Source organism: Myodes glareolus, chromosome 9 (assembly GCF_982192425.1).
Source record: "Myodes glareolus chromosome 9, mMyoGla1.1, whole genome shotgun sequence".
Classification (NCBI taxonomy): Eukaryota; Metazoa; Chordata; class Mammalia; order Rodentia; family Cricetidae; genus Myodes; species Myodes glareolus.
Genome location: NC_142034.1, coordinates 101,677,295 through 101,749,383, shown reverse-complemented (window position 1 = coordinate 101,749,383; position 72,089 = coordinate 101,677,295). Strand labels below are relative to the sequence as shown.

Here is a 72,089-nt window from a genome sequence, read left to right as displayed (position 1 = left end):
AGAGGGTTCTTAAATTAATAACCTCTTAGGAAATTAAATTATTGATTAATACCTCTGATGCCTCTGTGGCCAGCTTGCAGGAAGAAGCCATGTGAACGTTGTCTCTCACAGCACAGAGTTAGGTGACCCACAGCACTAGGGTCGCAGTGTGTTCAGTTCCACATGAAAAACAGAGGAAGCAGAAAAAGGAACAAAAAAAAATACAGGGGCCTATAGGAACACATTCATAAGTCACTTGATACAGCTACAATGTGGAGGAAGAAGTTTTGGAGGAGGTCACGCCCAGCCCAAATCAGAACAAGAAGCATGTGTATACTTCACAGAGAGAAAATGGAGGCAACCCAGACTAAGAAGCCAACGAGACATGTAGTTAAGAAACCCCTGTTCCTCCCTCACAACACTTCGGGATTTTCACCCCTAAATTAACTATTTCTACAGGTGGCCACCAACAGGACATCCTAATTCAATTCCAACTCTGCTCAGAGTCGGGCAGACCTTAGAGTAAGTAGAACTGGCCCCACAGGCTGCTCCCCTTCTGACTCCAGCTGTAAGTCCCAGCCTGCCTGTACTCATAACCTGTGGTCCAACCACCTCCATCAGGTGCAGTCATTCCCCAGCGTAGCTCCAAAGCACTCAAGGTTTGCTTAGGATGCAAATGAACAGCCAGGTGGAGAGGCCAGGGCATGAGGTCTAAGAGGGCTCCAAGTCAGATCCCAAGTCCCAGGTTAGGGTGTCACTCTCCCTACCTGTGAATGAACCTGATCACTAACCCAGAACCCTGGCACCCCACTGCTCAGGGCTTTTACGAGGGTTTCATTCCACAAGCACAGTTGATGAAGCCACTGGCCCTTGGTGACTGAACTCCAATTCCAGCCCCACTCTTTTCCCAGAGATCTGTGTGGGCTGGAAAATTCCAGTTTATGATAGCAAACTTGGTCCTTTCCCCCAGCCAATAGTCTTATTAGCATACAAAAAGGCACTCAGGAGATTCAAAGGGTTCAAAAGGTCTTGTCTTAGAAACTAAGACCAGAAAGTATAACAAAAGGGTTCCCATCTCCTCTAGCTCCTCAGAGGTTAAAAGCTTTTTACTAGCTGTACCAGGAACTGGAGCAGAGATCAAATATATTTTGTATTACGATATCACAGTGACTTGATGTTTTGAACTGACAGCCACATGGAGAGGGTGACGCCTGGGAGCAGAGGGAAAGTGGTAAGGGCTATGAGTTGGGTTAGGGAAGGGTCCTGGGGGAGGGGTGTTGAGTAGCTCCAGCCTTAGGCAAATTCCATGTTCTAGTGAAATCAAGCAAGCAGTCATTCATACTGAGAGCAAGGGGCGAGCCAGGCGGGAGCCCCACAGTGACTCCCGAGGGACCCATGAGGCAGGGGGAGTGCACTGGCTCCTGACTCTTCCTGTTGGCAATCTCAGCAAACTTCTGCCTTTTCCAGAAGAAAAGCCTTGATCAGAAGCAAAGTAACCTCCCCTCAGAGAGAATAAAGCAGATGCCATCGATTGCCCTTTCCCGAGCTTCCTCATTAGGAAAGGAGTGGTCAGCATATCTCCTCAGCTGCCATGATATCCACGGCCTCCTGCCAAGAAAAAAGACCCTGGAGACCTGCTGGATTCAATGTCTTCCCTGATAAACATCAATGGCCTCCAATGGTCCAAAGCAGGGTGTCCTCAATTCGGCCAGGAGTTCTAGAAGCTCAATCCAGAGTCACGATTTAAAAAGTTGTGGAGAGCTGGAGTGGGAAAGATGTGAAGGATACAAATGATGAGGTGTGAGACCAAGCATCTTGGTACCAATCTTAGTCCTGATGCAGGGCTGCTGGGTGAAACTGGACAGGTTTCCCTCCATTTCTGGTTTATCAAGTGGTGAAGGCAGAAATGGTGATGGTGCAGACTGATGCTTGCAAACCCGTCACTCTGGCTCAGCTTTAAGTATTTGCTCATTAAGTAAAGCCTGGGTAAGAGTGCAAGAGGGGGTGGGTGTGGTGGCACATGTCTTAATCTGAGTACTCTGTCTGCAGAAACAGATGGATTTCTGTGGGTTTGAGGCCAGGTTGCTATACATAAAACCCTACCTAAAAAAGGAAAGAAATGAAGGAGGCTAGAGAGATTACTCAGGGGTTAATAGTGTTAGCTGCTCTTCCAGAGGACCCCTGTTCAAGTCTCAGCACCACATGGCTGCTCACAAACATCTGTAATTCCAGTTCTTGGGTATCTTACACCCTTTTCTGGCTTCCATAGGAATTGAAGGTACATGCAGACAGACATGCAGGCAAAACACTTGCACTCAAAGTAATAAGTAAATCTTCAAAGAGAACGGAGAAAGGGATGGGTAAAGAATAGAAGAAGAGGGATGAGATGTGGAAGAGAAGAGGGGGATGTCATTTGCATTAGAACATTGCTTACCACTTGAAGCACAATTAATTAAAAACTTAGAGTCCTAAATTGGGGTTCAACCTGAAGATCAGAAAAGCAAAACAGTCATCCACTGGCTCTTACCACCACCTCAGTCTGAAATGGTGATCCTGCCTCCCGGAATCTCAGAAGGAGAACTGTCTTCCCCATTTTATATTCCTCTCTAGAGCTGGGATTAAAGGCATGCACCACCATCATTAGTTTCTATGGCAACTAGTGTGGCTACTGAGATTAAAGGTGCATATTATTATGGCTACTGAGATTAGGAGATGTGTGTTACCATAGTCTAGCATAAGGCTGGCCAGCGGGACTGTTTACTCTCGGATCTTCAAGCATTCCTTATTTACTAAAATGTACTTGAAATGCCCCTGCAACCACGCTTGAAGAAAACTGAAGTGCTTCTCCTGTCATATTGAATAAGGATGTTTTTATCCAATTCAATAAGTGCTCCGTTGTCTGCTCAATCGTTTAGTATTATTTCCCTTTCAAGGAGCCCTCATGGGGTAAGTTTGTTATTTCTAACTTTTCACATGAAGAACGTGGAACTCAGAGAGGTAAGTAGCAGGGTGCCACAGCTCAGCATGACTCAGACAGGGAGTTACCTATAGGTCTGTTTTCTCCAGAGCCCCATTGTGTTGACATATGCTCAGCACCACAAGCCTTAACTAGAGATCATATGCACTACATACACAAATGGTAAGGACCCCTCCACAGACACTCAGAGATACTCAAAGGGATTATTTTGGGATTGCAACCCTTGTCACTCACTGTACCCAGTTGGTAATTTGTTCCAAGGCCCCACATGCAGACTGTGCCCCTCTGAAAGACAATGGTTTTTCCACCTTGACTTTCCTAGTCTGCTGCCAGATTAGGGAAACATTCAGTGTTGGACACGAATTGAAGTCACTGCTTCAAAGTAAAAGCAATGCTTACCACGTGGGAAATCTGGTGAGCAAAAATCAATGACCTGAGTTTCATCACAACCCACATGATAGAAAGTACCCACCCCCACAAGTTGTCCTCTGATCTCTGCATATTCACTGTAACAATCAGGCACCCTACACATACATGCAAATGTATGCACACAATAGCTCAGTGAGTAAAATATTTTCCTCGAAGCACAAGTCTTTATAGTCCATCTCCAAAATTTACCCTTTAAGAGAGGCTGGAGAAGCAGAGATAAGCAGACCCCTAGGTCAGGAAGTTAGCCTGCTGTCCTGAAAAGGTAGGTGGCATCTGAGGAACAAACTAAGGTTGTCTTCTGCCTTCTGCATACATACCCATACCTATAATGGTCTGTCCTGTCCCTTTAAGAGACAGGCCCCGCCCACTCCCTCCCTGGGATCTTCCTTCTGCTTCCAGTCTGAGTTGCTTCCTTTCAGTGTCTCTCCCAAAGAGGTAGCTGCTGCTGCGGCTCCCCTCCTCTCCCCCCTCCTCTCTCTCTCCCTCTCTTTTTCCCCCCTCTCTCTGCTTCTTTCTCCTTGTCCCTTTTCTCCCTTCCTCTCTCCTTTCCCCTTCCCTTCCATAACCCACTAAATAAATATTCAACCTCACTCTGCATGATGAGACTATTCATGACTCTGTTTCTCACCTGCTGCGTGGCTCCCTGCCTGGGACCCACTGCTCCTCGTGGCCCATGGGTCACTCAGGGAACTGCGGCATTTTACATTTCCCATGACATTTGGTGCTCATGACTTGGCCAGGCTCTCTCCACATTCCCTCCCACCCACAAGTGGGCCAGGTGAGGACACGTGGAACTCCAGGATCAGGAACTGGGAATCTGCCTGATCGCTGACATCTATGCACACCAGCAGCTTCAGTGATGAGTTTTCCCCTTCCAGCCAATCACAGCCTTCACGGGTACGGTTGAGCCCTTCACTGACATTCATCTCTGGTTGCTTCCCATAGCTAAAAAGTGATTAGACTACCCAGGGTTGGTCCTCCCACGCTAGCACTGCACACACTGTGTGGTACGTTTGATTTGGGGCCCTGGGGGCCTTGGATTTTTCTTTCTCCTTTCTTTTTCTTTTCCTTTTCTTTACTTCTCTTTTGGACCACTCTTACGTGGTCACTGCTGTGAGAGACTGCTTAGAGTGGCCTCTAGCCTCTGGCTTCTGAGTTGCCCAGACCCAAAACCAGTCAGGCTTCATCCACACCCTGCCTGTAGAGAAGAGACGTTTTCCTAGAGGCTCTGCAGTGTCGCTGTTTCATTAATACCCCACCTGTAGAGAGAGGAGACGTCTGTCCTATGATGTTTTCACATTTTCAGCTATGGTACAAACCCTCATACTATCAGCTGCCTGCCTGTGAATGCTCTGCCTCAAACTATCCCTGCCACCACCACTGCTGGTCCTGCAGAAACCGACAACATTAGTCGGATCCGTGAGGCAGCTGTTTTCAATTCCAGCCTTTGCTCCCTGACACAGCTTGTGGTATGGCAGCTCAGTAACAGTGTGACTCACACCTCTAGGTCTCTCTTGTTATTATGTTTAAAACTCCCAAGGCTCAAAATAATGTGGCTTTTCTATACAACACGTGACTGCCGCCATTTTGACTGAGGTCAGGTGACCTTATCACCATTTTAACTGAGAGCCAGGTCACATGACCAAGTCCTGCCATCTTTACTGAGGTATCTGCTGCCTGGTTCCCCGGTGCTGACTCTATTGCATGTGTGTTTTGTGCAGTGGCATGCCTTTGGTAGGGCCCACCAAAGCATCCACTTGGCCCAATACTTGTTTACTCTGTGTGTGTGTATGTGTGCATACATGTAACTTAAATGCACCTATATTTACTGTTAAATGTTATAATTTTCTGTTCATTGTATCTCATTTCAGACTACAAAACAATAAGTCTCATATTTTAGATTAGCATGTACTTTTAAGTCTCTTGCAAAAATATGATGTATGCAATCCAACCATGATTTAAAATATATTAAGCTATTCTCTACTATTTTCAGTTATACTGTAAATCTTCTATTGCAATCAGTTTTTTCTTCTGTCTTTTTACAAGCGTAAATCTTACCTGTTGAGAGCCAGCACAGTCAAGCTCAGACCAAGCTCTCCAGGCAGATTCTATACTGTAGTTAAAACTTATCTATACCCAGTAAACAGCCCTCAACTGCTCAGAATTCTGGAGAATATGGAATATAAATGCTTAATTATTTAAAAAAAAGCAAACTTTTCATAACAAAAAAGTGCTGTTCCTAGCAGCAGCACTCTATTTCCTCCAAAGAAGACAGAACACAAATGGGCACAAAATCACAGCCATTTGTAATTCGCTTCAACTGCTAACTAAGCTCTGACCACTGGGAAAAACTGCTTCTTACCTGAACTACAGACAGTGGACATAATTGCTAGAATTGACTGCCTAGTTGCTCAGATCAAGGTAGGCTTGTCTTCCTACAGATTTCTTAGTCCACAGGATCTTCTGGAGCCTGGCAGGCCCTGTGCTAAACAGCAAAAGAAAAGTATGACCCTCAGCGACTGTGGAGGACCCTGACGAATAGCTCTAGGTGCCAACAAAGTAAGTTCTCTGTCATTTTTTAATCAATAACCAAAGTAAAATTTTATCCTTTTCAAAGATCTTTGATGCAGGTTGACAGCTGAGAGGTTTTGTCATTAAAAAGGACAACCTTGCCAAACAAATTTCAATAAGATATTCCCTCTCACACTGCCTTTTACAGTCTTAAAGATACTTTTCATTTTGCAAAAAAAAATCTGTCACAGTCATTCTGATATAAATATGCTCCTGTTTAAAAATTATGCTTTCACAAACCCAAAAAATTCTTGTGAGTTTGAGGCAGTTGAATTGAAGGACCCATCTTAAACAGATCAGATCTACCCCTCTCAATTCTCTGGTCCTAAATTTCTTTTTCTAAACTTAACTTTGTCCTCTGTTCTGCCAATATCTTAAACAGTCTGAGACACACCAGATATTTCCATACCACAAACACCGGACAGAAGCAAAGAAACCAGCTACCCCAGGATGTGACCAGTACCCAGCTTTCTCAGGTCCCCCCCCCAAGACGACACCCACAAAGAAGTAGGACGCAGTCTTGAGAATCCACTGCCCCAAATCCTTTAACCTGTTGCACCAACCTCCCATCTTTTTATTATAAAAAAGAGATGGGAGTGTAATGATCTGTCCTGTCCCTTTAAGACACAAGCCTGCCCACTCCCTCCCCCAGATCTTCCTTCTGCTTCCAGCCTGAGTTGCTTCCTTTCCATCTCTCTCCTGAAGAGGTAGCTACTGCCATGGTGACTCTTCTCCTCTCCCCCCTCCTCTCTCTCTCTCTTTCTGTTTCTCTCTCCTCATCCCTTTTCCCTTCCTCTCCCCTTTCCCTTTCCCTTCCATAACCCACTAAATAAATATCCAACCTCACTCTGCATGACATGCCTATCCATGTCTCTGTCTCTCACCTGCCACGTGGCTCCCTGCCTGGGACCCACTGCCCCTCACAGCCTGTGGGCCATGAGGGGAACCATAGCATTTTATTTTTACCATTACAATACCCACACTCACAAGTACACCAACACACACTTAACCATGCACACACACACATAAACAAAAAAAGTGTAATTAAATAGTTAATTGCATGAAGGAAATAAACAAGTTTGAGATGCTGTATCAGAGAGCTAAACTCAGTACTATGCTTGCAAATTTTTACTTTTCCAAGAGGATTTTTCTGTCCGAATTCAGCACAGGTTTTTGTCATACAGACTCATTAGAGGTGACAAATCTCTCTTCAACCCACCCTTCATGGGCCACTCCTGCATGAGGGCCTAGTACCTGTGGGTCTCACTGTGGGGAAGAACAGTTTGTGTGCCATAGGGCTTGGCAGCTGACGGAAGTTAAACTGATTATCCCTCCAGTTCCCCCAGTACCGTCTTCCTCGCTGATGACAGCTGTCTTGGAGCTGGCAGAGAATCAAATCAAGTATGTGACCTGTACAGCAGACACCAAATTCTGGAGCTGGATTCTCTTCTGCTGTTCCTAATAGGTATTGTATGGCCATTGGATCTCAGACTCTTTCTGTGATTTAATTTTCTTTATTTACTGGCCTTGGGAAATGTTTCCTTGGTTGACCTATTCTGTTCAGATTCATCACAAATGAAGACACAGTGAAAACTTTTCTATTCTGATTATTCTACCATGAGAGTCGAAGGCACTGGTGTCCCACCAGCAAATGCTACCGTTAGCCTCCTGGGCTTCATTCTGGTCTCAGTCCCTGCCCATTCTATCAACACGGCTGAGTCCTCTTGTTTCTGTGTATCTTTGTTTTCCAGATCCCCATCACTGTCCCACGCTACCGTCTCGCCCGCAAGAACGACGCGGGACACTTAGGATACTTCTACAGTAAAGCTTTAATGCCTCTTGAGAGGGAGAGCATCAGCTTCCAAAGCGGAGACCCCGAATGAGGGGAACCCAGCCCTTATAAAGGAAACAGTCCTCGCTTCTGACGTGTCACTCTTGGATTGGTCCACTGCCCATTATCCCAGATGATGCCTCGGGAGTAGGCAGGGACGCAGCGGTAGAGAGTTACCAAGCACGTGTGCTGGGATTAAAGGCGTGTACTACCACACCTTGAGGTCACAGAGGTCAATCTGCCTCGGCCTCCCAGGCATCAGGACTAAAGGCGTGTACCGCCACACCTTGGGGTCACAGAGGTCAATCTCTACCTTTGTTCCTAGAAGCAATGGAGAATGTGGTCCGGCCCTCCACATATCCCCCTTTTTTTACTTCTTTGCAGAAAGGCAACTCCCTCAGAAGGCAAAGATAGAGGTCGCACTTCCCAGAGTGAAAACATTATAATGGGCTTGCACGGAATCTGCCCCTAGGTTCATGACACCTGGAACCTATCCGGCCTGCCCTCTGCCATTTTTCTGGGAAAGGGAATATACGACAGGAAACCCTTATGCAGGACGACATATCTCTCAGAGAGGGCCATTCTCTGTGCGATGCTCTTCAGCTCGACAACCTTCAGGGCTAGCTAAGCCAAGCACTCCACCCTGTGCAATGGACCATTGTCCTAGGGGTGCAGGAGCTGGTTGGCATAAACCTTACTGCTTCAGCATAGATAACCACACATCGGTAGAGGCCCCTGTTTCAGGGCTGCCAACGCTTGTGCAATAACCACTTTGTCCCTACGATTTTGGGATTTGAGTCAGCAGACCATCCAGAGTAGAAACACTAATCCATAGCATAGGACTGTTCCAAAACATTTCCACCCCCACCCATTCTTTGAAGTAGGGGAATGAGACACGGCCCAGGACTGGAGTCCTACGGCCAAGCTTATAAATCATCTCTAGGACGGTAGGGAGGGGGCCCAGAGTCTTATTGGTTGTAAAAAATCGAGGAGACACCGCCATCCTATGGTTGACTGGTAACAGCTTCAGGAAGGCTGAGAGTGTCCTTCATCAGTGCTCTGTCATCCATCCGCAAAATGGCAGGAAGAACAGCAGCCAGGTCCTCAGGCGAATCCGTGTGTTGTGGATCACTCTTCACTGTTCGGGTCAATCGCTCTGGCAGCCAGAATGGGCTTTCTTGATCCTGTGGGAAGACACAAACAGCTCCCCTGGATCTCAATAAAATGGGATCCGGGCCTTTCCATTCATTAGAAAGCACATCTTTCCACTTAACCAAATCCTTGGGCCGCTGTGGATCCGAACAATGTCGTGTTGCAGCATTTTGGCCATTATCATCCAAATTTTAAAAAAATTATGGTGAACAGAGCCATGGCAATGGCCATTTTTGGCGTTGGGGGCAACTCCTTTATTATTCCCCCTTTTTTCGTTTTTAACAAGAACTGGTATCGGTATAGGCCATGCCCTTGTCATTGTTTAGAGGGTCATCCTTGTTACTTTCTCATCAAGTTTTTTAGTTTAATTTTTTACAAGATAACTAGACAATTGCTTAATAATTAGTCATTGTATCTGGGATCGCAGGGTCGCAATTCTCCAGCTGCATCAAGAAGTCTACCAGAGGCATGTTGGAAACTATGGGCTTTTTTGCCACAGTCACAGATTTAGCCAATGACCCAATCACCTTAAAAATCTAAGGGCTTTTTGCATCTACCTCCCTGTGGATCCTGAAACATTAGATTTAAAACCAAATAGTTGTAAGCTGCCATGTGGTCACTGGGGAATTGAACTCACGACCCTTGGAAGAGCAGGCAGCATTCTTAACCCCTAAGCTATCTCTTTAGCTCCTTATTTAGATGGAAAAATCTCTCGGGCTAGTAGCCGGCATTGTTCGCCCCGCCCGTTGCCCCAGGCTATTGGTCCGCCTTTGTTACCTAGGATCAGCACAGCTCAGCTCAGCCAAGCGGAACAGAAGCCACTCCAGCCTCAGAGCCCCTCACAGTTTTAGGCACATTGCAAGCCTTCTGGCCTGGCAGCTTGTGGCACCTCTCTCATTCTCAGTACTGCTGTGATACCCTCCAGGCCAGGCACCAACTGAGCCGGCGCGACGTGCCCCCCACCATAGCCACTCAGCAATGCTCCGCTCCAGCCACCCTCCAGCCGCAGTTGCATTCATTCCGAGTCCAAACTAGTGCACGGAGTAAAGCAGAACTCAGAAGCAGACTTGCTGGTCTGAAACCACTGTAAGGACCTCATTTAAACTTTTAGGGAATTTGGGCGTCATTAGTCTCTTTGGCTACTTCCTGTTGAATTGGGCCATTGCATTTTGGGGGTATACACTACAACATTTCAGGAGGTCTCGGTGATTCAAACCACATAAATCCCAAGTACACCCTTAGGCTCTCATTTTCTGTGGAGACGAAAGCAGAACCTCTTTTCCAAAACATCATATCCTTAGGCAAATTTAAATATCTTTCTCCTGTCCGGTACACAAAAGACAACACAAACAACATAACATAAAGCTTTTGACCTTGTAGGTCAGTCTCCCCCATTCTTAGAACCACCGGGGGGGTCCTTTTTTCTTATTTCCTTTTCAGTCTCCCCCATTCTTTGAACCACCGGGGGGGTCCTTTTTCCTATTTTCTTTTTCTTACAGGAGCGCCTAACCTCTCACTGCACTCAGTTTCTGATATGCTATCCTGGACTTCCTCCAATACATTTTGTCCGTCTGCAACAACAGCCTGGCAGGATTTATCTTCTAAGCAATTTCAAAGTGATAAGAGAACTGCTAAGAAGTACCAAGGCCTCTACAAAATCTTTCCAAGGTGGAGACAAGTCAAGCCCAAAATCAAAAAGTCCAGGAATAGTCATACCTCTCTGAGCAAACAACCTGCAGTTCTGAATCCTCCTTGTGTCCAAGGGGTCTCCGGCGGTGCGAGCAGTTGTCAGGGTCCCTCAGCGTCCCGAGGGATTCGGCACCAGTTGTCCCACGCTACCGTCTCGCCCGCAAGAACGACGCGGGACACTTAGGATACTTCTACAGTAAAGCTTTAATGCCTCTTGAGAGGGAGAGCATCAGCTTCCAAAGCGGAGACCCCGAATGAGGGGAACCCAGCCCTTATAAAGGAAACAGTCCTCGCTTCTGACGTGTCACTCTTGGATTGGTCCACTGCCCATTATCCCAGATGATGCCTCGGGAGTAGGCAGGGACGCAGCGGTAGAGAGTTACCAAGCACGTGCGCTGGGATTAAAGGCGTGTACTACCACACCTTGAGGTCACAGAGGTCAATCTGCCTCGGCCTCCCAGGCATCAGGACTAAAGGCGTGTACCGCCACACCTTGGGGTCACAGAGGTCAATCTCTACCTTTGTTCCTAGAAGCAATGGAGAATGTGGTCCGGCCCTCCACACATCACCCACATAAAAATGCAAGCAAAATAGCATGTGCCTGTAACCTAAGCATAAGGAGGTAGAGACAGTAGGATCTCTGGGACCCTCTTACCATCTGGGCTAGTTATATCAGTGAGTTCCAGGTTCGGTGAGTTCTGTCTCAAAAAATTAAAGTGTGTAGCACAAAAAATAAAAACCCAGAGACAGATATTGGGGTTTAACCTGAAGGTCAGAAAAGCAAAACAGCCAGCCCCTGGCTATTACCTCTACCACGGACTGAAATGGTGATCCTGCCTCCAGGAATCTCAGAATAAAACTGTGTCTGAGAGCTGCCTCCTCCAGTCTTATATCCCTCGTTAGTGCTGGGATTAAAGGCATGCACCACTACCATCCAGTTTAGTGTGGCTACTGGGATTAAAGGTATGTGCTACCACTGCCTGGTCTGTAAGGTGGATCAATGTGGCTGATTTGCTCTCTGATTGTCAGGCAAGCTTTATTTATGAAAATACAAATGAACTACCACTATATAGTGGATAAGCAATTGTGAAAGACACTCTGTGTTGTCCTCTGGCCTCTACCTGTATGTGCAGGGAATGGGGGAATGACAGAAAAAATGGAGACACAGAAAGAGAGCATTTAAATGAGTTAGTACAAGTATATGCAGAGTCCACAAAAGGAGGCTGGATATACACATTAGATTCCTTTGCACAACTCTGACCAAAACTAAAAAGGGAGCAACTTAAATAGGAGAAGATTTATTTTGGCTCCTGATTTCCGAGGGGATTCAGTCCATGGTTTCTTCACTCCACGTATATAAGCAGATTGTCATGGTGGTAGGTTGTGGCAGATGCTCTTTGTATTGCACTAGAAATGAAGCAGAGAAAAGCAATACAAGAAAGAGTTGAGGGAAGATATCGTTCCCAAGTACTTGGCCCCCAGTGACCAATTTCCTCCAACTAAGGACCACCTAACCGTTTTCAACACCACCCAATCAAATTGTGAAGCCATCAAGGGATTCGTCCATTGATCAAGTCAAAGTCCTCCTGACCTAATTTGTGGACATGCCCTCAGAGACACACCTAAAAGTATGCCACACAAATCTCCTAGGTGGCTCTCAAGCCAATCAAGCCAATGATCAAGATGAGCCACCACAGCATATGTAGAAATATTGTTACTTTTCTATTCTTGCATTTGATGTCTTGACTATCTACCATGTGCCAGGTCCCAAACGGGGAGCCTTGCCACTTTGATTCCATCTAAAGTTAGACGTGTTTCTTATCATGGGCTTTCAGCACTGACTTTTGATTTGTTCAAATGCTACATTGAAATAGTAGTCATTTTGCTTGCTCACTTTAGGTGTAGTCCTTTAAATTTTACACTGTGAGCTAGATGCCCATTTCTCCTCATCCTAATATAAGCCTTGGGTGTGCAATAAATGAAAATATCCTCTTCTGTTCTTAACTCTTCCCTGTGACCACCCACCCCAACTCCAGAGTCACTGTCTCTCCTAAGCCTCTTTCCTCTGCATCTTGGAACTCAAAAATATGTATATATTTTTTCTGATTGATTGATTGATTGATTGATTGATTTGAGACAGATTTTCTCTGTGTAGCTCTGGCTGTCCTGGAACTTGCTCTATAGACTAGGCTGACCATGAACTCAGAGATCTGCCTATCTCTGCCGCTTGAATGCAGGGATTAAAGGCATGTGTCACCATGGCCTGCTTAATTTTCCTTTTCAAAAACCATTCTCTCATTCAGCACTTTCAGACTCCAATAATCTACACTAAGGTCAGTTTTGTGTGAGTGTGTGTGATAGGAGAATGACTGCCTGACTGAAGAGGAAGTGGTGAAAAATATTTTCTATTAAAGTCACCTCATTGATTGGAGTCTGCCAGGGAAGCCCTAGAAACTAATGCAATGTGTTTAAGATTTGTTTGTGAGATGCACCTGTAATACTCCAGCTGATTCCTACACATAGGACATACATACTCAGATGCTGAAGTCCCTTCCAACCTCCCTCCATAACTGTGAACCTCTGTTTCCTTATAACAAAGCTAATTTTCCATTTTAATATACATCAAGTTATTTCCAATTCGGGTTGTGTTGAGTGCCAATTAACAAGATGGCTGCTACCTCCAGAAGGTCCCTCCAGAAGTACATAGTTTTCTTTGATGGCTCAGGGCCAGTATAAACTAGGAACAAGAACTAAGACTAACCAATTTCCAGCTTGGTGTTTCCCACATGAGGCTGATTCTGCTTACATCAGCAACATCTGAGAATTTGGTAATTACCAGAGACCACCTTTTGCTCACCTGAGTAAATGACTATGGGGAGAGTCCTGGCAGTGGTATTGTCAACAGACTTCCAAAAGGATTCTGGTCCCTGCTAGAGTTTCATCTGGTACCCCATCTCATGGGATGGTGTTCCCCACATGTGCAGAATTTCACAGCTGAGGGGTTGTTACTAATAGTCATGTACGAAAAGGAAATTTTCTAAGTTTTTTCTTTCTTCTTCCAAGCAGTACTCCAGTGAGAACTGGGTGGGTGGTTCTGAGAAATGTCTAGAGGTTTGTCAGCCCAGTTTCCACTGAAGGACTGTAGGTGTATTTAGAGTGAGAAGGGAAAGAAGAGGCAGGCAGCTCGAGGGATTCTTGCCTGTAGTTTTTTTTCAGCTTCCCTCTGGGAGGCAAGGTATCTGGCCCCAAAGGACCACTGTGGTCCTGTTCCCACGAGAAAACTGTTTTCTAGGCCTGGTTGAATCTTTGATCCAGTCTCACCCAATCTAGGTTTGATTTTGAATATCACATCAGTACAGCCAATGTCTGGAGCTGGAGAAGCTACCTAATAAATCTATTCCTTGGTGAAAGAATGTGTTATGAACTAAATTCACTGCTATGAATACAGGAGTGAGCAAGAGGGCAAAGCCCTTTATTTCTGGGATCTTTCCTTTAGTAGGAAAGACACACAATACAAGTCGGTGGCATGATGTAGCTTAGTATTTTAGTCAGCCTTTCGCTGCTGTGAGGAAAGGCCTGATAGAGGTGACTTATGAAGGAGTTTATTTATCTCAAGGTTTTGGAAGTTCAAGGAAGTGTGTGTTTGTGTGTCTACTTAGTTGGTGATAACCCCAGAGTCCCCAAAGACAAGGTGTTATGATCATGGCTGACACTTCTGGGTCCTAGGGCCATGCATGTGTTGACAAGCCCTCAGGCAGAAGTGCCTAATGGCCCCGGGGATCTTAAAGGGCCCTGTGTGACCCACATGAGACATGGTTGCATCATGTATGTATGACACAGCTATGTGAGGCCTTGTGTGCATGCATGAGCTCCCACATCTGCGTAAGACATAATCACATCATCCACTTGTGTGCATGTGCCATGTAGCCTTTAAAAAAGCTGGACACACTGTCTTCAGCTCTTTCTCTCTACACACTGACATCACCAGGCCTATAACCCTCCCCCCTTAATAAATTCCGAAGTGGGTTTTTTGTGTGTTCCTCATTCCCTTCTCACTCACGTGAGGTAATATCATTGGTGCTGTGAAACTCCGGAGGTTCTCCTGCCCCTCTCCCAGGGTCAGGATAAGGAACCGGGTATTTGTGTTCCATCTGCCTGAGCAAGACCTCTATGCACACCACCAGCTTCAGTTGGTGAGTTTCCCCATTATGGTCAGCTTAACCATTTCTCCAAACCTGAGGAATTGACCATTCAGCTCCTGGCAATTTTCTAGTGTTCCTAGAAACAGGAAGACAGTCCCAACCACGCGTTCATGGCTACAGTTGAGCCCTTCACTGACATTCATCTCTGGATTGCTTCCCATAGCTAAAAACACGACCAGACAACCTGGGGTAGTCCTCTTGTGCTAGCATTTGACTGGGGGCCCAGGGTCCCTCAGATTTTTCTTTCTCCTTTTTTCCTTTCCTTTTCTTTTTCTTTTCTTTTTTTAGACCACTCGTCAGTGGTCCCCACCATGAGAGACCACTAGGAGTGGCCTCTGGACTCTCTGGCTTCTGAGTTGCCCTGACTGGATCCAGTCCGGGTTCAATGGTCCGCCTATAGACAAGTCGCCACCCTTTTCATACACCGCCTATAGAGGGGAGACATCCCCCTATAAGCCTTATGGTGTCACTGTTCTCATGGGTTTTCATGGTTTCAAACACCATCAATTCAGTCTCCCCGCCCCCTCCCGGGATGCCTTTTAGAGGCCCTGAAACCTCAGGCCTTAATGCCCTACTTACAGATTCTCACACTTGTCCATCTTTGTTCAAAAAAAATGGCCTCGTTACAAAATGTTAGATAAAAATTTGAAGTGACCGCCTAACGACACCTTTGATCCCAATATTCTACAGGAGATTTCCAATTACTGTCAATTACTGTACAGGAAATGGAAAGAGTTTCCTTATATCCAAGTCTTTTACTATCTAAGCACTAAGCCTAAGCCCTCTGTCCTCACAAGCTGTTCACATGTTCCTGGCTCTGCCATCTGAGCCAGAAGAACACTCCACTTCCACTCTGGACCCAGCTAACGAACCCCTGCCTTTTTGACTTCAGTGGGCAGTGACTCCTGCTCCTTCAGCTACTGCTCTGAACCCTGATAAGGAATACACACCTTCCCAACCTCAGCAGACAGATACGTCCACTCCTTTACCACCCACCAGCTTGCTGCCTGCCTCACCACCTCCCCCCATTCACACCTGTGCTGCACAGGTTCCACTGTCCCGTCCAGCTCCCCGCCCCCACTCTATCAACCTTGTTGGATCATTCCTCTTTTTCAGTGCCAGGCTGCAGCAGCCTCCTGGCTCTAACACCCACCTTTTCCCCTCCTCTCATACGCTCACGTGCTGCTGTGGAACCCAACCCTAACCAAGCCAAGCTGGCTGCAGTTTTCCCATTGTGAGAGGTGGCCAGCATAGACGGGTTGGTTAGGGTACATGTCCCCTTCTTCCTCTTAGAGCTCTTCCATATAGAACAAAAACTGGGGTCCTATGTGTTTAATTCTACCTCTTTCATAAAGCAATTCCAATATATTATCCAGTCTTATAATCTCACCTTTCATGATATTTATATGATCTTATCTAATAATCTACTGCCTGAAGAGCGCAGGCAAGTTTGGGAGCAGGCCAGACTACATGCAGTCGAGATTCACCAAACTCATGCAACACACCCTCTGGGGGCAGAGGCTGTCCCAGAGCAGGACCCACACTGGGATTATAACACCTCAGGTGGAATTTTAGCTAGGGACCGGTTTTTTACTCGATTCCTGTTAGGTCTCCGCAAGGTGGCCCTCAAGCTAGTAAACTAAACTAAGCTCTCGGAGGTCATTCAAGATATGAAGGAAAAATCCTTCTGCATTTTTGGAACACCTCACTAACGCTCTATTACAATATACTAACTTAGATCCAGAAACCATGGAAGGCAGACAGTTACTTAGGACTCATTTTTTCCTTCAGTGCTATCCTGACATTAAGGCTAAACTTAGACGTCCCCTTGATTCCACAGGCAGAAGTCTTAGAGTTGACTTTTAAGGTGTACCATGCAAGGAATGACAAAGCCCGCAATCATCACCATCACATGCTAGCCATGACCCTCTGACCAGCCCAGGCGACAGACCATCCAACCCGTGATGTTCATGTTGTTCCCTTGCCCCCTGGGGCTCAAGAACCGCCAGGCCTGTGTTTCAAATGTGGTAGAGCTGTCACTGGTCCCAAGTATGCCCTAATCCTCATCTTGGTCCCATGAGACCTTGTCCAAGATGCCATCGGGAAGGACATTGGGCAGTCGATTGTCCTCGTGCACATCATAGCATGGAGACATCAAACCCAGAAAATTCCCAAGTTGATCTTCTAAGTCTGGCTATGGGTGGGTGAGGCTGTTTGGGTTTCTTTGGCCTGACCACAACCATCATCTGTAACAGGGAGCCATGGGTAAGCATCACGGTATCAGCATGGCCCATCTCCTTTCTCTTGAACACCGGAGCCACATACTTGGTACTGAGGTAATTCTGAGGGCCTACCTCTCCTAATTTCCCTATTGTTGGGGTAGAGGGACAGCCTTATCTACCCCAGGAGACCACACCACTTAACTGTGTTTTTAGGGGCATTTATCACACTCTTTTATTTTTAGTCATGCCAACCTGCTCTGTACCTCTTATGGGAAGAGATTTTTTTTTTTAGCAAAAGTAGTAGCTTCCATTTCATGTGCTCCTTCCATTCACCTTACCTCAGACTCACCAGCAGCTCCCCCATCCACCTTTCAGCCTTCCAACCTCCCAACCCAATGTATCTTTTTCTCTACCAGCCTCTCAGGTGGAGCTCCAAGTCTGGGACACCCAGAACCTCTCTGTTGCTAAACACCATTTCCCCATTGTTATATAATTACAAGATCCTACTAAGTACATTACCCAAGCTCAGTACCCCCCCTCTCTCCAGAGCCTTAGGGGACTTCAGCCTATTATCTCTGAACTTCTAAGAAAAAAAGCTACTTCACCCCCACCTCTTCTCCTTTTAACTTGCTGTTAAAAAAACCTAATGGAACCTATTGCCTGGTTCAAGACCTCCAGCTCCTTAACTCCACAGTGGTCCCTCTTCATCCTGTAGAGCCCAACCCTTACACACTTCTTTCCACTGTTCCTCCAGGAACCTCCCACTTCTCGGTTCTAGATCTCAAGGATGCTTTTTTCTCTGTTCCTCTCAGCTCTCAATCTCAAAACATCTTTGCCTTCACCTGGACTGACCCTGTCACTCACCTCTCCACACAGCTCACCTGGACTGCCCTTCCCCAGGGATTCCAGGACAGCCCACACCTGTTTGGTCAGGCTTTAGCTTCTGATCTACTCTCACTGTCTCTCTCTAAGTCTAAACTCATACAGTATGTGGATGATATTTTACTTGCAAAACTGATACCTCCCCTTTTTTAAATTTCCTGTTCAAAAAGGGCTATAGAATCTCACCTTCTAAAGTCCAACTGTCTACCTCTCAGGTCATTTACTTGGGATTAACTATTACCAAAACCCAAAAAGCTATTATCCTAGACAGAAAAAAAAAAACTTCTTCAGTCCCTTGCAGTTCCTTCCACAAAAGAAGAGGTTTTATTGTTCCTAGGAATAGCTGGCTTCCTACATTCCTGGATCCCCTCTTTTTCTCTCCTCGCCAGCCCCTTATACATGGCAACTCTTGGCTCTCTGCACAAGCCCCTTCTCCATCCCATTACTAAATCCTTCCAGAGACTCCAGCAAACCCTTATCCAGGTTCCAGCTCTTCATCTCCCAGATTTAACTCATCCTTTCTCCCTCTATGTAACAGAGAAGGAGGAATGTGCCCTTGGGGTCCTATGACATCAGCTGGGCCCTTCCTTTGCACCTGTAGCATACCTGTCAAAGAAGCTGGACATCACCACTCAGGGCTGGGCACCCTGCATATGTGCTTTGGTGTCCACTGCGCTTCTTATTTGAGAGTCAAAGAAACTAACCTTTGGGTCACCTACCACTGCCGTCTCCCATCACAATCTGTCCCATCTCTTAACTGACAAAGGCTTACAAACCTTATCCCCTTCCCGAGTTCTTTCTCCATAGGTGACACTAGTAGAAGATACCACGCTTACTTTCTAATCCTGCTCATCCCTTAATATCTCAAATTTCATACCTCAACCTAACATTAATTATTCCCCATCTCATTCCTGCACAGAAACCTTAGAGGATCTACTACCCCACCCCTCACATATACAGGAGGGCAAACTGTCCCAGGCCACTTATACCTGGCATGCAGGTGGCAGCTCCTTTTCATGTGAAGGGACCCATAGAGCAGGCTATGCCATAGTGTCAGATACTGGGGTGGTGGAGACACGGGCACTCCCTGCCCATACCACTAATCAGCAGACTGAATGAATAGCTATTACCTATGTCTTCCAGTTAGCAAAGGGACAATCTTTAAATGCTTACACAGATTCCAAATATGCCTTTCATATCCTCCTGTCCCATGCAGCTATCTGGAAGGAACGTGGGCTTCTTACCACAAAAGGAGAATCCATAAGTAACTCTAGATACATTATGGACTTGTTAAAAGACTCCCATCTCCCCAAAGCTATAGGAATTATTCACTGTCGGTCTCATCAGACCAACAGGTCCATTATTTCCAAGGGGAATAACCAGGCTGACCAAGCAGCTAGAACAGCAACATTCCAGAGCCCAAACCTACCTCAATCACCTCAGGAGGTTCATACAGTACAGCCTGCATTCTCACAGACACCCCCTGACACCCAGCAAATTCTGTCCTACCTACATCAGCTCTTTCATCCTAGTAATAAAGCTCTGCTTCATTTTGTCAAGGCTCACTTCCAACCCACCCCTGAGGACTTAGAGTTCTTAAAAGCTATCACTGCCTCTTGTAAAATCTGTCAAAAGTCAGATTCCAAGACCAAATATCATAGCTTCCCTTTTCCCACCCACCAGGCCAGAGGCTCCCTTCCAGGAACTGACTGGCAGCTTGATTCTACTCATATGCCCACAGTCAGAGGAGTTCAATATCTCCTGGTTTTGGTGGACACCATGTCTGGGTGGGTTGAAGTGTTTTCCACCACTAACAAGAGGGCCCAGACAGTTTCTGATGTTCTTCTCTCAGAAATTATACCCCAGTTTGGAGTCCCAACCTCTCTTCAGTCAGATAATGGCCCAGAGTTTACCTCCCAGATCTCTCAAACTTTATCTAAGGCTCTTAACATTCCTTGGCATTTTCATATCCCATACCATCCTCAGTCTGCAGGAAAGGCAGAATGAACCAATCTTTCCTTAAAATGTTCTTGTAAATATGGCACAGGAGCTTCACCTTGACTGGGTAAAACTTTTGCCTCTGACCCTTCTTAGGCTTAGGGCTCTCCCCCAAAGACCTCTTTTCATCTTGCCCTTTGAACCCATGTATGGGCAGCTGGTTTTAACCCCTGGCTTCTCACCTAAAACCTCTCCCTTTCCTGATCACCTGCTTACTCCGCTGTTATCTCATATTTTCACCCTATTATGGGATTTTTCTGACTACTCATTACCTCAACCATGTGCCAACCCATGCCCACCACCGATTAAAATAGGGGATCAGGTATTCTTCTTCCCTCCAGACCAACACTCCTCACCCCTTTCCCCTAAGTGGCAGGGCCCCTTTAAAGTAATTCCTGTAACTCCCACAGCTGCCAAGCTTGAGGGACTTTGATCTACCTGTCCCATCTCAAACCTTTAACTCTTCCAGCTCAAGATACCCCCTTGTAAATGGTAAATCAAACAGGGCCCTGGTCCCTTAAGTTCCAGAGGACACCAAGATCAGCCACTTTTTCTCCAGTTCCAGAAAAATAAAAATTTCACTGCCATACTCAACTCTCCTGTGCCAAAAACTCCATATACTCTCCCTCTTTCTCTCTCTCCCAGCTGCTTTACCAACTTCTCCATATCACCAATGGTCATATTTAAATTTCCAGTTAATCACTCAACTGTTATTACAGGGACCATCATAAACATAGAGTCAGAGATACAAGAATTGCCAAAAGCCCAGGTGGTAAGAAACAATAACGAGTTTGGGGTATTCATAGCCCCAGACTCCAAAAGTTCACAAAACAGACTTTAATATAACAGGTTCATCACTGACTGCAGCAGTGTCTCCTGGATATTAAGGTTATACCATGATGCTAAAGAGAACAAGTGCCTTAAGGTTTGCTTCAGGTAAAACATTAAGGGGTCTAACAATTTCCCTTTCTAATAATTCACCCTTCTTTTCCTCCCTCCTCCCTACTGTCTTCTATTCCAACACTATACCACTGTAATCATAAGCTTTTAATATGTCTAAAATTTATTTATTTTCAAGCATCTTTTCATAAGCTCCACACAGCCAATTGGACCTATCTAAACAGACCAGACTTGCCCAGAAAAAGTATCATTTAATTCTTCCTTTATCATTCCTGGTCTCAGGAACCCCTGGGAAATTGCCTCCTCCACCCCCCTCAAACCCTCTACCTTCCATCTTGAGATTCTCCTCCCTTAATCACCAGGATCTAAATTTTTTTACAGACAATTTTCTACCTTTCCAGCATCTTGCAAGGTCCATGCTGCCAGCCAGCCAGTTCCACAGAGCCCAGAAAAAAAAAAACAAAAAAAACCACAAAACTAATCAGCCACCCCAGGATGTGGTCAAGCATCTCAACTCTCTAATGCCCACAAAATCAGCAGGAAGCAGTCATGAGATACCTTATGATGCCTCATTCTCACCCATTAAAGACCCCAAACTCCCCAAATTTTTATAATAAATAAAAGGGTGGAATATTATGATTCAGCCACAGCATGGCTGACACTTCCAGTTTCTAGGGCCACACATGTGTGGACAAGCCCTCAGGTAGAAGTGCCTAATGGTCCCAGGGATCTTAAAGTGCCCTGTGTGACCCACGTGCAGCTACGTGAGGTCTTGTGTGCATGTGTGAGCTCTGTCATTTGCATATGACATAGCCACGTCATCTTCTTGTGCACATGTGTCAAGCAGCCTTTAAAAGCTGGATGCGCCATCTTCAGCTCTCTCTGCACACCGACTTCCCAAGCCTGTACACTCCCCCACTCAATAAACCCCTAAACAGATTTGTTGCACGTTCTGTGTTTCCTTCTCACTCGCGCAAGGTAATTTCACAAGGGAGAGGTCCAGTAAGATTCAATAGATTGAGAACCACTGCTTTAGGAGAACCCAAGTGTCCAAACAACTATGGCAATCAAAATAGCTCTAATATCAAAGGTCCTTGGAAGAATGAGAACAAAACTACCTGATGAAACCCATTGGTTTGAAGTATTTACTAATTAAATAAATACCTTTGTGGCTGCCTATTTTATTTGTGTGTATATATGTGTATGCACATGCTTTTACTATGTGTGCTTGTAAAAGCCAGAGAACAGCTGGCTGGAGTCACATCCCTCCTTCCTTCACTTACGTCCTGAGAGTCACACTCAGGTCATTAGCTCAGCAACCAGTTCCTTCACCTGCTGAGCCATCTCCCCACTGCTGACCCATGCTCATGAGTATGGGACCCAGGGCAGCCTGGCCACACATACGGGGCCCAGGCCACATAGCTGCCATGGTAGGCTTGATAGAAACCAATCAAAAGAGTAGGCCCGAGTTTCTCGGTTTACTGGCAGGCAATACAGGGTTCCAGGAAAAGCCGTAAGTTGACACTACCCAGAGCGGGCCAGCATCTAAAGGGAAGTACTTGACAGTCCAACCATTAGATAAGATTAGCATATGTCCCTGAGCCCAGCACACACGTATTTCTGTTTTGCCTAGACAAACGTCAGCCAATCGGGGTCCTGAACTCTGAAAACCCCCTCACTCCTGACCTCTAGGTATGATAAAAAAGAAAAAAGAAAGAAAAAAGAAAAAAACAAGCTACCCCGCTCAGACTGGGCTCTCTCTGTGTATCTTGTGCCCACCACTGCGTTGGACAGATAGAGGGTCCAAGCCCTACCTTGAATAAAGGCTCTTTGCTTTTTGCATACAGATTTGGACCCCATGGTGGTCTTTGGGGGACTCTGCCATCTGGGCATAACAGTGAAACTCAGCATCACAAAAGCAAGAAACAGGCATGGGAGCAGGAGGAAGACGAGTTGGGAGGGAGAAAGGTTTCCATAGGAGAAGTGAGAGTGGATAATAGGGTGCGAAAAAAGCAAGCTACATTACATGCATAAAACCATCAAGGAATAACAAAGAAATTTAAAACACATATCTTGGAAACACAGAAACCTTTTCTGTGTAAAACCTAGCACATTTTTCTATTATTTGTTACTTATGTGTTTAACATCTGCCCCTCCCGAACACTCTCTGAAACAGACTCACACACCTACATTGCAGTGACCTTGCTAGGACTGGAGATTCAGCTGGGGAAAAAAGCAGATGAGGACAGAAATAGTCAAGAAAATAATCACAGATATAACAATTATGTCCAGGGAAGCGTGTATGGCAAAAGAGGGTAATGAACTATGAGGAGGGTTAAAAAGGTCACACAAAAGACACCAAAAATCCTTTATTTGTTGGCTGGCGGCCTGAGCCTTCCGGGAACAAGAACATCCACCCAGGCACAGACATGAGGCCCGGCCCTGTAACCAGGAGCCCAGCTCTGCAGGTTCAGGAGTGAAGTAGGTGAGGAGCTAAGCACAGCCCTCAGGGCTCACACCCGGATGTGGGGTGTGGGTGCCGCTCTTTGCTCTGTGGGCCGCTCTGTGGGCCCTCTGGATGTGGCGAAGGATTTTAGACAGCAGCCTTGTGTTGTGGACTCTGCATTTGCGCAGAAATCTTTCTGGCAATTCTAAGTAGAGTCGCCTGGAGCAGATGAACTTAAGCAAGCAGGCAGTCTCAAAACAAAATGTCACCTGCTGTCAAACAAGAGCACTTCTGCCTCCGCCTTCCTCCCAGGCCACTGTCATTAATTGGTCCCCTGCTGGGTCACTCACCCAGGTTTCACTCAGTCTGCTGCAGACTGTTTGTTTTATCACAGTTGTGAAGACAAGAAGGCCAGCACCAAGCTTTGCAGACTGTGAGCATAGGAGTCTCCTTTCTGTGGCTGTGCCCATACTCTCTGAGCAAAAGTAACTTAGGAGAGGGGAGGGTCCAGCCTGCAGTTCCAGGTCATCATCTATCACTGAGAGAAATCCAAGCAGAGACTCAAGCAGGAATTTGAAACAGAAAACCCTGGAGGAACGTTTCTTGCTGGCTGTCTTAAGGCTTTTAATAAGCTAGCCTTGGCAAACAACCCGGAACCATCTGCACAGGACAGTAGCTGCCCGCAGTGGGCTGGGCACACTGCAAACAATCAAAATAGCCAAGACCATTCCACACAGATGTGTCCACAGAAAACTTGATAAAAACAATTATGAAAGTAAGACTTCTTTTTCAGGTGATTCTAAGCTGTCGAGTCGGCAATGCTAGCTAGTACAGTTAGCGTCGCTGGCGGGTTACTTAATCCCAGCATCACAGAGGCAAACAGAACTGAATAAAGAAGGAAGTGCTCGTTCTGCTCGTGGTTTAAGGGTTTAGCCTGCTTTCTTTGCTCCCTGGGATTCTACGGAGACCTGGTTTGATGACAGATCCTAGAATTACCTAGAAAGTGTCTCAACGAGGCATTGTTTACATTGGGTTGTGCTCCGGGCACATCTGTGGAGGACTGTCTTAGTTGATGGGAAGACCCATCCTGAGTGTAGACAGGCACTGAACTGTGTAAGAGTAAAGAAAGCTAGCGGAGCGTGAGGAAGCAGATGAGCATGCGCACACCCATCTCCCTCCGCGCCTAACCGCGATGTGACTGAGCTTCTGCCTTGTCTTCCCTCCTACGATGAACCGTAATCCGGAATTAAAATCAACCTTTCTTCCCTACGTTGCTTCTTACCATAACATTTCATCACAGTGGAAGATATGAAATGTGAGCACTTAGTGTTGCAGGATATTTTGTATGTCCGTTTGTTCAGATTGTGCCTTGCTACATAGCTCAGGCTGGGTGCACCGCTGCACCGCCGTATCCGGTTGACCTATGTTAGGGATCAAACGTCTGTGGTACTCCAAGCATCTACCGAAAATTTCCTATAGAGCTTCATGGTAGTGGAAGCATGTAGTGGAGGAGACTTGCTCACTTCATGCCTGACATGAAGAAATAAGACAGAAAGAATTGGGAGAAAGATGACCCACCCCCAGTGACTTACTTCCACCAGCTAAGTCACTTCCCCAAAGTTTCCACAACCGTCCCAAATAGCATGTCCAAACCGAGACATGGTGAATAACCATGTGTCTGAGAGGACAGTTCAGACTCAACAGTTGGGTTCTCTTGAGGGCTCCCTTTCAACCTGAAGATGGCTGCCTTCTTATAGTATCTTTATGTGGTGGAAACAGGAGGACTCTGGTGTCTCCCTGTTCTTAGGAGGACGCTAGATGAGGCCCCTTGGACACCTCACCCAAGAACTCATCTCATCCTGCTCCTTTCCTAAGGGTTCGCCTCTGAAACTGTCACATTGGCCTTGAAGGCTTCAGTATGAATTTGGGGAGTGACATAGACACACAGTCAGCACCACCAGGCCTGAATCACAGCACCTCGGCAGCAGAGAGGAGAGCTGGTGAGTTCAGAGCAGCCTGTGCTATGTATAGTGAGATCCTATCGGGAGGCAGAGAGGAAAGGCTAGAGAGTTCAGGGCAGCCTGTGCTATGCATAGTGAGATCCTATCTCCAAACATAAGAAAATAAAGTCCTCCAGTATCAAATCTCCTTAAAGTCATAAGGCCTGAAGAGCCAAAAGCAACTTATGAATCAACCAAGACATGACATTCACTTGTCCTGCCACTGTGTGGATTTTCCTCTTTGAAAATCAGAGTGGACAGTGACCGGGACATGGATGGTGTGTGGGGGTGGGGAGCAAGACAGCAGAGGCTCCTGGAAAAGCAGGCTCCCCCAGACTGCACCTTAGTACAAGGTTTCCATTGACTTCACACCACCCAAAAACTTTGCCTCTATGCTTCCAGAAGATAGGATTTCAGCAGGAGACTGGCATAGGATGAAACAAAATGTCAGCCTAAGACCTATGCAAATAGCTTAGTTGGCAAAGTGTCTGCTTAGCAAGGACCAAGCATGGGGTCTGATCCTCAGCACCAAATCAAACCAGGCATGGTAGCACACACATGTAATGTCAGCACTCAGGAGGCAGAGAAAGAGGATCAGATGCTCAAAGTCATATTTGCTACATCTCAAGTTCGAGACCAGCCTGAGTTCCATGAAACCCTGACCTGAAAAAACAAGAACAAAGTTGGCTTATAAAACACAACTCTCAGCTGCTTTACTGGGGGGGGCATAATAAATAATTATTGTTTTGTTATCGATGAGTAGACTCCTTTGTGATCTGCTCAGCTTCTGCCCTCCCTCCCCACACACCAGTTATACCAAAGCAGAGCAGGAATTGTGAAAGCTCCGTACCAGAGCACAGAATATAATAATCACCATGCTAAAAGCTCGGGACTCGCTGGCTTCATGCTGTGTTGTGGGACATTTGTACATTATGTGAAAATGTATTTGCTGTGATTGGCATAATAAAAAGATGAATGACCAATAGCTAGGCAGGAGGTATAAGTGAAGTTAGAGGGGAGAGAGGGGAAGAGGAGGAGAAATCGAGGTGCACACAGAAGACACGGAGAGGAAACAGGAGGTGTGAGATGGAAGAGAAGTAATGACACGTAATAGAATATAGATTAATGCAAATGGGTTAACCTAAGAAATAAGAGCTAGTTAGGAACAAGCCTAAGTCATAGGCCAAGCTTTCATAGTTAATAAGAAGTCTCAATGTGACTGTGATCTGGAGGCCCAAAGAAAAATCTGACTACAATACTGACCCTTCTTGAGAGTCACAAAGCATCTCCTGGAGAGCAAGGGCTGTCAATCACAGGAATTTGGGCAGTGTTTGAATGCTGGGCATGTTTGATTGACACTGGGAAGAGACCAAGTCAGCTGCTGAGCGTTCTCCAGCACTTGGTCTAACCACCTCCAGAAAACACTGTCCAGAATGCCAGGGGGCCAGAACTGAAAACCTCCCCTCTGGATAGCGGTAGAAGAAACACAGGTAATAAGGTTAGGGAACCCGAGCCCATGCAGTCTGTTATCACTAGACAAATCACTTGTTGCTTCTGAGATGATGGCATCCCAGAGTGTGCAGCCCCACTTTAGGAGGGGCCAAACATCGATGGCTGGGATAATGATAGTGAACCCCCCACCCAGACTTTAGCGGCTGTCCACCCACCAGCCATCCTCCCACCGCTACCTACTTTGGAGGTTGACACAAGGAAAGCAGCCATCGTAGCTCTGACGAGTGGGAAGCATACTCCCCGCCAAAATAAAAATGACAAAATGCTGAGTAGTAGTAGCAACTTTTGAGGCATTTCCTGTTGAATTCTTATTAGTTGAGAGACAATTTGCTATGGATTTAACTGTTTTGAGTGTGTATCTCTTCTGTGCCCCACTCAACCCAGTTACTAAGCATTTCCATCTCAGGCTGAACTGGTGGTTGAGACATCCCGGCCAAGGAAGCGAGAACTGCACACAACAGTCACAGGTCAATACTGGAGGGACAGCAAGATTCATCCACTACGGTAAACAAAGGACACAGCCCTGGGGTGAAGTAGAATGGCAGGAGGGGAATGAGGCTGTGTGTCTGTTGGGGTCCCATTTTGGGGAATCAGCTGTTGGGGTCCCACAGCTTCAACAGGGTTCACTGCTCCAGGGTAGGGGCATGAGGATTAAAAATAGTAGGCAGGAAGAACAGGGATACTAAGTAAAAGGAACAGAGACACAAAATAGAACCGGGAGGGCAATCCAGTGAATACTGAATTGGCTCACATTTATTTTCCATACACTTATATACCCCAATCCAAAGGACGGGGGAAGAAGGCAAAAGACTGCTTTAGCATGATACAAAGAACAGAGAAATTACCTGCTTCAATACCTGAAGCATTGAGCAACCATATCCTGAGTTAAGTAGTCTGTTGCTTAGGCAGGACATGCAACAACCACAGCTTAGACCAAGCATCCTGTCGGCAGCCACTCCCTGGGTCAAATCTCCTGTCATATCCTTGAAGGAGCAAAATAGACTTGAATTCTCTGACCTTTGGTCAAGGTGGAATGGACCCACCTTGTCTCCATCTGTGTCTCCAAGGATGAATTCTTCTTCCAGTCCCTGTCCATATCTAACAGCCTTGGCAACCATTTGTGTCTAACAATTAATACTTTAAGGAAAGGCCTGATGTTTATGAAGAGGATTATAACCCTCTCTTTCCACACAAAAGCTGGATTTTACAACCCAGGGACCCAGTTGGGTGGCCAGCTGCCAGCTGAGGTTATAGAAGACACCCTACAAGGAGGCACTCTTCTGGAAGCTGTCATTTAAGAAAACTAGAAGCAAACTCGTGATGGAGAAGTGTCAGCCAGTGGCTTTCCCCAGAGTGACAGTCAATAGAAAGCTTTGCTCTGCCCTGAGAAATGATAACTTCATCAAGTCAGATCTGCTCAGGGGAAGCACTTCTTGCCTGGAACAACTGTCTGAGGAAAGCCAGAAGAGCGTGGAGACAGGACCACAGGGATTCACTGGCAGTTTCTTTTGTAACACGTTATGCTACAAAGAGAGGACAAAGGCTTGCCTGTGGGCTGAGCAATAATCTATATATGCTGTGACCTCAGCTTCCACTTATCCAGTAAGATACATATCAAGAGCCAGACATGGGTAGATACTTTATATTCCCTATGTATGCCATGGATCTTGTGATCTCTCCCGTGTTGAAACAGTAACTGTCATGTGCACTTACCACCAGATGTGGTGCTGCACACCTGTAATCCCAGCATTCCGCAGGCTAAGGCAGGAAGATTGTGAGTACCAAAGCAATAACAATAATAATAATAAGTTAAAAAAAATAAAACCAGGGTGGTTAGTTCCTGATGAATGATACCCACAGTTGACCCATATGTGCACATACACACAGAGAGAAGAAGAGAGACAGACAGACAGACACCAAAATTCTTCAATTATAACATGTAAGATGACAAAAGTCTGGAGCAATCAGGACTGAGCCTAACACCCCGTCCCATGATAATTTACATAAATGACATCAGGGAACAAAGTATCTGGGCCTTGCAGCACAAGCCTTTCCCAGAAACTAGTGCCACCCTCTGCCCACCACTTGCTCGCAGATTAACTCTCTGTCCTTCCAGAAGGGGTCCCAGTGCCCTGACTGTTTCTTAGCTTTGCACTAGAACCCACTGCAATGTGTACCTAACATTGCGAGAACATCAGTTGTTTCTTTTTAAAACGCAAAAGTTGTAAGCCTGGTTGTGCACGTGTGTGCCTCTGGTTTTTAATATCGAACCTATACTCAGCATAGCAATGGATCTGCTAGAGTCGGGAGCCACTGCTCACCCAAAAAGAACATGAACCTTTGAGTGACAGCAGGCCTCCCCCAACTGCTGTCGTCGTCTGGCATCTGACAGTGTTTGACTTTGCAGACTCTGACTTGTGAGTTTCACCCAACACTGAGCTAAACATGAGCTGGCAGTGAAAGTGGCTGCCACCAAACACTAAAACAGAAAAGATGTCCAAGCACTCTGTTGTTTTAGGCTGCATCAACAAAGGTGTCTTGCCCAAAAGAAAAGAGGAGCTATTCCCAGCCCATATCCCACTGATGTGATCACCCTCTTGAACTCAAGGCAACCATTTCAGAAGAGATAGGCATTGCTGTAATTGTTGTAGGTGACAGGTGGATAGACTAAGGAAATTTCATTGTTCTTTTAGTTCAATAAATAGGCTACATGGAGTACTTGATAGGTAGAGACAGGAGAATTGCGAGTTCAAGGTCAACCTAAGCTACATAGTAAGTTCAGAGTCAGCCTGGGCTACATGAGATCCTGTCTCAAATGATAGACTGTTGGTTTCTGAGCATTCTTCAGACATCTGGGGGGCACTCCCGTGAGACTTGGAGAGGACACTGAAGACCATGAGTAGATGAGAATGTGAAGCATCCTGTTTAAAAGGTTGTTGGGGTGGAGGTAGGGTGAAGTGACTCACCAGTTAAGGACGATTGCTGCCAAGTCTGATGATCTGTGTTCAATCCCCACGAATGACATGGTGGAAGCAGAGAGCCAACTCCAATAAGTTGTCCTCTGACCTCCATGGGCTCACTCACGGTGGTATGCTCTCTCTCTCTCTCTCTCTCTCTCTCTCTCTCTCTCTCTCTCACACACACACACACACACACACACACACACACACACACTTAAAAAATAGAAGTTAATTTTCTCTTTGCCATGTTGAACTGCAATGGAATGAGGAGAAGCAAGTTCCCCATCACCGGATCTCTTCACATTGAGGCTGGACACAGATTTAGTTGGTGCATTTCATGGGTATATTTTACAGCACAGTTTTATTTTGCAGTTTTATTTCACAGGCAACCTGGGGAATTAAAAGTAGAAAAGGGATAGAAGGAGAAGGAGCCATGAAGAACGGAGGAAGAGAAAGACGTGCAGATGGACCTATTGAGTTCCCACATGCAGCGTGCTTGACATTATGTGTACATCTAGGGAACCCTCGTTTCCCCACCCAGTATTTAGATTCTCCATCCGACCGTCTCTCATCTGATTGCAGTTAATTGATAAGATGTGTTGAAAGCATGCCTCCCCCTCCTCCCCTCCGTTCCTCATCACTTCACAGGTACAGACTACACAGGAATTCCAAAACGCGTTGTGAAAAGAATCCTCATCCCCAAAGATGACAGGAACTGCTAGGAGGCAGACTCCAAAGGCCTACTTCCGCCCGGCTCCCCATTCCTGCCTCCACCTGCCAGAACAGCAAGCGGAGAGAACATTGCTCCAGAGAGGAATCTCCACAGCCATGCACAGTGGTGTGGTTTCTTTCTCCTTAGAGCTCTGATCCTGAGCACCAGTAATGGGGCTGGGAGGTTTGCTTGTTTTGTAAGACAAGCTTGACAGCTGCTCATTGTCAGCGAGCAGAGGTAATGAGCATTACCCAGTAATTGGGAGTTACCTAAAGGAGCCAGCAGACTGAGAGAAGAAGCCTGAAAACTGAGAGAAAGGTGTCTCACCACTGGGCACCCTGCTGTATCCTCTGTGCAGGGATGGATGATGAATTAGAAAGCAGGGTGTCGGGGGAGGAGCTTTGATGGCTCTCCCAGAGACTATTTCCCCGCCCTACGCTTGCCAGTGGAGTTTCTAAACACCAGTAATTGGGCACCACACAGCACTCAGCCACCTCTTAAAGGTTCCTTCAGCACTGAACAGCAAATCGAAGCTCAAACTCAGTGAGGCAGTGGATGGCGAGGATAAGAGATGAGTCGTTCTTGTCTCAGGTCCTCGTAGCTAGATGGAGCTCTGTCCTGTTGAAGACCACTTAGAAACCCTGAGGACCTCATCCGGGACAAGGATCTAGGGTGACCACCAGCTGTATTCACTTCCTGGAGAAGCTGTGACATGGTGTCAAGATCAGAGCGGCCTGAAAGAGCAGTTATTCCAAAAATATACCAAGAATTCATCCCATCCCGGTCAGAATGGCTATTGTCAAGGAAACAGATACTGAGACAGGGTTGACAGTGGGCTATACACTGATGGGGGGAACGGAAGCTGGTAGAGTCTCTGTGGGAGTCAGTATGGAGATTCCTCAAACATAGCATTACCATCTGACCCAGCTCTCCACGGGACACTCTATCCAGAAGTGAGCTGCACTGTAAACCACCTCCAATGTCTGGCCTCCAGTTGCCATACCTCCTTCCCCAAAGACTTCATGACTCCCACCAGCTAAACCTGTGTTCAGTCTCCCTCCGTGTGAGTTCAGGCACACTCAAAAGCTGTGGGTTCCTATGGCTGGAAGTAGAACCTCTAGGAAGCCAAGATCCCGACCAAACACTCTGGAGAAAAGGTTCCAGAAAGGGCCTAGGGTGTCCTGAGCCTTGCGCTGACCTCTGAATCACCACTGGGGCCCATGACTGTGGGAATGTGAATTCCTACCCCAGAGACTAGGAAACCACCTTCATGGACAAGACTTCTCTCTTGCTGGATGTTGGAACTATGGAACTATGGAACTCTGAGACTGTGTTAATAAAATTAGCCTTGGATCAAGGAACAGAGTCAGTGACCAGTTGGCATGAATTAACCATAGAGGAGATGGGAGAGCCAGGAAGACAGAGAGAGGACCAGGGAAGGATAGAGAGGGACTTAGAGATTCACCAGGCAGACAAGGAGGAAGCGGGCCGCAGGGTACTGAGTAGAGGTAACAAACCACGTAGCAGAACATAGATTAAAATAAATAGACTCATTTAAGTTTTAAGAGCTAGTAGGACAAGCCTAAGCTAAGACCAAGCTTTCATAATTAATAAGAAATCTCCACGTTACTACTTGGGAGATGGTGGTCCAAAGAAAATCCAACTGTATTTCTCCAATAAAAACAGGGTTCAGTTATCAAACAGGGGATGATACGAAAGCATAAACAGCAGGCGCCAACTAAGAGAACGCCTGGCATTGAAACTTCTGCAGTGTCTTCTCCTGGCCTCTGCTCCCACCCAAACCAGTCCCAGGATGATCTGCACATATCCAGTTCTCTCCCTGTGGAGCACTTCGTTAGTTCACTTGTGTGTACTTCTTTCCTTTAAACCCACCTCCTCACCACACAAAGAACTCCCTGGGGCAAGGGCGGGCAGGCTGCTGCACAGCAGGCATCTTACAGAAGCCAGGGCTTGCCTTGCCCACAGCAGATGGCTTCACACAGAATGGCCTTGCTCTTTGGTTCCAGGAAGTCACAGTGCTGAGAGTGACTCTCAGCTGTTCCGAGTCCCATCCGTGCCTGACAGGGGTCAAGCATAGTTTGCCCAGGCCCAGCTATGCTCACTACTGTTAGGGTGACACTAGGCTCTGCCCCGGCATTCCTAGGTCCACCTTCGGACTGCCTGTGCCTGCTGAATTCTGCCTCCACGGTCCAGCCTGCAGCTCTGGCTTAGCACAAAGGTCAGAGCTCTTAGCTGCCAGAGGGAGCCAGGTTCAAGTCACAGTCCTGCCATTTAGCACATCTGAGGGTGCTGGCAAGACTTTTCACTCCCTGCGAGGCTGTTTCCGCACAGCTTATTAAAAAACGCTTTCTCCACCTTACCTTTTGCTCCTAGGGTATGCTGTGTGAATCCTCATAAAGCCTTCGATAAACTGTCCTAGAATGTAGTGCGGTATAAATAAAGTATAGCTGCAAGACAGAGATAATATTTGCCATGCGGGAGTGCAGGGAGGATTAGAGGGAAAGTAGCAAAGCACCTGGCGGACGGCGGCTGCCATTGTCATCTGCATCATTATTTTTGGTGAGACTGAATCTTGGCAAATACCTCCTCAGACATCAAGCAGGAAACCAATTTCCTTGAAAATAAATGTCACAGATATGAAAGGCTTATCAGGAAATAAATAATCTCTAATCGGGACTCCATCCAGGGGTAGAGTCTGGCTGCAGCAGTGGCTTCACAGTGACCCAGAGTGACCCCATAGGAGGGTGGAAAGATGGAGCTGAAGACTGTGCTTCGCCAATGAGCCACTCTAACTCTCTGTGACCTAACCAGGGAGACTGCAGGGCCAGGGGTGAGTCAGATGGAACCGGGTGAGTGGGCACTGCCAAATGACTACACAGAGAGGTGGGGAATGGAACAGCTCTGCTGAGAGCCACTGTAAGCACAAATCCAATGGAAAATGAGCCTGGAATGCAATAACAGCAACAAACGCAATAATAATAAGATAAATTTATGCGTGCGAGTATTTGGAAGAGCAGAATATATCAAAACTGAAGGCCTATCCAGCTCTTCGGTAAGTGAATTATAGCATACAACTTCACAGTTAACAAAAAGTGAAGGACATGTGTGAAGGTCTCTGAAAAAAGTGGATAAGAATGGATACATTTTAGATACCTACTGACAGAGAAATCAGCCAAAAGAGCAAAATATGAGTTCTCCATAACCGCAGACAAGTGCCAGGCATGGGGTCTCCTCAAGTCAACGACAGCTGGACTGACAACAAGCCGTGTGGTCTGAGCACTTGAGAGAGCAGAACAGGAAGGTCATGAATTAGAAGAGGCCACCTCAAGCTAGAGAGACTCTGTGTAGAAAAGGAAACATCCAAACAAAATGAAGCCAACGGAAAGGGGGAATCTCTTCATATACTGTCAGGGAGGGATGAGACAATGTCCCACGCTACGGCGTATTTTCACTGGCATCTTGGGAAGGAAGGGGTGTGTGCTGGCCCTCTGTGGATGAAGTACTTCAGAAAGTCAACTGAGATGGAAAGATAGAGTTTGGCTCACTACTTCAAACGTTTCAGTTTATGGTTGTTCAAGCCTGCTGCTTTTAGTGAGGCAGAATATCACATGAGGAAGGCAGGAAGGAAGAAATGGACCTCTTACGCCCTTATATAGCCCAGGAGCAAAGAGAGACAGGAGGGGTTTAGGCCCCAAGTCCCCATGAAGAACATGACTTCCCTCTACAAGAGATCAGTCCCTAAAGATTTTGCCCCTCCCAGGAGGGCTGCTGCTTAGGAATCAAGCTTCAACACGTTGGTATTTTGGAGATTCAACCATGACAAAGTGAAAAAATGGCTTCAAATACGAAGCTGAAAAGAGCTGACGTTAGAACTTTTCAAAATTAATGGAGAGCATAAATTTGCAGATGCTCAGCAAACCCAAGGTATGGAAAGTCCAATGAAAATAACATTCAGAGACCTGGCCAGGGTGGTGCCCTTCTGAAATTCCAGCACTTACGAGGCTGAATCGGGAAGGTTGTGAGTTCAAGGCCATCCTGGACTACATAGTGAAAACCCTCTTAGAATAACACGACATTCTTAACATAATAATAATCATCATCAATATTAATTATCATTATCATTATTACTATTATTAAATATAGATTTCTAATTCATACATTGTGTTAAAATCTAAACACAAGGAAAAAAATCTTTAAATCAGGGGAGAAAAGTGTCATACATTTAGGAATGCAGAGGAAACTCCCAAGTGCCCTACCAAGTACTATTTCAGTTGAAGGGAAAGAACCATGTGGAAAGAGTAGAGGGAGCAGAGGCTGGAGAACACACAGAAATAGAAATTCCCAACACCCAGAAAGGTAAAATTCTCAATGCCTGGTGCTCAGATTACATTTCTGGCCATAAGTAATAGACTTAAAACATTAAGTTAGAGAAAATGTCATGCTAACTCTGATGAAAAGAGGCTATGAAGAAAAATGCACCATACCAACCCTGGTCAAAAATAATTAGGGTGAAAATACATAGCATGATGACGCAGAGAGAAGGATGTGCCATGTTACACCAGCCAGAAAAGAGCTGGGCTGACCGTGCTGGTTAAACAGTATGTAGAGCAAAGCATGTTGCAGTGAATAACGCTCATCTCATACTGGGGGAAGTCCATCAAGAGGACATAACAGTATGAATCTTTCAGCACTTCAACAAATTTTTAGGTTTGCTTCAGAATATAAAAAACAAAATTTGATAGAATTTCAAGGAAAAGCAGATAGATCCATATATATAACCGGGCTCAGAAAATGAAATAACTTGCAGCAGATTCGATTGTCAATCAACCTCTCTTAATTAATATTTATAGGAAATAGGCAGTCGTTAAGAAAACATACTGCTTTTTCAGAGGACCTGAGTTCAATTCCCAGCACCCACACCAGGCAACTTACAATCACCTGCAACTCCAGTTCTAGGATATGCCATGCCTCTGACCTCTGCAGACACCTGCCCTCACATGCACATCCCTACACATAGACATACATACATATGTATAACTTAAAACAGGAAAGTTATTTTTAACTGTTTCATGCCTCACATGACTATACACCAAAAGATCAAAACAGATTGCAAGCTTAGGCATAAAACATACAGCTATGAAATTTCTCAAGAGAGGAAAGAAAGAAAACAGAATGAAATCTTCACAACTTTGAGTTTCTTCATCAAAAGCAAGATTCAGGAAAAACATATTGTCCTTTGCCAGTCTAAAGTGTTATGACATCATTAAGGAAATGAGAACAGAGCCACAAACTGGGGCACAGTATTTGTGAGACAGAAAACTAATAAGGACCATGTCCAGATAATTTAAAGAACCCTAAAAACTCAAAGCTAAGGGCTGGAAAGATGACTCCACAGATACTGGCAATACAATGCAAACCTGATGACCTGAGAGTCACTCCCTGGGATCCATTAAAGAGATGAGAGACCTGATTGAACCTCCACACACAGAGGAGCATGTGCATACCCACCATACACACATACACATCCTACATACACTGCTACTTCACTACTACTACTACTACTACTACTACTAATAATAATAATAAAATTAAAGACTGAAATAATAAAATTATGCTTTCTTAAGTAAGCAAAACAATTAGTGAACACATATTAAAAACATCTATTAGACTGAGCAGGTTATATTTAGGAATATCTGTATGTACATACATGCATACAATAACAATGAAGAAAAGAGGCCATGAATTTGAAAGAAAAGAAAAGAAGAGAGTATGGGAAGATTTGGAAGGAGGATATGGAAGGAGAAATGTTGTAAGTATATTCTAATCTTTTTTAAAGTTTCATATATGCACACACACACACACACACATATATACATAAAATCACATGACAAATGCTAAGTTGTTCCATGGCACTGGCCATTAGGGAGAAGCAGATTAGAACCATGATATGCTATTACCCTCTGACTGCACCAGCTAAAGGTAAAACTGCTCATTACAAGTGTTGGGAGCTAAAATTCATATGCACCTACAATTCAATGAAGGGATGTGAAAGTCATTTGTCTTGTAGGCTAAGGCTCTACCTACTCCACACTTGCCACTGACCTTGGCAGTTGTCCCATGGTCCTGGCATCTTCTGGTGGCAACTTCTGTCCCAGTCTGTGTTCTGTTTCTGTGATAAAACACTGACCAAAGTCAACTTGGAGGGAGTAAAGGGTTTATTTGGCTTACAAGTTGCAGTCTGTCATCACGGGAAGCCAGGGTAGGAGCTTGAGACAGGGCCATGGGTGGGAACTCAAGTAGAGACCATGGAGGAACTCTACTCACTGGGTTGCTTCCTCTGGCTTGTTCAGCTCCCTCTTTTCTACATCCTAAGCCCACATGTCTGGGAATGGCTCTGCTCACAGTGGGCTGGTCCTTCCAAATCAATCAACAATCATGAAAACGACATACCCACAGACGTGCCCACAAACCAATCTGATTAAAGGGAATACCTCGATTGAGGGTCCCCCTTCCCAGGTATGTCTAGATTTGTGTGAAGGCTACAAGACTGAGGTACCTCAAGCTCCTGCTGCTTTGGGTGGAGGTTGATTTAAATGAAATCCTTTGTTCAAGTTGCTAAGTACAGTATTCAGGTAGTAAACAGCTCACTGGCCAGTGTGATCCCATCTGAAAATGTTGCTGTTTATAAAAAGCTGTGTGATGCTGTTTAGTTCCCAGTATATACATGGGTGCATCCTCTCAACCTTAGGAAGGAGCAAGGGGTTACTCAGTTGAAAGAAAAAATGCCTAAGATCAAATAGTCACATACTGCCTCCTATCCATTTGGGGGTTCTAGAACTCTTGGTTCCCTTTGGTTCCTTGTTCCTGGACCACTTGGGACTTTGTCACATGTCTGTTGTTGAAGACAGGTCTGACAAGTCCCCAACATGGGTGGCTGGCCTCAGCATATGGAGGTATTTTTAGCAGTTGATCTCCAAGCATAGACAGATGTTTCTTAGCTGTTCACAGTGGGGTGTCTCCTTGAAGTCTGTCCTGTTACCCACACTCGGTCTCCAGAATAGCTTGGGAGAAAGAAGTAACACCACTTTAGACAATTACAATAATTTTGACTTTAGGGAAACTAGCTTTTATTCATCTCAAAATGAACATCACGCTGCCTTAGAAAGTACATGTGTTTCCAGAAAGTGATCTAAACAGTAAACCCAGCTTCATCATTGTTATTCTTATAAAGCTGCAGACAGGAATGCTCTGAAGAAATAAAGAAAGAAATCAACTCTACATTGGGTTGAAGGTAATAGTAAAGACCATGACTTTTTTTGTTGGCATTGGTGAAGTGGATAGTTTTTAAGTCTTGGAGTCCTTCAACACTTTACACGGATTCTAAGAATCACTTTTTCCTCTTGCCAAGCAAGAATCATCTTCATAGAGCCACAGAATTATCTCCCAGACTGCGTGACCTCCTGAGGCCCCCTTTTAGATGCTAATAGTCATGTCTATATCTCCTTTTCATGAAATCAGTTAGCCAGTACCACCACGACCAGGTGAACTGTAATAGAATGCTTCACTGGCCAGGACCAACTTGTTATAACATCCCTCAGGCCCGAGAACTCAATGTGTACAAAAAGAGCTCTCGGGCCAACTGCTTATTCTTTCTGCTTAAACTTTCATAGTGATTTGGTTTAATGTAGGAATAATATGCTCTGTGTGTGGTTCAGTCAGCAGAGTGCTTACCTAGCATGGTTAATTCCCAGCACCACACAAGTTAGGTACAGTAATACACACCTGTGGTCTCGCAGTCAAGAGGTGGACATAGAGGATCAAAAGTTCAAGGTCGTCCTTAGCTACACTGGCAGTTTGAGGCCAACCTGTGGTATATGATACTCTGTCTCCAAAAAAGTAAAAATAAAATTAAATAAAACATGAATATATGTGCCTAAAACTGAAAAGTCAAAGGAAGTTTTGAGTCAAGAACTGTAAAACTGGCCATCTAAGGCTCTGTCTGCCTTGAGCGCCTAAGAGAAATCCAGTCCAATGGCTCACTCCCCAGGAAGAAAGAGACAGCAACCTCTTCTCAGATGCCCTGCTGTCTGCAAGCAGCAGACAGGTGTCCTCCAACCCTGTGCATGTGGGATAAAGGCCAGGTCAGGAAATGTGAATCGACAGAAGACAAAGACATCACAACTGGAGAATGTCAGCTGCCAATGACTGACTCCCAATAATATGGGAAGACTTTGGAGTCTGACCACATCCACCTAGAGGCCAAAAAGTTCTAACTCTGCAGATAAAGAGTCAAAAAGTCAGTCAAGACAATCCACAGCAAAGGGTAGCTGACAAGACAGCTCAGGAAATACTTGACTCGCAAGCATAGGATGTGAGCTCCTGTCCCAGAATCTGAGTCAAAAGCCAGGAACACTTGGCCTCCCAGCAGCGGTGAGATGGGAGACGGAGGCACATGGTAGGTTCGCCTGACCTATTCGGTGAAGTTCCAGGCCAGTGAAAGACCTTGTTTCAAATAAAAAGTGAAAGGCACCTAAAAAATAAAACCAAAGGCTGTCCTCTGAATTCCATATGCCTGCATCATACATGAACATGCAAACACACATACAGTCACCGTTTGGGGTACAGCCCATGATGCTGCAGTTACAGTTTGGGGTACAGCCCATCATTGCTAGGCAGTCATGACAACAGGAGTGTGAAGCAGGAAGTAGTCACATTGCAGTCCCTATCAGATGAACGCTGATGCTCAGATCACTAACTGTCATTCAGTCCCTGACCCCAGCCTATGGGATAGGTTCCATCTCCATCACTGAGAAAACCATTTAACCTTTAAATTTTGGGGATGCATTTTAACTATATTATGCATATTCTGGGAGAGTTTCAGGGCTTTGGCATTTTATCTGAGATGTAAATATTACAATGAAAGTGCCAGAAAAAATTTAAGAAGTCTCTAGCTAAGAGACCCTGGGGAGTTCACACCGAGGACTGAAAATGGACGAGGCAACACCGTTGAGCGGGAACTTCCCTGCTGCTACTGAAGTCAGAGCTGGGAGAACCTCAGGGTCTGAAATACTCGGAGGCAGCCTGGCTTTGGGTGGCACTGCGTGGGAGAGGGGTCCTTGCTCATCCTGGGACAGGAACGAGGAGGAGGAAGGAAGTGGTGGCCTGAATAGAAATGGGAGCGAAGAGACAGAGGAACAGGGCAAAATGTGCAGAGTTGGTGAGATGGTTTTGTAGGGCTAGAACCTGCCATGGGGGCGTGGAGACCTGAGTCTGAGCCCCAGAACCCACATTAAAAAGCCACTTGTGGTGGCTCACACTTGTAATCCCACCACAGTGAAGTCAGTGGCCGCTCTGAGCCAGCAACCTAACATAACCCAGGAATGCCATGTTTCAAAAAACAAGATGGAGGGAGGACACCTGAGAAATGGCACCAAGGTTGACCTTTGGCCTTTACATGCACACATACACATGTGACATGCACTACATACACACACACACACACACACACACACACACACACACACAAGTGCACCTGCACATATACATAGGCACACAAATATACAGACAGAAGAAGTGAAGAGAAGGGGAATCAGAAAAATGGACTTATTGCATATTTCTTGGTTTCAAAGTTATGAAGCTATATCATAGAAAGACTAAAAATCTACAAAGAAAGGTGAAATTCACTCATCACCGTCTGTGCGTTTTACACAAGGTCCTTCTCACCTTCTGTCCACATAAGAGAGATTTTAAATGGGTTTATATTTTGCAGGCAGCTTTTTAATCTAGCTGCAATTTATTTCTGATACAATAGGATGGAAATTTAATTTTTTTCTACCAAATAACAAAATGTCCAGTGGTATTAGGAAGGCGCGCCTTTTCTTTTACACTGTGAACTTTCCTCCACAAGCCATCAGCGACATTATTAGAGTTCTACACTATGGTTCTGGCCTTTCTATTTGCACGGTAGCCTGGCATTAAAGGGCACATGTCTGGAATCAGACAAGCCAAGGTCAGAAACCAGTCCACTGACTAGCTCTCCCGCCATGGCTTGTCCTGTGAAATCTCTCACCCAATTCACGCTCATCTTCAATCCATTCTCCTCAAGGTCCTTCTCATCTTTCTGTTTGCATAAAAGAGATTTTAAATGGATTTGTATTTTGCAGCTAGTTTTTAAATCTAGTTGCTACTTATTTTTGATACGCCAAGAATAGAGATTTAATTTTTCTTCATAAGTTTGTTAACAACTAAAGCATCTTTCTTTTAAAAAAAATATTTGTTGTGCATACACGCATGTGTGCATTTGTTTGTGTGTGTGTATGTGTGTGTGTACATATGTAGGCTCTTATATGTATGTATCTGGAGGTCAGAAGTCAGTCTTGGTGTCAGGCCTCATCTTATACCTTGTTTGAGACAGGCTCTCTAGTCATCCACTGAAATCTCCAGACTGGCTAGCCTGTAAACTTCCCAGAATTTTCCTCTCTCTGTCTTTCCTTTCCCAATATAAGTTCTGAGGTAACAGATGTAAATAAAAATGTCCAGCTTGAATAAGTGTTCTAGCTAGCTTTCTAGTAACTGCTACAGAACAAAAGCAATTTGGGGAGCAAGAGAGTTCATTTGGATTAATGTGCTACAGTCCACCATCAAGGGAAGTCAAGGCAGGAACTCAAGGCAGAAATCTGGATGCAGAAGCATAATCAAAGATAATGAGGAATGGACACTGCTTACCAGCTTTTTCTACCCCCTACACAGCTCAGAACCACCTGCCCTGCCCTCCTGCTCCAATCAGCAATCAAGAAAATGCTCCCACATACTCGTGGGCCAATCTGACAAAAGCAGTTCCTCAGTTGAGACTCCACCCCAGGTATGTCTAGATTTGTATTAAACTGACAAAGTAACTATTGCACATAGGCTCTGGGAACCCAAACTGAGAGCCTCAATGGACCATATCCCCAGCCCCAGTTAAACTTCTTTCACAGTTCCCAGGACATGATGAGAATCCAATGAATATTAACTTACAGCTACTATTTTGTTGTTCTGTAGCTCTGTTCTCACTATTCCTTCAAAAAGTATCTTTTTAAAGTTCCTATCATGGACTAGAAACCATGCTGGGTCCCTCTGGGACAGGGAAGACTCAGAAAGCGCATCTTGTCTACATATGTGCCTGTCTTCTTTGTGAAACTTTAGGGCTGCCACTGCTCTTCATATGGACCTGCCTTTCCCACTAGAACTGTGGTGAGGTGTTAGCATGATGTGGGAGTCCCCTCTGTATGCTGTGAATACCATTAGTGAATAAAGAAACTGCCTGTAGACAGGGCAGAACTTAGGTAGGCAGGGAAGACGAAACTGGATGCTGGGAGAAGGAAGACAGAAAGGGAGATGCCATGGGTCTGGGGCTGGAGGTAGACATGCTGAAACTTTGCTGGTAGGTCATGACTTCATGGTGATGCACAGATTAATGGAGATGGGTTAAACTAAGATGTAAGAGTTAGTCAATAAGAAACTAGAGCTAATGGGCCAAGCAGTGATTTAATTAATACAGTATCTGTGAGATTATTTCAGGGCTAAGCTAGCCAGGTGACAGGGATGAACAAGCGGCTCCTTGCTCCTATGGTACTAACAGCCCTACCTTTAAAATGGTTGACTGAGAAATCAATATGAGTTAAGCAGTGGCCTCTAGCTGAGAAAAAGTTGCAGACTTTAGAATAGCTGGTACAAGAGCAACTAGATGCTCGACATACAGAAGAATCTACCAGCCCTTGGAATTGTCCTGTATTTATTGTTAAAAAGAAATCTGGAAAATGGAGAATGGTGACAGATCTTAGAGCTATCAACAAGGTTATTCAACTGATGGGCCCTCTACAATCTGGAATTTCTCAGCCTTTTCTGTTACCAAAGGGATGGCCTCTCATAGTTAATGATTTAAAGGATTGTTTCTTTACTATAAGAAAAGGATAGAGAAAAGTTTGCCTTCACAGTGCCTACTTAGAATAATTATCAGCCTACTAGGAGATATCAATGGACTATTCTTCCATAGGGAATGCTCAATAGACCCACTCTGTGCCAACACTTTTTAAGTCAGCCATTGGAAATAATACGTAAGCAATTTCCTAAGTCTATAATCTACCATTATACAGACGGCATTTTGTTATCTTATTCAAATACAGATACTTTAGAAAGGATGTTTGAAGAAGAAAGTCTTGCCTAAATGGGGATTACAAATAGCTCCTGAAAAGATTCAAAGAGGAGATTCTTAATTACCTAGGTTACAGAATAGGTTTACAGAAAATTAGAACACAAAAGGCACAAATTAGGAGACACCAGTTGTGTACTCTTAATGACTTTCAAAGATTATTAGGAGACATTTCTAGTCTACAACCGGCTGTTGGGATAACACCTGATCTTATAATTCGTTCAAACAAAACCTTAGATGGTGATAAAGACTTGAATAGTCCCAGAGAATTAACAGCTGAAGCGGAAAAGAAATTGACAATTGTTGAGGAGAAATTACAGGAGGCAGATGTGGATAGGGCAGAACTTAGGTAGGCAGGGAGGACTGGACTGAATGCTGGGAGAAAGAAGGGTGGAGTCAGCGAGACACCATGGAGCCTCCGCCGCCAGAGTTAGACGTGTTCAAACTTTGCTGGTAGGCCACAACCTTGTGGTGTTGCACAGATTAATGGAGATGGGTTAGACTAAGATATAAGAGTTAGCCAATAAGAAGTTAGGGCTAATAGGTCAAGCAGTGATTTAATGAATACAGTTTCTTGGTTCTGGGTGACTGAGATGAACAAGCAGCCCCTCCTCCAGCAGATTGGCACTCATCTGGCCAACTAAATCCACGTAAAACATGAGAGGGCTTGAAAAGAAATTCTAGACAAAAAATATACAGAGTTTAACACAGCTTCTTGCTGTTTGCTGGCAGCATGCCATAGCTCTTTTTAGAGTGGTTTTCCTGACTCAGCAGCAGCATCAGAAAAAAGCCATGCCATTTTGAAATGCAGGCTTTCTAGGTTGTGTTGCCAGCACAACCTCTGACTCTTTTGGGAGACCAAGTATTTGGATGGGGTTTGTGAGCAGAGGGCTGCAGCTTGCTTGATGGCAACTTGGACCTACTGTGTGCCTGGAAGTGGGGCAGTGTGCATGGCTCAGATGCGCATGTGGCTCCACAATGCTGCACTGGACAGGGCATGCAGGCCATATTTGACCTAGTAATGTTGCAGCGTAGATTCTTAAGCACTTAGCGTTTTAAGAAGAGCTTCTGGTCAGAAAATAATTACAGATATACAATAAAGGCAAATCCAAACAAGTCATAGTGTTAGATAAATGTACTTAGGCTTGAAAGAGAAAAAAAGAAGGGTAGAGTCTTTAAAAAGACAGAGTACAGATAGTCATAGATTAAAAGAAGTAAAGAAAATAAGCCATGTAAAAACAGAAAATTCAAAGAGAGTCTGGATTATGTATATTATTATGTTTTCTTTAAATTTTTTGACTGCGAGTGAGCTAAATACAGAGAGACATTTCATTTTATGGGCTGCTAAGCAAAACCAGCATGTATTTACAAAGGTATCTTGACTTCAGAATTTGAGTATAAGGATATGGTGCTTTGGAAAAGAGGTTCTTTCATCTCCACAAAGGATGAGAACATGTGGATTCATTCCAGGCTAATATGGTTTGATGGACCAAGAACACCTGAAATGTCACCATGAATTCCTCAAAAATGCCCTCAAAAATTACTTTGCCCAATAAACAGCAGGAAACATTTGGAGATAAAAAACTGTGCCCATATGTCCAAACATTGTTTATAAATGTTTGTTTACATTTAAAAGGGATATGCTATAGAGATAAATAATTTGCTTTGGTTATGAATCTTGGCTTATTGATACAAATTTAAGGTAAATTTTGTTATACTGTATCTGTATATTTTTCTACCTTGATTAAGGTATTGTGTTTGTTTAGTTCATTTAAAAATGTAATGTATAGTTAAGAAATATAGGTTAATAGATAGTCATCTATAATAGTCAAGATTATAATCGTATTAGTTAGGTTTTCTAGATATATAGAGATATATTTCAGTTAGTTAGGTATTCTCCAAATCTTTCAGAGACCTTCAAAATATGGCATTTATATGTTTTAAAAATTTAGGACTTTTCATGACAGTGAGACACATCTGCTCCTGGCAGCACCAAGCTACTTCAAAAGGATGATGGGCATTGAAGAGGCTCCGTATGGAGTTGGTTAGCCATTTGGGCAAGAAACTGCTCTTGCCTGAACTGCTTCACTGGACATGTAGGACCCATAGAAAAATGATTGCTAAACTTGCCTAAAGGTGAGACAGTCCTTCAGGGTTCCTGCTTCATGAAAGAGTCTACAAGACATCCTGCAGGATACAGAAGAAAGTTACTGGCAAACTGCTCACATAGACAGACCTGTCTTTGAAATTTCCTGCTTCATGGAAAAGTCTGCTGGATACTATGGGCCTGTAGTCTGAAGATGGAGGCCCCAACAGTACAGAAAACTTTGGGTGACTGGGCAGCTAGATGCCTCTGTTAATTCTAGAGTTTTGGAAGTTGCTTACAATGTACTTCCTGTTTAACTAAGTAATATTATATCCTTCTGGAGTCTTTGATGAATTTGAAGAATTTATAGTTATAGTTATAGTTTTCCTTAGTTATGATAAAAGATAAAATAGATATAAATATTATAACTATAATTCTTATTTGATACTTGCTTTGTTATATGTAATTTGACTATGTTAAAGTTAAAGCCTTCCTTTTTATTTAAACAGAAAAGGAAGGTGATGTGGGAGTCCCCTCTGTGTGCTGTTAATACAATTAATGAATAAAGAAACTGCCTTGGCATGTTGATAGGGCAGAACTTAGGTAGGCAGGGAAGACGAAACTGAATGTTGGGAGAAGAAAGGTGGAAAGGGAGACGCCATGGATCCAGGGTCAGAGGTAGACATGATGAAACTTTGCTGGTAGGCCACGACCTCATGGTGATGCACAGATTAATGGAGATGGGTTAAACTAATATGTAAGAGTTAGCCAATAAGAAGCAAGAGCTAATGGGTCAAGCAGTGGGTTAATGGATACAGTTTCTATGTGATTATTTCAGTTCTGGGCAGTCAGGACAAGCAATCGGTCTCCATCCTACACTAGGGTGTCCTGGCTCTCTGAAAGATAGATGGGGTTTCATCCGCAGTCTTTAGGGGAAAGAAGATGGGAAGTGATGATCACAAGAGAGATACAGAATCCTAGCATTGGAGTAAATCATCATCCCAAGTGTGAAACTGTTGGTGTCCTGGATACATGAGACCCCTGAAAACAGCCTCTTCTCCTTCCACAGCTTCTTCCCTCCCCAGATAAGCAGACTCTACTTTCGAGCATTAAAGTTGAAGAAATTGCAATACATTCCCCCCGCAAGGCTCTCCAACCAGAAAAATACTCACTTACTATCTTCAGCATTGGAGACCAAGAACTAGACCAGTAAAGATTATTTGACAGAACTTCAGTCCAGCAGGTATACCGCATCATACAAACAACATGGATTCTTCTCTCACACTGCCCTCTCTCAGTTCCTGGCTCCCAGGAAATGAAGTTCCAATCTCAAGTAGATGCAGAGATCCACAGCTAAGCACTGGGCTGAGCTCCTGGAGTCCAGTCAAAGAGAGGGGGGAGCAATAATATGAGCAAAGGGGTCTAGACCGTGATAGGGAAACCCACAGAGACAGCTGGTGTGTGTTAGTGTATTGACAGCAGGGGAACCTACATAGCACTGAACTAGGCCCCCTGAATGTGATTTACTCTTTGGTGAATGAGCAGGTCTCCTTGTGTCTATGTGCTTTAACCCTTAGGATATTCATCCATTCTCATGGACTCGGTTCGGGAAAGCGCGCGCCTGAATCGGGTGTGGGTATTCACAGAAAAGTGCGGGGCCAACATGTGATGACAGTTCTGTGGCTTGGGCCGACTGTGGGCCCACTGGCAGTTTATCCCTAGAGAATGAACTGACTTTTTGAAGCTCATTCCCTATGGAGGGATACCTTGTTCTGCCTAGATACAGGGAGAAGGGGCTTGGTTTTTCCTCAACTTGATAAGCCAGACTTTGTTGACTTCCCATAGGAGGCCTTACCCTTTCTGAGGAGTGGATGGGGGGCTGGGTGGGGGAATGGTGGGGAGGAGAGAGGGAGGAGGGAAGAGGAGGGGGAACTGCGGTTGGTATACAAAATGAAAAACAAAATCTTTTAAATAAAAAAAGAGAAAGAGATGAAATTCTAATCTCAATACCTCACTTCTGCTGTAAACCTACTCTTAAACCAAAGCTAGCATGGCCTCCATGGCACCCTTGCTAGGCTCCTCTGAAGTCTGCTTCCCTGCCCCATGATGCTCTTCTTTATATACTAAATGACCATGCACTTTTCCAAGATGCAGCTCCTGCTGTTCTCATTTGCACTCACCAAACAGCAAATACAAGAGGGCCCAAATTCAGCCATCTAGATCCATCCCAGATTCATAAGCCTCACAGCAAAGCCTAAATACATTTAGTGGCTGCAGGATGATCCACAGGTCTGTCCACATTTACAGGCCTCCTGGAACAGACAGAAGCCTCAGCAGTTTGGTTCTAGGGTAAATTCTGACAGGTCCTGAACATATAAGAGAAATAAACAATTGAGAGGGAACAAATGTCTTATTTACTCAATGTGTCTTTTCCCAATGTATCTCTGCTCTTCCATGGTGCCCTGTTGTCTCTTGCCCTCTTGTATCTCTGCTCTTCCATGATGCCCTGTTGCCTCTTCCCCCTTGTAGCTCTGCCCTTTGTAGGGTCTCCTGTTGCACCTTTCACTTTCTGTCTTTGTTCTCTGTCTGGTCTCCTGCTGTATCCTTACTTTGTTTCTTTCCACACAGCCCTTCCAGTGGAAAACTGCAGTCTCTTCTGCTGCCCGACCTGCAACAGCTTCAGATGTTCGCATCTCAGGATGAAGCTGAAGATGCTCTGAATGCATTGGAAAGAACAGAGAAAATAAAGGCAGGGGATACTCAGTTTTACCCTCGGGTGCCTCAGAGAAGCCATTACAGCTAATATTTCTCCTCCATTCCTCTTTAAGACCCCTGTCTCTAAGGTAGGGTGATTGAGTTGCTGGGAGGGGGCTTTCCTTCTTGTAGTCTGCTTGTATCTCCTTTAGACTCCCTATGTCTGACATACTTGTGCCTTGATGTCTGCAGCCTTTATATACCCCTCTATATTAGCAACTTGGTGAACAGACTGCCTTGATTTGTACTCAACCTCCTAACTTCCAAGATTTGGCTCTCCAAGTAAGTTACTTCAACTGATTGATTTTTTTTTGTCCTCAACTATGAAATAGGGATGGTTTTAATCATGATCACCTCATTGAGCAAGTGTATGGCCTAGCTGATTTACCATAGGTAAAGCGTTGGTGAGATGGACAGACCAGCCAGTCGGTAAAGTGCCTGCTATGCAAGCACAAAGACCTGAGTTCAGATCCTGAGCATCCATAGAAAGCCAGGAGAGGCAGCGCATGTCTACAACTCTAGGCTAAGGTGGTGGAGAAACGGTGAGCTGCAAGTTCAGTCAATCTCTCAAAAACTTAAAGAACAATAGAAGATATCTAAAATTCTGCCCTCCTCATCCGCACGCGTGTACACACACACACACACACACACACACACACACACACACACACTATAGACACATACACTCATATATAGATCCAAACATGGCAAGGGGACTGACCAACTAAAAGTGTTGAATAAACATGAATGCTGATGGTAGCGGTGGTGATGAGGAAAGAGGAGAAGGAGGTAGAGGGGGTTCTGGTTGATTTCTGGGCACTCATTGTCCTTGCTTCCCTGAAAACAGATCTAATGTCTCATTCACAAATGGAGGACTTCATCAATTTGATAAATAGAACTTCCCATCTGAAACAACTTGCCAAAAAAAATACAAAGTGAGTATTTGCTAAATCCTTGTTTTGAATGAGTTCATGAGGCTGGATAGATGTCTCTGTGGTTAAGAGCACTTACTGCTCTTTTAGAGGACCCAAACTGGGCTCCTAGCACTCAAGTTGGGCAGCTCTTAGCTGCCTGGAACTCCTATGGTCTTCTCATGTGCACATAGACACATGTGCGTGCACACACATACACCCACAATTAAAAATAAATCTTTTTAAATTTTTAATGAGTCATAAATCTATATATCTTTCTCAATACTCAGCACTAAATACATGTACAATCAGCATTAGTCAATATAATAAATTCATAAATGAACAACTGCCAGAAAGTGTGCTAAGCCCATAGGTCCATCTTGGACTGCCACATTTATCCTGGTAACTTCCTATCAGGAAGGACATAGACCCTTATCTCCTGGAAGGTGTTCAAAAGAAACAATAGGCCCAATGGGTGGAGATTTCCAACGAGCCAGTCATTAAGGGCACCCTCGACTTTAATAAGTACCTTTGGGTCTAGCTGGATTCTCTCTGGGAGAAGCCAAAACTAATCTGGCACTCTTTTGCCTTCTGATACACTTTCAATAGGGACAAAAGCAACTTTAATCCCCCCTGGACCTATAAATAATTCAGCCCCATTTGTGTGTCACCAAATTTCTTTTAACAGAAACCGTACAAAGGTCAGGGCCAAATAAATGTCTCCTCAATGTGTGTGCATAATGTCAAAGTGTATTTTTAGGGCAAATGGTTCAGAGAAGAGCCCGAGAGAAACGTGTTCAAATGTAGCTACTGCGGGTAGAGTGGGGTGAGTTTTCAGCACAGCTCCTAGAGACAGATAGATCTTGCCTGCACTGATAACCTGAACGGGGTCTGCTGACCAGATGGCATGGTGCCACTTAAACTTTCTCCCAAACTCAGAAATGGCACCAGAGTGTCTTTCACCTCAAGTTTCTTAAGCTTTCAGAATGTAGTGGTACTGAACAAAAGAAACCAGCTCTCCTTATTTATCAGTTAAATACAGGAGGGGCAGAAACAGCAGTGGGCAGGACCAAGGGCATACCTCTCTTGGCTGCCACTCTGGTTGTGTGATCCTGGGTAAAGTACCTTAACAAAGCCTCCATTTCTCCATCACTAAGATGGAGGTAACTTCAAACCCTCTGTCTTCGTTAGGGTTTCTGTTGCTGTGATAAAACAAACAAACAAACAAAAAGCAGAAAGCATGTTGGGGAGGAAAGGGTTTATTCAATTTCCACCTCTGTCACAGTTTGTCACTGGAAGAAGTCACGCAGGGCAGGAGCCTGAAGGCAGGAGCTGATGCAGAAGCCATGGAGGGGAGCTGCTTACTGCCTTGCTCCCCAAGGCTTGCTCAACTCGCTTTCTTATAGAACCCAGGACCAGCAGCCCAGGGAAGGCACCACCCACGATGGGTTGTACCCTCTCCATCAGTCACTAATTATGAAACTGTCCTGCAAACATGTGTACAATTTGTAATGGTTTAATAAAAATGCTGCGTATCCCCGGAGACTGCAGTGGCAGAAATGCAGCAGGTCCCCGAGTGGCCGCAGTGGGCTGCGGGCCATGAGACCACACCACAGGTCCCCGAGCGGGGGCAGGCAGTGAACAGGGGTCCCGAGAGCAGCCAGTCTTAGGCAAGGATGTTACAGTTCCCTGAGTGACTGCAGCAGGCCATGAGGAAAGACAGACAGATGGACATGCCATGAGACCACACCACAGGTCTCCAAAGGCAGTTGGTCCCAGGCAGGGAACCACATGGAGGGTAAGAGACAGATGGATAGGCATGCCATGCAGAGTGATGTTGGGTATTTATTTAGTGGGCTATGGAAGGAAAGAGGGGAGAGAGAAAAAAACAGAAGGGGAGAAGGGGGCTGCCACTTGTGGGAGAGACAGAAAGGGAAGAAACTCAGGCTGGAAGCTGAAGATCAGCTTGCCTCGGCAGACAGGGGAGGGAGTAGGCATGGCTTGTCTCTTAAAGAAACAGAACAGATCATTACACATTCCCTCTGTCTTAGGGTTTGTTATGAAATGCCCCCCCCAAAGGATCATATGTTTGAATGTTTGGTCCTGGGTGATGCTGATATTTTAGGGAGGTTGTGGAACCTTAAGAAGAAGAAGCTTCTTGGAGGGGGGTTGGTCCCTGGGGCTGAGCTTTGGGGTTTTACAGCATAGTCTCTTTTTACTCTTTGTTTCTCAACTGCAGATGCAGTATGACCAGCTCCAGTGGCCTGCCCAGGTGGCCCACATGGAGCAAGAGTGCAAAGCCTGCCTGGGGTTCCACTCAGGCTTCTCTCTGCTTCCTGGTCAAGCTGCATCTCATCTAAGGTCCCATCACTACACTCACTTTCCAGAAAGTGAGCTCAAGGAAATGCTTCTGTCCCTAAGCTGGCTCTGCCAGACAGTGTGTCCCATAGCTAGAAAGAAACTATACAGAGTTCCTGTGAGGACTGTAGCAGTGGGTGAAGACAAAGCTTAGCATTCCTGGCGTGAAGTAATAGCGCATTACAGTCATGCAGCCCTTTACAGTCTCAGGAAACTGTTTCTGACGACTTTCTCCAAACTTGCAAACTGGCTTTGTTCTGTTGGGAATGTTGATGGCATTCAGTCTTGTTTTCCTAATTGTGGCTCTACATATCTTGTTCAGTTCCTCTGTCCCTCTCTCCCTTTCTTATCAAATCTTCAGATTTGGGGGTAGAAGAGAGACAGAAGACTATGTTCCTTCGACTTCTGATCCTAACTCCTCAAATCTACTGTCCAGCCGAGAAAGGCTCTGTTGGCCCTCTCGTCTTCAGGTAACAGAACCCCACTCTTAGAAAGAGTATAAAGAGCAAATATGCATTTTCCAAACGGAAACACCAAGGCTCAGAATAGATGTGACCATCTCAGGAAAACCCTGTGGCCGGGCTTCCTGCCCTGGTGTCTACAGATGCCCAAAACATCCTGGGTAGACTTTAAGGAGTCCATGAATTTTAATAGGGAATGTTAGAGGAAGATTTCCCATAATCTCTTGCTGAATGCCTTCGTTATTTTCAGTTCACTGTGGGCAAAGCAACACAGTGTTTACCGTCTTGTGACTTTGTCAACGAGGGAGACCCTGCTAACCTTTTATCAGATCACAGTTGTCGCAGTGCAGCAACTCAGCTATCACCCATTGACTGCTACAAAAACAGCCATTCAGTCCATGCTCTTTAAGAATGACTATTGCCCCCATCACACCGTGTTTGCCCACCTCACAGAAACAGTCTCCCCCTTCTTCTCTACTACTTGCCCAGCCAGTGAGGACAAAACTGAGGAGGAAGAAGAAGAGAGAAAGGAGGCGTGGGAAGAAAAGGGGGAAGAGGAGTCTTGAAACCACCACCCTGATCTTAGACACCTGTCCTGAGCATTCCATGTGATTTGATTCACCGTCATTCTCTCTGCCAGGTACGGAGAGAGAGCATGAGAAGCCCAGGACTCGTTCGAAGCCACAGCCAGTGGAAGAAGAAGCGTAGCCCTCAAGCTCAGCCTGTTGAACACTGAAGCACTGATTCACATTGTACCTACCCATCTCTGCCAATAAGCAGTCGGGCTCCCGAAGCAAAATTACCACCATATTGCCTTATCTTTAATTTACTTAGAATGTTTAATGCCATGCAATTCCTTTTATTTCACATTTAAAAGTTTCATGGAGAAGATTTAATGTCAAGAAGGTTGTGTCTTGGACACAAGAGTTCCTTCCCATGCCTGCTAGGGATGCATTAGCTAGGACAGGTCAGGTGTTACTGCAGTCACAAATGACAGTGACTTACAGTAACCAAGCACTGTCTCTTGCTCCTGCTTCACTTCCATTGAGGTCAGCTATGGCTGTGCGCCACAGCTCTTCTCCTTGAAGCAGATGCAATCTGGAACAATATTTTATCAGAAGGACCAGAGAAAGCAAGCCTTAAATATTCTGCTTGGAAGTGACCCAGATCTCTCCTGCTCATGTTGCATTAGCTAAGGCAAGTTAAAAACATGACATCATTGGAGAACAGAAACATTCCTATCCTCCAAGGAAAAAGAATGAATATTCTAGCCAATAATTCAGCAAGCTCAGGGGAAGAAAACCCATCACAGGTGATACTTAATGCTGAAACTCTGACAGGTCTCCAGGTCAACCTCTGATGAATCAGCCACACATTGTCAAGGGTGACCTTTGCTTTCTCTAGTTTGTACTCATCAGTGTCTGAGCAATTATTATAACAAATTGTCTTTGTAAATTATTGAAAAGGTGCTGCTTCAGATAATGTGATGCTAGGGGGAGATATGCCCTGTCCCCGTCTTCCTGTGGAAGCTTCTTCAGGATTCTGGAACCACAGGGTCACACAAAGATTCTCTTTCCCCAACACAGTGCAGCCAGGGTAGAGTGGATGCTGAGAGCAGTCACAGCCATTCACTTGGCCTCTGCTATTCAGTGAGGGTTGTGAGCTCCAGCAGCACGAGGACCCTACCGAAGCCTCAAACACTCCTCAAAACCCAGCTCCCTGGGGAAGGGTCTGCTCTGTGCTGATTCTTGTTCCCTGGGCATTTACACACCACTCGGAGAGAGGATGTCAGTATAGCAAGATGGATTAGCACAGGGGCTAAGGAGCTAGACCGCCAAAATGGGTTTCTTCTTTCTCCTTGATTAATGAGCAGGAGGCCAGGTTGAGCTTTTATCTCAGCTGGATCAAGCTGGACAAATGTTAATGATGTCATCAGGTGATGGATTTTCTCACACCTTCACTCACTGAGCCGTGCCAGATCCATCAAGCCTGGGACAAGGTGGGTGAAGAGTGAGGAGCGGAGGGCTGAAAGAGAAATGCCCTTATAATCAACTTGCTGAATGACACTGTACATTGGGGGGTGGGATAAAGTGGAAAAAGACTATTCAAAAGCAGTACCCATCAGCCAGACCCTGCCCAAGCGTGGTAGGGCTGGGAGTATGGGTGTGATTAGGCCTGAGTGTGTCAAGTTCCTACTTTGTTTTTTTTTTTTATTTTTGTTTGCTTGTTTGCTTGTTTTGGTCTTTCTAGAGAGGGTTTCTCTGTAGCCTTGGAAGCTGTCCTGGAACTAGTTCTTTTACACCATGCTGGCCTCCAACTCACAGAGATCCGCTTGCCTCTGCCTCCCCAGCGCTGGGATTAAAGGCATGCATCACCATCGCCCAGCACCTACTTTGGTTTTATTTTGCTAGTTTTCTCATCATTTTATTATGAAACATTTAAATGTAGAGGAATACCAGTTCAGTAGCATTTACTAAGCTTGAAGCATCACAATCCACCCATCTTCCCATCCATCAATCCACATTATTCTTAGTTCACTTCAGAGTAACCTATGAACTTCAGTATGCTTCCCCCTAAGTGTTCCAGCATGCCTTTCAAGAACTAAACTTCAATATCTGCGTGTAGATTTTTGTACCGAATGTCCAAGGCTTTGTTTAAATTGCTGTAGTTTAAGTTAAACTGATAAACTATCATATGCTGTTTGCACTTGTTGTGCACAGACTTGGAGAGCCAAGGGGACTGTCTTATCTCAGACTCAAGTATCAGTATCCAACTGTCCTCCAAGGAAGGTTCTCTGTCTGGGACAGGCTGGCCACACTGCCCTGTAACAGGAAGGAATGGGAACAAAGAGCTAAGGGCATTAAAAACAGTGTGCCCTTGAGAACAGCTAGGAGATAAGCCATTCCCACAGGAGTTGCTATTGTTTATCCCATGACAGAAAAGTGCCTGGTGGGAATGAGAAGCCAGAGCCTCATCCACAAGATGACAGAGGATGTTCTGCTCTGCCACAAGATCTCAGTCAGGGGTTCCAGCATGTCTGTTTCAGGGGCTTCTCTGGCATTCTTGCTGGATGCTGTGAGCACCTAGACTGGTATTGGCACCGACCCCTGCTTGCTACCTGTCTTTTTACTGCTGTGGGACAATGGTCTTTTATCCTGTCACTTATATTATTTTAATAAAATGCAGATTGGTCAGTAGTCAGACAGGAAGTATAGGCGGACCAACCTAGCAGTAAGTAGAGGTAGGGTGACAAGAACAGGAGAATTATGGGAAAAAGAATGAATCAGTCTCCAGTCATCATCCAGTAACAGAGGAAGCCAGACACAGAGGAAGCAAGATGAGACTGCCTCATTGATGAAAGGTACCAAGCCACATGCTAATACAGACAAGAATTATGGGCTAATACAAGTTAGGAGTTAATAAGAAGCCTGAGCTACTACATCAACCAGTTTGTAATAAATGTAGACCTCTGTGTGATTCTTTGGGACTGACCAGCCGCGGGACCAGGTGGGACAGAAATCACTGTCAACAGCTTTACCTTGCTTGCTGTCTCGCTCAGCCTACTCTAGTCATTCCTGCGGGATGTTGGAGACACCTGATCTGATGATGCTATCTGTGTGCTGCTGGCTACTTGTTTTATTTTGGGTTTCTACATGCTAAACAAACTCATTCAAAACTGAAAGCATGACTGTGATAGATCATTTTTCTGGACAGAACAGTTGAGCTATGTTATAACATTAATCTAATTGAGCTAAAGACTCTGTCCTAGCCCCAGTCTGGGTATAAACTTTTTTGAAATTTTTCCATTGTGTATGTTCATTGGATACAATACTGTATGACACAAGGACATTTTCATACAAATGCATGATATATGCTGAGAATACATTCTCATTCGTAACCCCCGTCTCTCCCTTTTCTCACCCTTCCCATTAGTACCTTTTCTTCTCATAGCATTTCCCTTCTTCTTTAATGTTGCATGCTAATTTGTGATTTATGCATCCATATAAAATATAGAATCCACATATGAAATAAAATAGATGTTTGTTCAATATGTTTGTCTCCAACTGTATCCACTTGCCTGATAATGGTATAAATCTCATTCTTTGTGACTAAATATAATACTATTGTATGTGTAGAATATATTTTATTCACCCATTCCTGTTGTTGAATGCATCAGAATGCTGTATAAAACACTGATACAATATTTTTTGGTATTTTTACAGACTTTTGCATGCAAGTTAAATAGATTGAAATACATCTTATGTATATATTCATAGAGTTTTGACAAACGTGCTTTCTGTTACTATAACAAAATACTTGCGATAATAAACTTATAAAGAATAAATTGTTTAGCTTCATGGTTCTGAAGTTCTCACCTCATGATTGCTTGACCCCATTAGGTTGGACCTAGAGAGACATGGTCCCTCCCAGCAGGAGCACATGAGAGAACAGTGCTGTTGACATCACAGCAGCCAGAAAGAGTAAGGGGATGATGTGTAATTCCCCTGTCTCTTTTAAAGGCACACCATGATGACCTAAAGTCTTCAATCAGGCCTCATCTCTTAGAGGGCCCATGACTGCTATAGGGCCATGGACTGCAGACCGTGACTATAATACACACACTTCTGGGGGATGTTCTAGATCCAGACTACATCAGCACTCATCAGTGCTGCAGAAGACACTCTCCTGTGCATGAACCCATCGTCATCTCAATCAGAGCATCTCTGACCACCCACAAGAAAGTCCTGAGATCTGGCCCATTTCCTCACAGAAAGAGGGAGTAGGGAGGATCATCAGACTCTCCTGCAAGATCTCCACCTCACCCCCTGCAGCTCCCTGCCAGCTGAATGCAATTCTGCCCCAGCTGTGTATGGTCTTGTGCTCTCAGCAGATAACAGAGTATACAGGGGGTAGAAACTTCACTAAACAGGGTGCTCCCTATATACTAGAGTCATGGAGATGTTGTCATCCATGATTAAATATTGAGTTTTAAAGATCACACATTGATAACTTTTATAATTTGTGGACATAGAAACATTTGAATATGTCGCATAAATGTCCACGGGTCTTGTTTTCCTGAAGAAAAACAAAGAAAGAAATCTGAAAATTTGGCGATGTTGATTCCAAATCTGGCTCCCTATTCACTATGCGATGTAGGGTCTTGGGAACAAGACAGCCAATGACATCACGCTCATATCAGAGGGTGGAATGCTCACTGTGCAGACCGAAGGACTTGAGTTTTATCCCCAGCACCTATATAAAAAGTCTGAATATGGTCGCATATGTCTGTGAGCCCATCACTGTCTTTCACAGAAATTATGGATGAGAGACAGATGCCAATAGTCACATGAAATGCACTCCCCTCTGCAATGACCCTCACCTGCTCCTGTCCAGCCCCTCTGGGCACCTTCATTCATCAAAGTTCCCTCCATGTCCCTAAAGATGTGTGGTTTCCTGACTCCATTAAGGAACTTTTTCTAGTCTTTAGAGATTCTGAGTGTTTTTATATTCCTCCAAGTCCTCTGAAACATCAGAAGGACACCGATCACTGAACAAGGAAGTGTGAGTGTGTGTGTGTGTGTGTGTGTGTGTGTGTGTGTGTGTGAGACTGTATGTATGTGGGTGTGTGAGACTGTATGTTGGTGGGTGTGAGAGGGTGTATGTATGTGAGTGTGTATAAATGTGTATGTGTGTGTTTAAGTATATGTGAGAGTGTGTGTGAGTGTGTATGTGAGTATGTGTTAGGGTGTGTGTTGCATGTGTGCACATCTGTTCACATTTTTGATGTCTTTCTCTACCACTGGTCTCATCGAGTTTGAAGTCTGCCATTTGGCTAGGCTTGCCATTGAGTCCACAGCATCTGCCTGTCCCCAATGGTGGTGTCACAGACACATGCCATTGTGCCAAGCATTTTCTCATGTGGGTTCTGGGGATTAAACTAGGACCTCTTGTTTACACAGTGAGCATTCTACCCATTGGCCATTTCCCTAACCTCTGACATCAGTTTATCTCCCTGGTTGTCTTGTGCCCAAGATCCTGCACTACAGAGGAAATCAGTTTTCCCTGAGTCCTAATCCTTTCTCCACTTCCCATCTACCTCACTTCCCTTTAGACAATCTGAGAATGCAAATGCTAATTTGTCAGTGCTGTAAGGATCAATGAAATAACCTATTTAAAATGCCTACTGCCACGGGGATGGTAGTTAATAATCACAGATATTATCATTATCGTCATCATCTGTCTCTCTACAAAACAGGAGGTCAATTCATTTTTCATTCTGACTCTCCAGCGCAGCAATTTGAAACCTCACAAATCCTGCGGGAGAATATGATTTGCCTAATAGAAGGGAGGAATTCCCTAACCCCCATGCCCTTCTTCCCAATTATTCTCCATCTCAGGCCTGAATTTACTCCCAAATAGGAGCCATCACTGAACGGAAACTGCCTTCCGTCTATTTGGGAGGACTTGTGAGAAAAAGCATTGGAGATGTATAAAAACCAAATGAAATCCCTCAAAGGGCAGAGAATGATCAAATACCATACCAGAAACAGATCCATAAACATGCATGATGTCAGTCCATAATGGCATTGTGTTCATACCCATGGGGGAAAGAGATTCCTCCGTAAAGGGTGGCAAGCGGGAAGCCATCTGGAGAGAAGTACTGAATCCTCATCTCACACCTTGCAGTAAAACAAATTCCAGATGGATCAAAGATTTAAACATAAAATAATGGAGCCATTAAAATACTAAAAGAACGGGTGGAATGATTTTTATAAAATCTTGAAGAACAAAAACATTCGGGGCTATTTTAAATCACAATCCACATATAACCTATATTTAAACAAATAATCTATTTCTGACTTTTAAAACATGGAGTTTTAAGATTTTGGTTTTATTTTTGTTCATGTGCACATGTGTATCTGTTGAGTGTATATGCATAAGTGTACAGAAACTTGTGGGAGCCAGAAGAGGGCATCAGATCCCCGGAGCCGTAGTTGACTGTGATCGCAAGACTATGAAGCTGCCAAGGACTAACCTATGGTCCTCTGCAAGAGTAGCAAATGCTCTTAACTGACGACCACTTCTCTAAGTTTTCAAAAGATACTGAGAAATGGGGTAGGCCAGGAAAATGGTCACTTCCTAAAGGTAAATCAGCAAAACAACCGGGAGCACTGGTCTCAGTGGTGACTCCCACCCTGTGTCTCAGGGAGGCTCTCACCCTGCATCTCAGGGAGGCTCTCATTCTGTGTCTCAGTCATGGCAGTACAAGATCCTGGGTTCAAATAAAAAGACCAACAACTTAATAGATAAGTCAACCAACCTTCCTTCAGCTAGAAGGAAAAAAAAAAAAAAGGACAAGTGGCTTTTAAACACTCAGAAATATGCTCACCCACACTAATTACAAAATAAATGCAAATAAAAACTATAGCTGTGTATTTTTAACTTCTAACTGGCAAAAATCAACATGTTTGATAACAAATTATGTCGTCAAGATTGTGCAGAAACAGTCAGTCTCCTAATTGCTTGTGAGATGATAAACATCTCTGAGGAGCAATTTGGCACAAACTTTTAAAGTTAAAAATGTACACGGCACATGACCCAGAAACTCCAATGAAAAAAATTAGCCTCCAATCACACTTGAACTTGTGTGGAATGCTATAATTATAAGGATTATTGGCAACACTGCTTATAATACTGAAAAGGAGGACATTACCTAAGAGCTAAAATTGATGATGATAGATCCAAGTAGTGGGTGCTCCTCCTTGTAGCAGAGTAGAATAGTCTCTAAGATTCAGCACTGACCTCGGCACTGAAGAGGCCAGGCAGGGTGGATACAGAGTGGGAAATACCTTCTGCTGCGAAGAGAAATACACAAAGCAGCGCTTACAAACAAGCATTGCTGATACTCTCCTGTTGCTCTCCTAAGACACTCTGGACAGCTAACCTTAGTGGGAAGGGATGTAATGGGAAAGAAGTCACAGAGGCGGGAGCAGGAGGGGCCTGGCCACCTCGCATCTGTGGTAGAACGCATGCTAATGCTCAGCTCACTTTCTCTGCTTTACACAGCCCAAGACCCCCTGCCCAGGGAACAACCCTACCCACAAGAAAACGAGTCTTTTCACATCAATTAATCAGTCAAGGTAATCAATCCCTCCTAGGCTTGCCCAACCCAGATAACCCCCACAGACGTGCCCAGAGTTCTGTATTTCTCATGATTCTAGATCCTGGTTGACAGTTATCTCTAACCACCACAAGTGCGTGCACAGACTCCATCTGGAAGGACACTGAAGGAAGTAGCATGGACAGTGACTCAGGAGAACAAAATACTGTAGATCTGATGAACCATGCAATCATGACAATGCCTTCTCAAGCCACAAACCTGGTTTCTTACCTGCCATGCCTTCCCCAACCTCGGGGGTCATGGTTTCTCTATTGTGCCTGTCATAGTATCGGGAGGTTGTACATCCACCAAATTTTATAGCGTGTAACCTAGTAAGTTTTTTCAGATGTCTGCTATCTCTAAATCATCTAAACTTGTTGAGTGTTTTAGCAGACTGTACAAAGAGCAGAAGCACCAATTCCTTGGTAACTCAGGAATTCCAGAAAATGCCCGAAATTCTGTATCATTCACTGGTTTTGCTACACTGGAGAAGAAATGATCTGGCTCAATGGATAAAGCATTTGCTGCACAAGTATGGGGACCAGAGTTTGCCTCACCAGACCCAGGTAAAGTTGGTCACGGTAACACACATCCACAATCAGTGATCTTATGGCAAGATGGGGGGCACAGACAAGAAAACCCCCAGATGCTTATGGCCCAACTAGCCTGGCATACACATGGCAATGAGACCCTGTCTCAAGAAAGGTGGAAAGTAAAGATGACCTCTAACCTCCATATGTGTGCATGGGAAGGCTAAATAGCACCACACACAAAGACAAGAAGGGTAAAGACAAGAAAGTTTCCTGGGAACCTTCAGGTCACACCAGTCAGGGAAGCAAGTAGGCTAATTGTTAAATCTTCACCTCTCCCTCCTCTCCAAACCCAATCTCAAGAAGACCACCCACTGTGGCTTCTCTTCCTCCGGTGGGGGCCATCTCCAGGGGAGCCTGCAGATCTTCTCCCCCAACCCTCTCCCCTCTCATCCCAACATCCCAGTCCCCAACTCCAGCAGACACTCCCCAGGAACCCACCAGCCAACCCTGCCTGAGAAGCAAGTACACCAGCACAGCAGGGAGGCAAACTTTAGATCTTCACTCTCCCTCCTCTCTTTCAAATCCAGTTGCCCAGCCTCATCCCCAGTTCTACAGCAGACAGCCAGTTAAGGTCTCCCCTCAGTGTCTGCCCCCATTCCCTGAGGATTAAACAGATCTGGGTGGAACACCTGCTTTTTCCTCCCTCTTCTGGTCCCCACCCAGTACTTCCTTCTAGCCCATCCCCATCCCTAAGTGTCCGCTCCCAATACCTGGAAACACATTCTACCTAGAATCCACAATGCACGCACCTGACAGGATCCCTATCAGGCAACACATAGCCACCACACCCTTCTAAGACCAGAGAGGGCGACAGAAAACCAGGAACAAGACATCCATGAGACTAAGACAAGACAAGACATCAGCACATAGAATTACAAACCTCCCAAACTCAGATGCCTGGACACCAGCATAAAATACAACTAAAGACAGAGAGGACAGCGCCTCCACCAGAGCTCAGCAAACCTACTGCAGTGGGCCCTGAGAAATGCCGCAGGGCCGAAGCACAAGACGAGGACTTTGTGAACATGGTAGAGGACCTTAAAGAGGAAATTAATAAATCCCTTAAAGGGATCTAGGAAAACACAAAAATAAGCAATGGAGGAAAATGGATAAAACAATTCAAGACCTGAAAGTAGAAACAGAACAATAAAAGAAACCCAAACTGAGGGAAATGTGGGAAAGAAAATTTTGGAAATCTGAACAGGAATCTCAGAGGCATGTCTCACAACAAAATACCAGAGATGGAAGAGAGAATCCCAGGCACTGAAGACAAGATAGAAGAACTGGATAACTTGATCAAAAAGTGTTAAATCTACAAAAATTCCAGGAACAAAACATCCAAGAAATCTGGGACACTATGAAAAGACCAAATCTATGAATAATAGGAATACAAGAAGGAGAATAAACCCAGGCCAAAGGCAGAGAAAAATATTTTCAACACAAGTATGGAAGAATAATTTCCTAACCTAAAGAAGATGCCTGTCAAGGTCCAAGAATTATACACAACACCAAATAGACTGGGCCAGAAAAGAAATTCCCCATGACACATAACAATCAAAACACTAAACAAACAGAACAAATAAAGAATATTTTAAAATATAAGAGAAGAAGACTGACTTCTCAATGGAGACTCTAAAAGCTAGAAAGTTCTAGATAGATGTTCTACAAACTCTAAGCGATCACAGATGCCAGCCCAGATTCTATACCCAGCAAAACTTTGAATCACAATAGAGGGAGGAAAAAGGCATTAAGTGATGAAAAAAAAAAAACTTAAGCAATATGTATCTACAAGTCCAGCCCCACAAAAGGCACTAGAAGGAAACATCAATCTAAAGGGATTAACAACACCCCAAAAATGGAAATAAATAATTTTAGCAGATTTAAAGAAGGTGGGAACACATCATAACAACAAAATAACAGGAATCAATAAACGCTGCTCATGGATAACTCTTGGCATTGATGTTCTTAACTCCCCAATAAGAAGACACAGACTAACAAAATGGATGTGAAAACAGAATCCATCCTTCTGCTGCATCCCAGAAACACACCTCATCATCAAGAATAGAAATTACTTCAGGGTAAAAGGATGAGGAAAGATATTACAAGGAAATGGACCTGAGAAGCAGGCTGTTGTAAATATTTTAGTATCTGACAAAATAACATCAAACCAAAACTAATCAGAAGAGAAAGGGAAGGACAGTACATACTCATCAAGAAAAAAAAAAACTACCAAGAAAACAGTGCAATTCTTAACATCTATGCCCCAAACACAAGGGGACCCAAGTTCATAAAAGAAACACTCGACAGCTTCAATCATATATTGACCCACGCACACTGATAATGGAAGACGTGGATACACAGCTGTCACTAATAGACAGGTCATCCAGACAAACACCAAATAGAGAAATGAAAATCAAATGAACCAAACAGGTATTTACAGAACTTTTCACCCAAATACAAAAGAACATGTCTTCTTCTCAGTATCACATGGAACTTTCTCCAAAATTAGCCACATACTCAGGCACAAAGCAATGTCAACAGATACAAGAAAATTGAAATAATTCCTTGCATCCTATCTAACCACCAAGGATCAAAGTTAGATATCAACAACAGGGAAATTACAAACACATGGAAACTGAAAATTCACTACTGAATTAAAAAAAATGGGTCAAGACAGAAACGATAGGCATTCTAGAATTGAATAAAAATGAGCACACTGCATACGCAAATTCACGGGACACCACAATGGCAGTTCTGAGAGGTAACTTTTCTGCACTATGTGCCTACATAAAAACGTTGAAAATATACCATAGTGGAAACGTAACAGCAAATATGAAAACTCTAAAACAAAAAGAAGAAACTACACCCAAGAGGAAGAAACAGCACAAATTAATCAAACTCGGGACTGAAACCAATAAAATAGTAACCAAAAACAAAACAAAAAATCAACAAAATAGAATTGATTCTTGGAGAAAATCAGTAAGGGTGACAAGCACTTATCCAAATTAACTAAAAGGCAGAGAGAAGATCCAAATTAGCAGAATTAAAGATGAAAGGGGAACATGACCACAGAAGTCTGATGAACCCGAAAAACAAAGGACGTATTCTAATAAACTGTCCTTCAACCAATTGGAAAATCTAAGAGAAGTAGTTAATTTTCTTGATACACCACCTACCAAAGTAAATTAAGATTAGATAAGCAAGGAGAGGTTGTGGGGTAAAGGGAACACTCCTGCCTTGCTGGTGGGAGTGCAAGCTGGTGCAGCCCCTTTGGATATTTGTATGGCAATTTCTCAGAAAATTAGGAAACGACCTTCCTCAAGACCCAGCAATACCACTTTTGGGTATATATCCAAAGAATGCTCAATCATACCAGGAAATGTGTTCAACTATGTTCATAGAAGCATTGTGTGTCATAGCCAGAACCTGGAAACAACCTAAATGCCCTTCAACTGAAGAATGGATAAGGAGAATGTGGCATATTTATACAATGGAGTACTACACAGTAGAAAAAAAAATGACATCTTGAAATTTGCAGGCAAATGGATGGAGCTAAAACACAGAACGACAATTATCACATGTACTCACTCATAAGTGGTTTTTAGACATTAAGCAAAGAAAATCAGCCTACAAATCACAATCCCAGAGAACCTAGACAACAATGAGGACCATAAGAGAGAGAGACATACATGGATCTAATCTACATGGGAAGTTTAAAAAAAACAAGATCTCATGAGTAAATTGGGAACATGGAGACCATGGGAGATGATTAAAGGGGAGGGAGAGGAAAGGAGGGAAGCAAAGAAAATGTATAGCTCAATAAAGTCAATTTTAAAAAAATCTAAAAAAAATTAGATAAGCAAGTTAAACAGACCTTTATCCCCTAGTGAAATATGAGCAATATTTACAAGTCTACCAATCAAAAAACAATATCGCCCACGTCCAGATGATTTTAGCACACAATTCTACCAGACTTTCACAGAGGAGTTAATGCCAGAACTCCTCAAATTATTCTACAAAAGAGAAACAGGAGCAACCTTTGTCCAATTCATTTTATGAGGCCTCAGTTACCCTGATACCCAAACTACATAAAAACCCAACAAAGACAATTACAGATCAGTTTCCCTTATGAACATAAATGTAAAAATCCTCAATAAAATGCTTGCTAATTGAATTCAAGAACACATCAAAAAGATCATCCGCCAAGTCGGGTGGTGGTGGTGCTCACCTTAATCTCAGAACTAGGGAAGCAGAGGCTTTGGGTAACTCTAACCAAGCAATTGAAAGACATGTATGATTAAAAAGAAAGAAAGAAAGAAAGAAAGAAAGAAAGAAAGAAAGAAAGAAAGAAAGAAAGAAAGAAAGAAAGAAAGGAAACCCTTCAAGTCTTTGAAGAAAGAAATTGAAGAAAATACCAGAAGATGGAAAGATCCCCAATGCTCATGGATCACTAAGATTAACACAGTAAAAATAGACATCCTACCTAAAGCAATCTACAGATTCAACTCAATCTCCACCAAAATTCCAACACAATTATTCACAGAATTTGAAAAGATAATTTTCAGCTTCATGTGATGGAAAACAAGAGGAAAGCTAAAACTATCCTGAATAATAAAAGAACTTCAGGAAGTATCACCATTCCTGACCTCAAATTGTACTACAGAGCTATAGTAATAAAAAATAGCGTGGTATTGGCACAAAAACAGACATGTTGATCACTAGAATCAAACTAAAGACTTGGACAAAAATTTACACACATATGGATACCTGGTTTTTTTTTTATAAAGAAGCCAGAAATACACACATGAATAAAGAAAGCATCTTCAACAAATAGTGCTGGTCAAACTGGATGTCTGAAAATAAAAGAATCCAAATGTTTATTACCTGCACGAAACTCAACTCCAAATGTATCTAAGATCTCAACATAAACCAGATACACTGAACCTAAGAGAAGAGAAAATTAGGAATAACCTTGTGAAAGTGGTTTTCTGAACTGAAGGTAAGTTGTGCAAGTGCTAAGACCAATGATTAATACATGGGACCTCTTGAAACTGAAAATCTTCTGTATGGCAAAGGATTCCATCATTTGGACAGAGCAGTAGCCTACAGAATGAGAAAAGATTTTGCCAACTACACAACCAATAGAGAACTAATATCCAAAATAAATAAAGAACTCAAATACTGAATAACAAGAAAACAACCCAATTAAAAATAGGGTACAGATCTAAACAGAGAATTCTCAAAAGATGAAACTCAAATGACTGAGAAACACTAAATAATATTCAAATCTTTAGTCCATGGACCTGCAAATCAGAATTACTTGGAGATTTTAATCTTGCATCTGTCAGAATAGCTAAGAGCAATAAAAACAAATGGCAGCTGATGCAGTCATGACGTGGAGCCAGGGGAACACTCATCCATTGCTGGTGCAGCTGCAAACTTACGCAGACACTGGAGATCAGTGTGGCAGCTCCCAGAAAGCTGACAGTAGATTTGCCTGAAGATCCAGCTATACCATTATCAGGAATAACAGGAATATACCCAAAGGATGCTTCATCCCACCTCAGAGACACTTGCTCAAACATGTTCATTGCTGTTCTAGTCATAAAAGCCAGAAATCGGAAACAACATAGATGTCCCTCAACTGATGAATGAAAAAAAGAAAATGTGATACATTTGTACAATAGAATATTACTCAGCAATTTAAAAATTAAATGAAATTCACAAGTAAATGGATGGAACTAGAAAAAAGTCATCCTGAGTAAGGTAACCAAGAAACAAATGTGGTATATATTCACACATGTTAGCTGTTAAGCCAACGATGAGCAAGCTACAATCTGTAGAACCGCAGAAGCTAAGTACAGAGTAAGGGACTAGAGGGGATAAATGGATCTCTCTAGGAAAGGGAGATAGAGAGAGAGTTGTGGGTGGGGAAGAAGTGAGAAAGAGAGGATGAGAGAGGGAATTCAGGGACAGACAGCTAAAGCTAAGGAACATTTGAGGGTGGTATGGAAACCCATTATAGTAGAAGCTTCCTAAAATACACATACATATGTGAAGGTGATCTAAATAAAATTATCAAATAACAAGGAAGACACAGCCCGATATAGATAGTTCTTGTCACCAAATCAAGTTTCTAAGCATCAAGAATGGGTTACATCTAATTGAGCTGTTGGCCAAAGGAGTCCCATGGGAACCCCCAAACAACCCAGGCTGCTGCCAAGACTCTGGGGCTCTAGTTTGCTCTCCATAAACTGATGACAAGGCCCTATTGCCAAAGATAACACCTACACAGCTCATTGAGCGTGAACACAGAGAAGTCAGGCTGGTGCCTACCTAGAGCCTTAACCCCTACGAGCAAGTGTTCTTGTTACTGGAAAGTATTTTCCATGTTAGCAAAAGAGATACGTAAACACCAACCTGACTACACACCCTTCAGCCTTCAACGGTGTCCTGCCTACAAGATGTGCTAGCAAAATGTCAGTGCAAAGCATGTAGGTAATCAACAATATCTGATTTGACTTAAGGCATGCTCCATGAGGCGGCATCCTTACCTGACACTACCTGGGTGATCAAGCACCTGAGACCAGATAGCCCAGGGACCCCGGGGTAAAACCAAATACTATGTTCTACTAAAGGAGCATAGCATTAAAATGACTCCTAATGACATTCTGCTATATCCATTGATCACTGCCTTGCTCAGCCACTATCAGAGGAGCTTCCTCCTGCAGCAGACAGGAACAATACAGAGACCACAACCAGACAATGAGCAGAGAGTTTAGAGACTTTGGAATACTCATCTCTAAATGGTATGGCTCCATCAAATCCCTTCACTCAGGGCTCAGGGAACCCTGAGGAAGAGAGCAGAAAGAGGGTAAGAACCAGAGGGGATGGGGGACACCAAGGAAACAAGACCTTCTAAACCTAACAGGATGGACGCATGGGTCTGCATTAGATAGGGGTCTCAGAGTTGAAACAGGAAGTAGACACATGCCCCCTTCCTTAACCCAGAAGCTATCTCCAACTGATAACCACTTGCAAATGACAAATCAGTTTTCTCCAAGGGAGTCACACTAGAGAAACAAAGGACCCTTACAGAAAGGCCCTATGCCCACCTGGAGACAGTCAGACAGACAGAACTCCACGGCATCTTTGAAGACTCCTTGCCTCATAATGTCACATCGGGGCCTTTTTTTTTTTCTTTCTGTTGTGTTTTCTAATTTTGTCTTTTTTTCTTTTTTATTTACATTTTTAAAATTTTTTCCCTCTTTTTTATCCTACAGTATCTTTGTGTGTATATTATAGCTTTGGTTTTGTATTTTCATGGATTCCTAAGTGTATGAACAAGAGGGTCTCCCTGCTTCTATTTCTGCTTCCTGTGCCCTTTCTTGGGCATTTTTCTCTCTGTTTCCTTGTTTTGTCCTCTACTCTGATGTGTTAGTTTTTGTTTTCTCTTACTATATTTTATTATTATGCCTCAGAAGCCTGTTTGTTTTCTAATGAGACAGAAAGGAGGTGGATCCAGATGTGAGGGGAGATGGGAGTAACTGGGAGGAGTAGACACAGAGTCAGCTGTAATCGGGATATATTGTTATGTGAAAAAAAAATCTGTTTTCCATAAGAGTAAAAATAAGGAAGTGGGGGAGAGGAGGAGCCTTTCTTTTTTTTTTTCTAATTTAACTTTTTATTTATTCTTTGTGGATTTCATCTCAATTCCACTCATCTTCCCATCCCTTTGTATCTACCCTCTCTGCCTTTCCAACCTCCCAACCAAGATAAAACAAAATAAAATTTAAAAGACAAAAAGTAAAATCTCATTGAGGAAGCTGTGTGACACAGTGAGTTATACAGTGCTATACAGTGCACCCTTTAGTCCACACGCCTTCACTTGCAAGTGTTCATTGAAATGAGTCATTGGTCTGGTTTAAGGCCTCTGGTTTCTGTTACACTATAGATAATAGGCCCTTACTGAGACTTCTATTGGATTTCCTGTGTTCTATGTCATGGAGATCCTGAAGCTTTGGGGTCTGCAGGACTGTGCCCTTCACATGCTCCAGCAGATCATAGATGGGTGTGGTGCGGGAGAATTGTGTGTATTCTGTCAATCATATTTTAATAAAACGCTGATTGGCCAGGCAGGCAGTATAGGTGGGAAAGCCAGACAGGAAGTAGGGGTGGAGAAAAGAGACTGGGAGTATTCTGGAAGCAGAAGCTCTCTCTCAGCCACTCCTGCGCAGACCACCGAAGAGGCAACATGTAAGCTGTCACACTGAGAAAGGTACTGAGCCCATGTGGCTAACATAGATCAGAATAATGGGTTAAGATAAGTTATAAGAACTAATAAGTAGCCTGACCTAATGGGCCAATCAGTTTATAACCTTATGGAGTCCTGTGTGTGATTTTCCTTGGGAGTTGCCGGCTGTGTGGTACTGGGCAGGAATGGAAACCCCAACAAGCCGGCCCCCTCATACTACATGGGTGGATATTGGGGTGTGCCGATTCATAACCCTAGTTCTGGGCCTGGGTGTTTGCTGGGGTGGTCAGCCTGCCAGCTCTCTCTCATCCTCACCACCAGGGTGAGCTCTCCAGCACTGCCCTGACTCACCCACACCTACACCACAGGGCCAGTGCTACTGTGTTGCCAAGGGGAGGTGCAAAGGCCATTCTGCCAGGGGCTGCAGGTGGTGAGAGGCAGGGCTAGCTCTCTTACTCTTGTGACCTCAGGGACAGCTCTCCCACCTGCCACAGGTGAAGAGTGGTAAGAGAGGGAGGAAAAGCACCTTCCCTCTCGCTCACCAGCACATGGCCAGCTCCCCCACACTCACACCCTGGGGCCAGCTCCCTGCGCCGCTGCCTACACAGTCAATTCTACTGTGGTGCCCAGGCAAAGGCTGCTCTCCTGCATGCTGCAGGTGATGAGATACTGCGCAACTATTCCATTTTCGTGACCGCAGGCCCAGCTCTCCTACCTTGCACAGGTGGTGAGTCTTTAGCGGGAGGGCATCTCTCCCTTGCCCACATCACATTATGGCGGATGAGGGGGAAGCCAGATCTTCCAAACTCACATTCTCGGGCAGGCTGTCCTGAGCCTCTGTCAACAAGGTCAGCTGCACTGTGTTGCCCAGGTGAAATGTAGGACCCGCTCTCCCAAGTCCCAAAGCCAGTGAGGGACAGGGACAGTTCTCCCTAATGTAGCCAACAAAGAGTCGGGCCAAATCCGTGCACTCCTATCTTCTCTGCCCTTGGTGGTAACAGGAGTCACAGACATGAACACAGACCACGGCTGCATCTGGACCCAGACATGGCCCTTGGCAGCAGCCCAGGCCCGGCATCACCATGACCCCAGATGACAAGAAGTCACCCACCTCAGCCCACTCCTTACCACCTTCAGCTCTTCAGATCTGCCTCTCTCCCTCCACAAGACATAAATCATTCTGTCTCCCTCTTCCATACTCCACCATGTATTTATTGTGGTGCCTGGCACCACAAGGCACTGAGTGGCGTATGTTTTCTCCTCATTGCCCAGGGTGGAGAGCCCCAGGTGGGTGTGTGGGGTCTTCTTTTCCAACTCAGTCTCAATAGCGCTGGGCATGCTCCTGTGTTCTCCCTGCCGCCCAGGGCCCAGAGGAGGAAGAGCCTTGCTATTAGGCTGTAGAATCGCACACTCTGGGGCTTTAAGTTCACAAATATAAGCTTGTAACAGCTTATCTCGGGCATCACTTAGCTTCCTGCCAGGGCCTGCTGAGCAGGCAAGACTTCCCCCACACATCTTGATAGCCACTCAACTCTGGAAAATCATGACACATACTTGCACTCGCACAAATACAGGGTCGGGGTGGGATACCATGTTCCTTGACAGAAATGGCATCAGGAGTTCTTTTCAAATTTAGAAAGCATCCATGCCATAATGCAAAGCCATTTTTAGCTTCCAAATGGTAACTGACATTTGAGGTTTTACTATGTCTGCCAAAGTTCTACAAGCATTATCCTTTCTAATCCTCACGGTGACTTTTGAGAGGTGCGTCTTGCATTTCCTCCACCTGCAGGTGAAGAAACCAAGGCTCAGAGGTGTTTGTCCAAAGTCACAATGCAAGGCTCAAAGCCCGGCATGGTGGCTCCAGAAACTTGTCTTACTACCTCCGCTAATGCATCAGCTACCTTTGCACCATTGTGATGGAACGCACAACAGAATGACTCAAGGAGGAAGGACTGATGATGTTGAGTTCAGAGGCTCTCAGCCCAGCGTGACAGGATGGCCATGGCAGAGCAGCCCAGCTCATTGGCAGCAGGAGGATCAGGCAATGGCTGTCTGTTCACATCATAGCAGACCAGGAAACGAAATATGCAATAGGAACTTCCTCCAACAAGGTCCCGTCTCCTAAAGGTTCCGTGGCCTCCAAAAGCAGTCCCACCATCTGGAAAATAAGAATTCACAGCTTGAGCCTGTGAGAACTTGCGGATTCAACTAAACATGATAATTGTTTACAAACCGCAAACCTGGCCTCTTCCAGTCTTGTGGATCATGGTTCCTCCACTGTGCCTTGTCATGCAACACTAGATAGGCAGGGAGAAGGAAGATCACAAAACTGGCTGCCCAACCTGAGTGAGGTAACCCAGACCCAGAAAGAAAAACATGGTATGTACTCACTCATAAGTGAATATTAAATGTAAAGCAAAGAATAACCAGGCTACAGCCCACAACCCCAGAGAAGCTAGGTAACAAGGAAGACCCTAAGAGGGACACACATGGAGGGCCCCAGGAAAGGGAAATAACTAAGATCTCCTGGGTAAACTGGGAGGAGGGGTATAAGGGAGGGGATGGGGGATGGGAGCACTTGAGCACTCTAGAGGGCCAAGTTGAGGGAGGGACAGAGAGGGGGAACAATGGAAGAGATCCCTAAGGAATTTCCACAGGGATGACCCCAGCTAAGACTCCTAGCAATGGTGGAGAGGGTGCCTAAACTGATCTTCCCCTGTAGTCAGATTGGTGACTACCCTATGTCACCAATATGTCATCATAGACCCTACATCCAGCAACTGATGGAAGCAGATGCTAAGATTCACAGCCAAGCACTAGGCTGAGCTCCTGGACCTTACTTGAAGAGAGGGAGGAGCTAATGAGCAAAGGGGTGTGGGGGGGGGGTGTCAAGATCATGATTGGGAAAACCGCAGAGACAGCTGACCCGAGCTAGTGGGAGCTCACAGACTGGACTGACAGTTGGGGATCCTGCATGGTGCCGAGCTAAGCCCTCTCTGAATGTAGGTGACAGTTATGTGGCTTGATGTGTTGGGGGTGCCTGGTAGTGGGACCAGGACTTGCTTATCCAGGCTGCATGGACTGGCTCTTGGAGCACATTCCCGATGGTGGGATACTTTATTTAGCCTTGATACAGGGGGAAGGAGCTTGGCCCTACCTCAATTTGATATACTAAACTTTGTTGACCCCCCCCCCAGGGGAGGCCTTACCCCCTCTGAGGAGTGAATGGGGTGGAATGTGGAGAGGTAGGGAGGGCAGGGGAAGAGGAAGGAGGGGGAAATCTGACACATCCATGGCACAGAGTGATGGTGATGAAACTCAAGTCACATGTTAGCTGCTTCTCTGAAAGGGTTTATCAGCCTGGGAGACGGCTCAGCAATTAAGAGAACTGGCTGCTCTTACAGTGGAGCCAAGTTCAGTTCCCAGCACCCATGTAGTGCTGCACAACTGCCTGCAAACCCACTCCAGGGAATATAATACCCCTTTCCTCCATGATGTGAGAAATAAGTTCATGGTCCAAAGAGGGAGAGCATCACTCCAGCTGACGTGTTGCAACAAGATAAACTTTACTCCTGATCAGCAGGATGTGCTCAGAAAACCAAACACACAGAGTCAAGACATACACTAGGTTTTATTATTCAAGTGGTAACTGTCTTTTCTCATTGGCTGGAGTCAGACCTCAGTCTTTGAAACTGGCTAATTTAAAAAGAATCAACACAAAGGAAAGAAGGGGGAAGGGGTTGAGACCTATGCTCCAGGCTAAGTTCCTGGATGCAGCAGGGCTTTTCATAAATGTGTGACAAGATGGGGAGACAAAAAGAAAAAGAAAAAGATT

General features: G+C 44.6%; 1 long non-coding RNA gene across 1 annotated transcript; it reads right to left on the bottom strand.

Annotated features, from left to right (window-relative positions):
* Positions 1-11,910: 11,910 nt before the first annotated feature.
* On the bottom strand, positions 11,911-21,291 carry LOC146892820 (uncharacterized). Its single transcript, XR_015003386.1, has 2 exons — positions 21,226-21,291; positions 11,911-12,035 (listed from the first exon to the last, which is right to left on the bottom strand). It is a non-coding gene; the product is annotated as an uncharacterized LOC146892820 (long non-coding RNA).
* Between the last annotated feature and the right edge of the window lie 50,798 nt (positions 21,292-72,089).